This window comes from Anolis sagrei, chromosome 7, assembly GCF_037176765.1.
Source record: "Anolis sagrei isolate rAnoSag1 chromosome 7, rAnoSag1.mat, whole genome shotgun sequence".
Classification (NCBI taxonomy): domain Eukaryota; kingdom Metazoa; phylum Chordata; class Lepidosauria; order Squamata; family Dactyloidae; genus Anolis; species Anolis sagrei.
In genome coordinates this window covers 10721157-10793245 of record NC_090027.1, presented here as the reverse complement: position 1 = coordinate 10793245, position 72089 = coordinate 10721157, and the positions used below count along the sequence as shown (strand labels likewise).

General features: G+C 43.7%; 2 protein-coding genes across 2 annotated transcripts in view; one reads left to right on the top strand and one right to left on the bottom strand.

Moving 5' to 3' along the window:
• The first annotated feature begins 17063 nt into the window (after positions 1-17063).
• On the top strand, positions 17064-47054 carry EIF4EBP1 (eukaryotic translation initiation factor 4E binding protein 1). Its single transcript, XM_060787289.2, has 3 exons — positions 17064-17262; positions 39115-39285; positions 46194-47054. The coding sequence occupies exons 1-3, from the start codon at positions 17121-17123 to the stop codon at positions 46223-46225; spliced, it is 345 nt and encodes a 114-aa protein (XP_060643272.2). The 5' UTR covers positions 17064-17120; the 3' UTR covers positions 46226-47054.
• Positions 47055-68044: 20990 nt separating this feature from the next.
• The window catches only part of LOC132782790 (nodal homolog 2-A-like), a 13449-nt gene continuing 9404 nt past the window's right edge, over positions 68045-72089 (bottom strand). The window contains exon 3 of the mRNA XM_060787718.2: positions 68045-68307. Within this exon, the coding sequence (XP_060643701.2) occupies positions 68155-68307 (153 nt within the window). The 3' untranslated portion in view covers positions 68045-68154. The remainder of the gene's footprint in view (positions 68308-72089) is intronic.

The window sequence follows — 72089 nt, the reverse complement described above, 5'->3', positions numbered from 1 at the left end:
ATCTATTTGTTCACCTTCAAGGTGTTCTGTTTCTTACTTTGCTCAATAATAAGAAATGTTTGGCACCTTTTATTTCCTTGGTGCCTGTGTCTTTGCCTTGTTTCTTTAAAGAGGCACCACTGCTTTTCACCTTCTGAACAACAGTGGTATAGTCTCCCAGCCAATACCTTTCCAATGCCAGAAATACAGCTTAATGGTGTAACATCAGAAAATGTGGACCATGTCCACTCCCTTGGCAGCCACCTCTCCACCAAAGTCAACATCGACACCGAAATATGTTTCCTTATTTTCTGTGTTAGCAAGTCCATATTCATAATATCCATAGCCTTATTGATCCACAAATTAAAGGTTGCCACGGTGGTCCACGCTTTGGTTACATCCCGTTTAGATTACTGCAACGCTCTCTACGTGGGGTTGCCTCTGAAGACTGCCCGGAAGCTTCAATTAGTCCAACGTGCGGCAGCCAGGTTACTAATGGGAGCGGGGTACATAGTTTTCTTAGATCTACGGGGGACATAGTTTTCTTAGATCTACAGAGACACTCGCTGGAACACCCCAGCAAGCGAGAGTCCAAAAGTGGCAGGCCCAAACCCAGCACCTCAATCCGTGGGTGATACCAGATGAGAGACTCCCCCCTAGGCACACAGAAGACTGGGCGACTTGGAAGGCGCTGAACAGATTGCTCTCTGGCACCACGAGATGCAGAGCCAATCTTAAGAAATGGGGCTACAGGGTGGAATCCTCGGCATGCGAGTGCGGAGAAGAACAAACCACTGACCACCTGCTGCAATGCAACCTGAGCCCTGCCACATGCACAATGGAGGACCTTCTTGCGGCAACCCCAGAGGCACTCCAAGTGGCCAGATACTGGTCAAAGGACATTTAACCAAATACCAAATTTGCAAAATCTGTGTTGTGTTTTTTTTTTTAATCTCTGTGTATGTTTTGCTCTGTTAGAATTGTAATACAATGGTTGCTGATGACACGATAAATAAAACAGGGAGCATACTACTCCTCTGTTGCGCCAGCTCCACTGGCTGCCAGTCAGCTTCCGAGCACAATTCAAAGTGCTGGTCTTAACCTATAAAGCCCTAAATGACTCCGGCCCAATTTACCTGTCCGAACGTATCCTCCCCTATGAACCATCAAGATTACTAAGATCGTCTGGAGGGGCCCTGCTCTCGATCCCACCGGCCTCACAGGCGCGGCTGGTGGGGACGAGAGACAGGGCCTTCTCGGTGGTGGCCCCTTGACTCTGGAACTCCCTTCCACTGAAGATCAGAACTGCCCCTTCGATCTTAAAGTTCAGGAAACAGGTTAAAACCTGGCTTTGGGGATTGGCATTCAACAAATGAGCCATGATCCTATGATATGGATGGATGACGACGAATAATAACTTTGATGACAACTGACCACTGTAATCATATGATTGTATTTTTGCCATTTTAATTGTTTCAATGTTTTAATGTTTTTAGTGTGATTTCGAATATGATGTTTTAATGACGGTCTGTAATATTGATGTTGGAAACCAGCCCGAGTCCCTCGAATGGAGGTGAGAAGACCGGAATACAAAACTACCAAATAAATAAATAAAAATAAAATTGCTATATCCTTGGTTTTCCATACACGGGAAATACATATCCTCACTGCCGTAGTCAGGTAAAAAAAGATCTTGTCATCATTCTTATTCAGCTTAAGGTGGCGCAGTGGGTTAAAGCCCTGTGCCGGCAGGACTGAAAACCGACAGGTCGCAGGTTCGAATCCGGGGAGAGGCGGATGAGCTCCCTCTATCAGCTCCAGCTCCTCATGAGAGAAGCCTCCCACAAGGATGATAAAAAAAAACATCAAATCATCCGGGCATCCCCTGGGCAAAATCAATCCCTACGGGTGTTCCAGTCTTCAAAATGCTGCACTCGCAGAGCTCAGGCGGTGTTGTATTCCAGTGTTGATGTTGACTTTGGTGGAGAGGTGGCTGCCAAGGTAACGGAAATGATCCTTGCAGACGGCCAATTCTCTCACAACAGGAGCGACTCCTGACACACACACACAAAAAAGCTTAAGGTTAGTCATTCTTAGCAGGAAGTATTCTGGTTTAAATTCAAAATTGAGTTGGAAGATCTCTCTCATTTTTCTATACACCCCAAACCAGAACTTTTTAACGACTCCACAATCCCACCACATATGCTTAAATGTTCCCACTTTCTTCTTACATCTCCAGCACTTTTTGTCAGTCTTCCCCTTACTATATTTCGCTAGTTTTTCAGGGGTTTGGTACCATACATAGAACATCTTTACCCAGTTTTCTTTAATCTCCGTGGCATACGCATATTTCAGTTTTTTTGTCCATACCTCCTCCCATTCTGACATGGTGATTGTGTGTCCTACCATTTTAGCCCACTTAACCATGACTTCCTTTACCTGTTCTTCCTCCGTTGCCCACATTAAGAGTTGTTGATACAGTCTTTTGATCAGTTTCCTTTCCATTTTTATTATTTTATCCCACGAATTTTCTTTTAGTTCAAATCCTATTCTTCTATCTTCCTTAAAATTTTCAGCATTTTTCTGAATGAAGCAGAGAGTGCTTGAGGACCGAGACATCTGTAGGGATACCAAGGTGAACAGACTGTGCTCTGGCACCACGAGATGCAGAGCCAACCTCAAGAAATGGGGCCACAAAGTGGAATCCACGACATGCAAGTGTGGAGAAGAGCAAACCACTGACCACCTGCTGCAATGCAACCTGAGCCCTGCCACATGCACAATGGAGGACCTTCTTGTGGCAACACCAGAAGCACTCCAAGTGCCCAGATACTGGTCAAAGGACATTTAATCAACTACCAAGCTTGCAAACTTTGTGTTTTGTCTGTTTGTTTGTTTTTTCTGTTAGAAATGTAATACAAATGTCTGGTTGCTCCTGACACAATAAATCAATCAATCCCTACGGGTCTTCAAAATGCTGCACTCGCAGAGCTCAGGCGGTGTTGTATTTCAGTGTCGATGTTGACTTTGGTGGAGAGGTGGCTGCCAAGGTAACGGGAATGATCAACATTTTCTAATGTTACACTATTAAGTTGTATCTCTGGCATTGGAGAGGGATTGGCTGGTGACTAATGGAACAGTACTTTGGTTTTCTCGATGTTCAGTGAGAGGCTGAGCTTCGTGTATGCTTCTGCGAAGGTGTTTAGAGTGGCTTGTAGGTCTTCTTCTGAATGTGCACAGACGACATTGTCATCAGCATACTGGAGTTCTATAACAGATGTTGTTGTAACCTTTGTTTTGGCTTTCAGTCAACTATCCAAGAAACGTTAAAGTATAAGGTCAGTAGAGGGCACTCTTAGCCAATGCAAATAGGTTTGCTTAAGTGGCTGAGTGGGGAAAGGAAGGGGCCTGAGTCTGTTAGGAATTGTGGGAGTTGAAATCCAAAACAGCTGGTGGGCCCAGGTTTGCCTGTGCCTGAGCTGTACTACACATATGGAGGGCATTTCTAGATATTATATGTTTGCACTTAGAATCATAGAATCAAAGAGTTGGAAGAGATCTCATGGGCCATCCAGTCCAACCCCATCCTGTCAAGAAGCAGGAATATTGCATTCAAATCACCCCTGACAGATGGCTATCCAGCCTCTGCTTAAAACCTTCCAAAGAAGGAGCCTCCACCACACTCCGGGGCAGAGAGTTCCACTACTGAACGGCTCTCACAGACAGGAAGTTCTCCCTCATGTTCAGATGGAATCTCTTTTCTTGTAGTTTGAAGCCATTGTTCCGCGTCCTAGTCTCCAGGGAAGCAGAAAACAAGCTTGCTCCCTCCTCCCTGTGGCTTCCTCTCACATATTTATACATGGCTATCATATTTCCTCTCATCCTTCTCTTCTTCAGGCAAAAAATGCCCAGCTCCTTAAGCCGCTCCTCATAGGGCTTGTTCTCCAGACCCTTGATCATTTTAGTCGCCCTCCTCTGGACACATTCCAGCTTGTCAACATCTCTCTTTTGCACTTTGCACTTAGTTGGCAGTATATACTGAACATATGGAGAGCATTTCTAGATTTTATGCCTATAGAAGTCTTCATACTTTTACATTTTGCAGGTGAATAAGTGGGGTTGCACAGGATTAATCCTGACCATGCCAAACTGAGGCCCCATCTATACTGCCATATAGTGCAGCTTGAAACTGGACCCTGCTCTTTCTTCTATTAATGTAAGAACCTGGAGCTGGGAGAAAAACCTGTGTTGACATTCTCTTTATAGAAATGTTATAGAAATGCTGCCTTGGCAGCCACCTCTCCACAAAACTCAACATTGACACTGAAATGCAACACTGCCAGAGCTCTGCAAGTGCAGCAATTTTCCGAATGAAGCAGAGAGTGTTTGAGGATCGGGATATCCATAGGGATACCAAGGTGCTTCTTTAGAAAGATATTGTCCTCCCAACCTTTCTATACACCTGCGAGACGTGGACAGTCTACAGACGTCACATGCAATTCCTGAAACGACTCCATCAGCGCTGCCTCTGAAAAATCCTGAATGAATTTCAATCTTTGAGAAGACATGAAATATCAATAATAATAATAATAATAATAATGGGCTATTGTAGGTTTTTTCGGGCTATATGGCCATGTTCTAGAGGCATTCCCTCCTGACATTTCGCCTGCATCTATGGCAAGCATCCTCAGAGGTAGTAAAGTCTGTTGGAACTAGGAAAAAGGGTTTATATATCTGTGGAATGACCAGGGTGGGACAAAGGACTCTTGTCTGCTGGAGCATTCACACCTAGCTCCAGCAGACAAGAGTCCTTTGTCTCACCCTGGTCATTCCACAGATATATAAACCCTTTTTTTTATTTACTTACTTACTTTACTTATATACCGCTGTTCTCAGCCCGGGGGCGACTCACAGCGGTGTACAACAAACAAGAACAGCAAGATTCAAAACTACAGAATAAAAACAATTCACAACCTAACACTATACACAGTTAACACCATTACTACGATAACCATTCAGCGTCGTCTCATCATCCAAACATAATCCAAATTCGTCTTCTGTTGTTCCATTCCTATATTCATTACCAAGCACTACACTAATTATTCGAACACCTGCTTGAACAGCCAGGTCTTCAATTTCTTGCGGAATATCATTAGAGATGGTGCCAGTCTAATGTCCGTGGGAAGGATGTTCCACAGCCGAGGGACCACCACCGAGAAGGCCCTATCTCTCGTCCCTGCCAGCCGTGCCTGTGAGGCAGGCGGGATCGAGAGCAGGGTCTCCCCGGAAGATCTCAAAGTCCTGGTGGGCTCGTAGGCCGAGATGTGGTCGGATAGGTATCTTGGGCCGGAACCGTTTAAGGCTTTATAGGCCAATGCCAGCACCTTGAATTGAGCCCGGTAGCAAATTGGCAGCCAGTGAAGCTGGCACAACAGGGGGGTTGTATGCTCCCTGTGCACCGCTCCTGTTAGTATCATGGCTGCCGCACATTGGACTAATTGAAGCTTCCGGGCCGTCTTCAAAGGCAACCCCACGTAGAGAGCGTTGCAGTAGTCTAAACGTGATGTAACCAGAGCGTGGACTACCGTGGCCAAGTCAGACTTCCCAAGGTACGGGTGCAGCTGGCGCACAAGCTTTAGCTGTACAAATGCTCCCCTGGTCACCGCCGAAACCTGGGGTTCCAGGCTCAGCGATGAGTCCAGGGTCACACCCAAGGATCACATCCAACAGACCTCATTACCTCTGAGGATGCTTGCCATAGATGCAGGCGAAACATCAGGAGAAAATGCCTCTAGACCATGGCCACATAACCCAAAAAAACCTACAACAACCGCCGAGACCTGGGGTTCCAGGCTCAGTGATGAGTCCAGGATCATTCCCAAGCTGCGAGCCTATGCCTTCAGGGGGAGTGTAACCCCATCTAACACAGGCTGTAACCCTATGCCCTGTTCGGCCTTTCAACTGACCAGAAGGACCTCTGTCTTGTCTGGATTCATGAAAGCCTTCAACAACACAACAACAACAACAACAACAACAATAATAATAATACTTTATTTATACCCTACCACCATCTCCCCAAGGGACTCAGAGCGGCTTGCATGAGGCCAAGCCCAACAACACATGATAACACAACAAGCAATAGTAAAAACAACAAGCAATAAGCAAAATTAACAATCCAATTAGTATAACTCAGATCAAGTCATTTTCCGTTAGAGACAAATGGTGGGTGTCGTTATTTCAAGCTGGGATATTGTTTTTCCTCTTTGGCTTGAGTCTTTCTGTCTTGACATTGTGTCCAAAGGAAAAATGGAAGGAAGAGATATACTCTGATCCTCAGGGCAGCTGACTCACACGGATGTAACAATTGCTTTGCAGGCTTGAACGTGAACATGTGGTCCTGCTTTTATCTGCCACTGATGTGCCAATAGCACAGTGGGACACATGCAAATGGCGCAGCGTAGACCACACTCGATGCAAGGTGGTCCTTAACCCTTCCCATTGGCAATTAATGTCTTCTTACCCGAACTAATGGGGCCTAGCAGTTGAAGAAACATCCATGCAGCAAAGCTGTACACTTCTACTGTTATAGTAAGCATTTAGTTGCTGCATGAACAGATATGACAACTTACAGCTCCGATGTATTAAGACAGTGTTTCTCAACCTGGGGGTCAGGACCCCTGGGTGGGTCGCGAGGGGGTGTCAGAGGGGTCACCAAAGACCATCAGAAAACAAAGTATTTTCTGTTAGTCATGGGAAGTTTGACCCAATTCTATCATTGTTGGGGTTCAGAATGCTCTTTGATTGCAGGTGAACTATAAATCCCAGCAACTACAACTCCCAAATGCCAAGGTCAATTTTCCCCAAACTCCACCAGTGTTCACATTTGGGCATATTGAGTATTCGTACCAAGTTTTGTCCAGATCCATCATTGTTTGAGTCCACAATGCTCTCTGGATGTAGGTGAACTACAACTCCAAAACTCAAGGTCAATGCCCACCCAACCCTTCCAGGGTTTTCTGTTGGTCATGGGAGTTCTGTGTGCCAAGTTGGGTCAATTCTATCATTGGTGGAGTTCAGAATGCTCTTTGATTGTAGGCTAAGTATACATTCCAGCAACTACAATTCCCAAATGACCGATTCAATCCCCCCCACAACCCCACTAGTATTCAAATGTGGGCGTATTGGGTATTTGGGCCAAATTTGGTCCAGTGAATGAAAATCCATCCTGCATATCAGATATTTACATGACAATTCACAACAGTAGCAAAATTCCAGTTACGAAGTAGCAACGGAAACAATTTTATGGGTGGGGGGTCACCACAACATGGGGAACTGTATTAAGGGGTCGCAGCATTAGGAAGGTTGAGAACCACTGTATTAAGAGATACAACCACATACACAGCAATGATAAGTGTATCTTGTATTTTTACTATAATTGAATTTACTGAGTTATAGTGATCCTGAAGATTTGTCTACATTAAAATTAATGCAGTTTGGCATCACTTCAACTAGTTTATTAATTAATATGCACCCTCAGTCATGAATATATTTTAGACCCTCTGGCTTGTGGCTTATATTGTAAATGTTGGGCAAAGCTTAGCAGTATCCATGCTTTTAAGTAAATCTAAGAATGTGTGTCTCTTCTATATTACCAACATTTCAAACAACCTTGCTCCTCTACTAGTCCAACACATCTGTATAAGTAAAAATGTAATGTTCATTTGTGAGATTGACATAACTCAAAAACCACTGGGCAAATTGACACCAAATTTGGACACAAGACACCTCTCAGGTCAACGAGTGACCGTCACTCATAAAACACTGAAAAGCACAGAAGAAGAGACTTTAAAAGCCAAAAAACAAAAATTACATTACAACGCATTCGCAAAATCACATAAATACACACCCACATATATATACACATATACACAAATATATATACACATATATACACTCACAAAACACATATAAACAGACTAGGCCACAGCAACGTGCGGCAGGGGATGGCTAGTAGAAAATAAGATGGGAAACAAGTGAAGCTTAGAGTTGCTGGGTAGATGCTACAAGCTGGGTAGATGCGGGGAATACCGTGGATGTAGCGTACCTGGATTTCAGTAACGCTTTCAACAAGGTCCCTCATTACCTTCTGGCAAACAAACTAGTCCAATGTGGGCTAGGCAAAACTACGGTGAGGTGGATCTGAAATTTATTTATTTATTTATTTATTTGGTATGCTTGTATACCGCCAATATCTCAGCCTGTGCGGCGACTCATTGCGGTTTACAACATGTTAAAATATACAATGTTAAAAAATACGATTCACTTAAGCATATAAAAATTAAAATTAAGAATACATACAAAAAACATACGTAGTATTGGGCCACCAATACAGATCGGGACATCTCATAGTTAAAATCGTCATCCAATTCGTTGTCTTGATTGCTAATCCATGGTCAGATAAAACATCACGACGAAGGTCAATTGAAGACTTGCTCAAACATCCAGGTTTTTAGTTTAGAAATTTAGAAATTTAGTTTAGAAATTGGTTAAATGGACGAACCCAGAGAGTGCTCACTAATGCTTCCTCTTCATCTTGGAAAGAAGTGACGAAAGGAGTGCCATCGGCAGGGTTCCGTCCTGGGCCCGGTCCTGTTCAACATCTTTATTAATGACTTAGATGAAGGGCTAGAAGGCATGATCATCAAGTTTGCAGACGACACCAAATTGGGAAGGATAGCCAGAGGAGCAGGATTCAAAACAATCTTGACGGATTAGAGAGATGAATGGCGAAAACTAACAAAATGAAGTTCAACGGGGACAAATGCAAGATACTCCACTTAGGCGGAAAAAACGAAATGCAAAGATACAGAATGGGGGACAATGCCTGTCTCGAGAGCAGTACATGTGGAAAAAGACCTTGGAGTCCTCGTGGACAACAAGTTAAACATGAGCCAACAATGTGATGTGGCGGCAAAAAAAGCCAATGGGATTTTGGCCTGCATCAATAGGAGCATAGTGTCTAGATCTATGGAAGTCATGCTACCCCTCTATTCTGCTTTGGTTAGACCACACCTGGAATATTGTGTCCAATTCTGGGCACCACAATTCAAGAGAGATATTGACAAGCTGGAATGTGTCCAGAGGAGGGCGACTAAAATGATCAAGGGTCTGGAGAACAAGCCCTGTGAGGAGTGGCTTAAGGAGCTGGGCAAGTTTACCCTGAAGAAGAGAAGGCTGAGAGGAGATACGATAGCCATGTATAAATATGTGTGAGGAAGCCACAGGGAGGAGGGAGCAAGCTTGTTTTCTGCTTCCCTGGAGACTAGGACACGAAACAATGGCTTCAAACTATAAGAAAGGAGATTCCATCATGGGGAAGAACTTCCTGATTGCGAGAGCCATTCAGCAGTGGAACTCTCTGCCCCGGAGTGTGGTGGAGGCTCTTTCTTTGGAAGCTTTTAAACAGAGGCTGGATGGCCATCTGTCAGGGGTGATTTAAATGCAATATTCCTGCTTCTTGGCAGGGGGTTGGACTGGATGGCCCATGAGGTCTCGTCCAACTCTTTGATTCTATGGTTCTATGCTGTGAGCTTTCCAGACTGTATGGCTATGTTCCAGAAGCATTCTCTCACTTGCCTCAAGCCGACAAGAGTTCTTTCTCCCACCCTGGAGTGTGCAGAAGAGCAAACCACTGACCACCTGCTGCAACGCAGCCTGAGCCCTGCCACATGCACAATGGAGGACCTTCTTGCGGCAACACCAGAGGCACTCCAAGTGGCCAGATACTGATCAAAGGACATTTAATCAACTACCAAGCTTGCAAATTTTGTTTTGTGTCTGTTTGTTTGTTTTTGCTCTGTTAGAAATGTAATACAATCGTCTGGTTGCCCCTGACATGATAAATAAATAAATACCCTGGACACTGTTCCACAGATATATAAACCTCATTTGCCTAGTTTCCAACAGACTTCACAACCTTTGAGGATGCCTGCCATAGATGTGGGTGAAATATCAGGAAAGAATGCTTTTGGAACTTGGCCATACAGCCCGAAAAACTCACAGCAACTCAGTGATTCCGGCCATGAAAGCCTTCAACAACACAAAGTGAAGCTTTGTTGACTTAACTTGTTTTTTCTGCATCTTAGATCAAAGAACAGAGAAACACAACCAAGAAAGGAAAAGAAGGACAAATACCCTATCACTATAATTTTTGACTTGGAAAGGGGAGCAAGGGTAGAGTGCAAACATTTTTGGAAGTCACGCTGCCACCTAACCTGTTGGTCAACCTAAAGAATATTTTCTCTATTTTGATCTTTGGAAAGAGCCATAAGGCAGACTGTGATTTTTCCTTGCCTCCTCATCTAAGCCCAACAGGTGAATGGTTCACACAAATGCAAGGTCACACACAAAGAAGGCCCTCCTGCATTTCGTGAGGAGGAAAAGAGGAGGCAAGAGGAAAGAGAAGCTGCAAAATCTCACACCGCATGGGTTTCCCAAGTAGTTATGAAAGGCACCCAGAGAAGCCCACCATGAAGCCAACTTGTTTTCTTAGGGCACGATGGAGAACGCTGGACCACCAAGAGGATGGGAAAGTCATCAGCAATCAGCCAGAAAGAAACTACTTAATAACGATGATAATAATAATAATTTATTGTTGAAGGCTTTCATGGCTGGAATCACTGGGTGATGTGAGTTTTGTGGGCTGAATGGCCATATTCCAGAAGCATTCTCTCCTGACATTTTGCCTGTGTGACCTCACATCCTCTGAAGATGCCTGCCAGAGATGCAGGTGAAACATCAGGAGACAATGCTTCTGGAACATGGCCATATAACCCAGAAAACTCACAACAACCCAATAATAATAATACCCATCATCAACTACACTGCTTGAATTGTGAACCGGATGCAAGCAGAGCTGGATGATCTGGGCAGAAAAAAAGAAAACTGGGTTGTTGTAGGTTTTTTCGGGCTATATGGCCATGGTCTCTAGAGGCATTTTCTCCTGACGTTTCACCTGCATCTATGGCAAGCATCCTCAGAGGTAGTGAGGTCTGTTGGAAGTAGGAAAATGGGTTTAATGCTGGACTACTCTCACAACTACCATGTCAGACTACACAGAGAAGCCATTGAAATCCACAAGCATGTGGACAATTTCAACAGAAAGGAAGAAACCATGAAAATGAACAAAATCTAGCTACCAATATTAAAAAAACCCTCAAAAATTACAACAGCAAAACAACAGAGAGTAAACAATCAGGCACATCAAATCACCTCTCAACAAAAGATTCCCCCAGGCACTTCCAAGCCATTAAATGCTAATCAAGGTGGTCAGTTGAAATATTCACACCTAGCTCCAGCAGACAAAAGTCCTTTGTCCCACCCTGGTCATTCCACAGATATATAACCCCTTTTCCTAGTTCCAACAGACCTCACTACCTCTGAGGATGCTTGCCATAGATGCAGGCGAAACGTCAGGAGAAAATTCCTCTAGAACATGGCCATATAGCCTGAAAAAACCTACAACAACCCAGATATTCCGGCCATGAAAGCCTTCGACAATACAATAAGAAAACTGATGACAATCCACTCCTCATGACACCTGCTTAGTGATGTCAACAGACTTGACCTGCCAAGAAAATCAGGAGACAGAGGGCTTCTGCAAGTGAAACAAACGGTAGAAGAAGAGAAACATGCGCTGGCAGATTATGTGAAAGGTAGTCAAGAACCAACATTGAGCGAAGTCAAGAGTAGTAAACTGCTTCAAGTGCAAAAGACAAAGAGGGAATACTGTAAAAACACAATGCAGTGCAGGAGAGAAAACTGGCCAAAGAAGGCTCTCAATGGACAGTTTCTGGGAAAAATTGAGAGCCAAATTGACAAAGAAAAAACATGGCTGTGTCTCACAAATGGAACTCTGAAAAAGGAGACAAAGGGGGGCCTGATTCTGGCAGCCCAAGAACAAGCCATTCCAGCCAAGGCCATCAAAGCCAGAATTGAAAAGTCGACGACAGATCCCAAGTGTAGACTCTGCAAGGAAGCAGGTGAAACAAGGGATCCCATCCTCAGCTGCTGCAAGAAGATTGCGCAGACAGACTACAAGCAGAGTGTGCCGTCGCGCCTTGGGCTATAACTCTTAGTGAAAGAGGCATGGACGTGACATCTTTCCCCCAGGGGATTGCTTCTTGCCCTCCTTTAGGAAAACTGGAACTCCCAAGGACCAAAACACTGTACATAACTCAAAATGAGTTTAATTGTTCACAAAGAGTTATCCCTTTAAGGCAACAAGCTGGAAGTTTCAAAGGGGTAAAGGAAAATATACATTACAGTCTCTGGTTTTCTTGGGTCCAAGGACTTTTGCAGCTGAGAAGCTTTTCCGGGTCCCTCTTTCTCAATGGCTGTGAATATCGGAATAATCACAACTCCAATTCCAATGGCCTATATTTTGAAGGCACAAAGCCTTCCTCTGGTGCCAAAGAACTTGTTTGAAGGCACTCGAGACTTCTCAATGTCGTCCAGGTTGATCTGAACATAAAGCATAAGTCTGAAGGGTAAGAACCTCAGAATTGGTGCTGAGAGGTAACTTAATCAAGGGCTTCAGAGCCAAGTCTCTCTCTCACGTCCATCTGATAGAAAGTTTGGTGGTGGAATGGAAAAGGAAACACTGTCCCGCTCTCTAGGAAGAGGTGGGATCGAACAATTGAGCAGGAGGAGCAATTCAACTGGTGCAAACAACGTTGATTGACAGCTATAAATAACCAATCAATCCAACTATATATTGTAGAAGGCTTTCATGGCCAGAATAACTGGGTTGTTGTATGTTTTTTCGGGCTATATGACCATGGTCTAGAGGCATTCTCTCCTGACGTTTCGCCTGCATCTATGGTAAGCATCCTCAGAGGTAGTGAGGTCTGTTGGAACTATATATCTGTGGAATGACCAGGGTGAGACAAAGGACTCTTGTCTGCTGGAGCTAGGTGTGAATGTTTCAACTGACCACCTTGATTAGCATATAATGGCCTGACATTGCCTAGAGCAAACTTTTGTTGAGAGGTGATTAGATGTCCTTGTTAGTTTCCCTCTCTGTTGTTGTGCTGTTGTAATTTTTGAGTTTTTTTAATACTGGTAGCCAGATTTTGTTCATTTTCATGGTCTCCTCCTTTCTGTTGAAATTGTTCACATGCTTGTGTATTTCAATGGCTTCTCTGTGTGGTCTGATATGGTGGTTGTGAGAGTGGTCCAGCATTTCTGTGTTCTCAAATAATACGCTGTGTCCAGGTTGGTTCCTCAGGTGCTCTGCTATGGCTGATTTCTCTGGTTGAAGTAGTCTGCAGTGCCTTTCATGTTCCTTGATTCGTGTTTGGGCAACACTGCATTTGGTGGTCCCTATGTAGACTTGTCCACAGCTGCATGGTACACGGTAGACTCCTGCAGAGGTGAGGGGATCCCTCTTGTACTTTGCTGAACGAAGCAGTTGTTGGATTTTCTTGGTGGGTCTGTAGATAGTTTATAGGTTGTGTTTTCCCTTAATGTATGGCAAGAACACTTTTCCTCTGGGTAGCCATGAGAATAAAGATGAAGATCCGCCCAGTTTTCCTAGTTCCAACAGACCTCACTACCTCTGAGGATGCTTGCCATAGATGCAGGTGAAACATCAGGAGATAATGCCTCTAGACCAGTGTTTCTCAACCTAGGGGTCAGGACCCCCAGGGTGGTCGCAAGGGGGTGTCAGAGGGGTCACCAAAGACCATCAGAAAACAGTATTTTCTGTTGGTCATGGGAGTTCTGTGTGAGAAGTTTGGACTAATTCTATTGTTGGTGGGGTCCAGAATGCACTTTGATTGTAGATGAACAATAAATCCCATATGTCAAGGTCTATTTTCCCCCAAACTCCACTAGTGTTTACATTTGGGCATATTGAATATTCATGCAAAGTTAGGTCCAGATCCATCATTGTTTGAGTCCACAGTGCTCTCTGGATGCAAGTGAACTACAAATCCAAAACTCAAGGTCAATGCCCACCAAATCCTTCCAGTATTTTCCGTTGGTCATGGGAGTTCTGTGTGCCAAGTTTGGTTCAATTCCATCATTGGTGGAGTTCAGAATGCTATTTGATTGTAGGTTAACTATAAATCCCTGCAACTACAACTCCCAAATGACAAAATCAACCCCTCCAACCCCGCCAGTAGTCTAATTTGGGCGTATCGGGTATTTGTGCCAAGTTTAGTCCAGTGAATGAAAATACATCCTGGAGATCAGATATTTACATTACGATTCATAACAATAGCAAAATTACAATTATGAAGTAGCAACGAAAATAATTTGATGGTTGGGGGTCACCACAACATGAGGAACTGTAATAAGGGATCGCAACATTAGGAAGGTTGTGAACCACTGCTCTAGACCATAGCCATATAGCCCATAAAAACCTACAACAACACAATCCAACTATACATTTACAGGGTAAAAAGGCAAAATCGGGCTTGATACAACAGTTCAAATCCTGCAACTTACAGTTCTACATATAGGTGGTGCCACTCACACCGTCACACAGAGGTACAACACCTTTGTTCAGATGATTCATTGGAACTTGTGCCACAAACACCATCTGCCTGCCACAAAGGTCTGGTGGGATCACAGCCGCAAAAAGTTATGGAAAATGAACACGTCAAGTTACTCTGAGACTTCTGAATTCAGACAGACATAGTTTTGGAGCTCAACACTCCTGACCTCACGTTCATGGAAAAAAACAAAGTATAGATCATAGATGTTGCAATCTCAGGCGAAAGCAGGATTGCAGAGAAACAACTGGAAAAGCTGACACGATATGAGGATTTAAAGATAGAACTGCAAAGACTCTGGCACAAACCAGTCAAGGTGGTCCCAGTGGTGATCGGCACACTGGGTGCAGTGCCTAAAGACCTTGGCCTGCACTTAAACACAATCGGTTCTGACAAAATTACCATCTGCCAGCTGCAGAAGGCCACCTTTCTCTGATCTGTATGCATTATTGGCCGCTACATCACATAGTCCTAGACACTTGGAAAGTGTCCAAAATGTGATCCAATACAAAAGCCAACATAGTGATCTTGTTTGCCATGTGCCAATCTTGTTGTGTGTCAAATAGTAAAAATACCTTTTATTTATTACCCACCCCTTATTATAGTTCGAGGCAGGGTACAACAAAGTCAAAAACATGAACATAAAATAAGTATACAATGAATTACACAGATAAAAACACAAAAATATAAAACACTTGCACAAAACACAGATACAGAATTGACATATAATAGTAGTAGAGGGTAAATCAAAACTCATGATAAATTGACTCTTCTGCCAGAAGAGATGGGTCTTCCATTCTGACAGCTCTTTTAGGTCCTTTCTACACTGCCATATAATCCAGACTATCAAAGCAGACAATCCACATTATCTGCTTTGAACTGGATTATATGAGTCTACACTGTCATATAATCCAGTTCAAAGCAGATAATCTGGATTTTATATGGCGGTGTAGAAGGGGGCTCAGTGTATACTGTCATATAATCCAGTTCAAAGCAGATAATCTGGATTTTATATGGCGGTGTAGAAGGGGGCTCAGTGTATACTGTCATATAATCCAGTTCAAAGCAGATAATCTGGATTTTATATGACGGCGTAGAAGGAGGCCCACTCTACACTGTCATATAACCCAGTTCAAATCAGATAATCTGGATTTTGCATGCCAGTGTAGAAGGGAGCTCAGTCTACACAGTCATTTAATCCAGTTCAAATCCGATAATCTGGATTTTATATGTTGGTGTAAAAGGGGCCTCAGTCTACACTGCCATATAATGCAGTTCAAATCGGATAATACGGATTTTATGTGCTGGTGTAAAAAGGGCCTCAGTCTACACTGCCATATAGTCCAGTTCAAATCCGATAATCCGGATTTTATATGTTGGTGTAAAAAGGGCCTCAGTCTACATTGTCATATAATCCAGTTCAAAGTAGATAGTATGGATTTTATATGGTGGCGTAAAAGGGGCCTCAGTCTACACTGCCATATAATCCAGTTCAAATTAGATAATCCGGATTTTATATGTTGGTGTAAAGGGGGCCTCAGTCTACACTTCCATATAATCCAGCTCAAAGTAGATAATCTGGATTTTGTATGACGGTGTAGAAGGGGGCTCATTCTACAATGTCATATAATCCAGTTCAAAGCAGATAATCCGGATTTTATATGGCATTGCAGAAGAGGCCTCTGCCTGTACTGCTATATAATCCAGTTCAAATCAGATAATCCGGATTTTATATGTTGATGTAAAAGGGACCTCAGTCTACACTGCCATATAATCCAGTTCAAATCAGATAATCCGGATTTTATATGTTGATGTAAAAGGGGCCTCAGTCTACACTTCCATATAATCCAGCTCAAAGCAGATAATCTGAATTTTGTATGGCGGTGTAGAAAGAGGCTCTGTCTACACTGTCATATAATCCAGTTCAAAGCAGATAATCTGGATTGTATATGGTGGTGTAGAAGGAGGCTGAGTCTACATATAATCCGCTTCAAAGCAGATAATCTGGATTTTATATGGCGTTGCAGAAGAGGCCTCTGTCTATACAGAGGCTCCTTCTTTGGAAGCTTTTAAACAGGGGCTGGATGGCCATCTGTCAGGGGTGATTTGAATGCAATACTCCTGCTTCTTGGCAGAATGGGGTTGGACTGGATGGCCCATGAATGAGGTCTCTTTCAACTCTTTGATTCTATGATTCTATGATTCTATACTATCATATAATCCAGTTCTAAACAGAGAATCCGGATTTTATATGTTAGTGTAGAAGGAGCCTTAGTATCCCACAAAACTGTACATTTCCATAGAAGTTAATATGGTGGCAAAGGAATAGAGCAAAGCCACTTTTTGACTTTGGGACTTCAACTCCCAGAAGTCTCCGCTGACTGGGACAATGGAAGGGAATCCTGGGAATTGAAGTCCAGAAAAAAACATTCAGGGCTAAAACGGAGGCGGGGCTGTGAGAGCGGAGGGGCGTGTCCTGGCAGACGGGGGGCGGGGCTTCGACGGGGGGCGTCCCGGGAAGAGAGCGCGCCCGCCAGTGGAGTTTCCCCGCCGGAGAAGACACACGCAGGCAGTCAGTCCGCCATGAGCTCCGCAGCCACCTATTTCCGCTCTCCGCCGGCCTTGATCCCGGCCAAGAGGCTCCACTTGCCCGAAGGAGTGACCCTGCCCCCTGGAGACTACAGCACCACCCCCGGGGGGACCCTCTTCGGCACCACGCCCGGAGGTGAGCCGCGACACCTGGACGCTGCCTTTCTCGTGTTGACATCCCTGCAGTTGCTTCCTTAGCCCTTGGATGTGACTTTAAGACACGGGAATACTTAGCTCTGTTTTAGAATTGCAGTCTGAGTGTCTCTGAGCATGGGCAGAGTGCTGGCTGGTGCTTGTGGGCTGAGTGCCTCTCAGTGTGTGCAGAGTGGAGTCTTAATGTTGACGTTTGAGAGCTGAGTGTCAACATTATTAATGTTGACACTCAGCATCTTAAGGTTGATGCTTGAGTGCCGAGTGCCTCTGAGTGTGTGCAGAGTGCAGAGTGGCATCTTAATGTTGATACTCGTGTGCTGAGTGCCTCTGAGCATGTTCAGAGCTCTGGCAGACATCTTAATGTTGATGCTTGAGAGCTGAGTGCCTCTGAGCATGTGCAGAGTGCAAGGTGGCGTTTTAATGTTTATCCTTGTGGGCTGAGTGCCTCTGAGCATGTGCAGAGTGGCATCTTAATGTTGATACTCGTAGGCTGAGTATGTGTAGAGTGCTGGGTGGTGTCTTAACGTTGATACTTGTGCGCTGAGTGCCTCTGAGCATGTGCAGAGCGCAGTGTGGCGTCTTAATGTTAATACTTGTGGGCTCAGTGCCTCTGAGCATGTGCAGAGTGCTGGGTGGTGTCTTAATGTTGATGCTTGTGGGCTGAGTGCCTCTGAGCATGTGCAGAGTTTTGTCTTAATGTTGATACTCGTGGGCTGAGTGCCTCTGAGCATGTGCAGAGCGCAGCGTGGCGTCTTAATGTTGATACTTATGGGCCGAGTGCCTCTGAGCATGTGCAGAGTGGTGTCTTAATGTTGATGCTTGTGGGCTGAGCGCCTCTGAGCATGTGCAGAGTGATGGCTGATGTCTTAATGTTGATGCTTGGGTGCTGAGTGCCTCTGAGAGTGTGCAGAGTGCTGGGTGGCATCTTAATGTTGATGCTTGAGAGCTGAGTGCCTCTGAGTATGTGCAGAGTGCTTGTGGGCTGAGTGCCTCTGAGCATGTGCAGAGTGGTGTCATAATGTTAAAATTTGTGAGCTGAGTGCCTCTGAGCATGTGCAAAGTGCAGGGTGGTGTCTTAATGTTTCTACTTGTGGGCTGAGTGCTTCAGAGCATTCAGCCCACAAGCACTGTTGCTTGAAGCCAGCCTTGAACCGCATTCCATGGTGAGTGCAGACCTGGTTCTTCTGTGTTTCTCTCCTCTCCTGCCTGGGGAGTGTTTTGCAGAGAGGGCCCTTCCCAGCCTGGCAGGTTCAATGCTGGATCAGCGCTCATGGACCAGAGCCTGCATCAGATGCCCGCTGTGTTATTTTCCAGTTGGCAGGCACATGGGTGGGATGGACACAGGCGGAAAGAATGTCACCGCTTGCACCCCAATGGAGCGCAGCACGGAATGCAATGTTAATGCTTATTTATCCCACTGGAGAACAGGCCATGGGTGCAACTACGCTGCAGAATTAATTCAATTCCATCCCACTTTAATTACTCAAGGCGATGAAGTCCTGGGATTTGCAGTTTGTGAAGGACGCACCAGCATTCATTTATTGGCGCAATGAGTTAAATCCTTGTGCCAACAGGACTGAAGACTGACAGGTCAGAGGTTCGAATCTGCGGAGAGCGCAGACAAGCTCCGTCTGTCAGCTCCAGCTCCCCGTGTGGGGACATGAGAGAAGCCTCCCACAAAGATGGTAAAACATCAAAACATCCGGGCATCCCCTGGGCAACGTCCTTGCAGACGGGCAATTCTCTCACACCAGAAGCGACTTGCAGTTTCTCAACCCTAAGCATATTTAAGTGGAAGATCTGATGCAATTCCAGAGTAAAAGTTGTCGATTGCATAAGACTTAGCAAGGGATGGGAAACCGTCACAGTTTATTTCATTGGACTGATAGTTATCAGCCTTGCGTGCAAACTTGTCCTATGTCTTGTCAAATGCCGGAATCACTAGGTCACTGTGACTTTCTCAGGCTGTATGGCCATGTTCCAGCAGCATTCTCTCCTGACGTTTCGCCCACGTCTATGGCAGACATCCTCAAAGGTTGTGAGGTCTTGTCGAAGGCTTTAATGGCTTGATTCACTGGGTTGTTGTAGGTTTTTCGGGCTATATGGCCAAGTTCTAGAAGCATTCTCTCCTGATGTTTCACCTGCATCACTACCTCTGAGGATGCCTACTGTAGATGTGGGTGAAATGTCAGGAGAGAATGCTTCTAGAACATGGCCATATAGCCCGAAAAACCTACAAAAACCCAGTTGTGAGGTCCATTGGAAGCTAGACAAGTGGGGTTTCTGTGGAATGTCCAGGGTGGGAAAAAGAACTCTTGTCTGTTTGTTGCAGTTGACCGGTTTGGTTAGCATTGAATGGCCTTGCAGCTTCAAAGCCTGGATGCTTCCTGCCGGGGGAATCCTTTGTTGGGAGGTGATTAGTTGGACCTGATTGAGAGCCATTGCAACATACCTGAGTGCCTCTGACCACGTGCAGAGTGCTGAATGACGTCTTAATTACAGAATGATTCATAGGTTGCCTTGGGGTCCACATCTCCGCTGTAGAATTAATGCAGTTTTACATCACTTTAATAACCATAGCTAGATGTATTGTTGAAGGCTTTCATGTCTGGAATCACTGGGTTGTTGTGTTTACTGGGCTGTAAGGCCATATTCCAGAAGCATTCTCTCCTGACGTTTCGCCTGCATCTATGGCAGGCATCCTCAGAAGCATTCTCTCCTGACGTCTCGCCTGCATCTATGGCAGGCATCCTCAGAAGCATTCTCTGCTGACATTTCGCCTGCATCTATGGCAGGCATCCTCAGAAGCAGTCTCTCCTGATATTTCGCCTGCATCTATGGCAGGCATCCTCAGAAGCATTGTCTCCTGACATTTCGCCTGCATCTATGGCAGGCATCCTCAGAAGCATTGTCTCCTGACATTTCGCCTACATCTATGGCAGGCATCCTCAGAAGCATGTTTTCCTGACTTTTCGCCTACATCTATGGCAGGCATCCTCAGAAGCATTCTCTCCTGACGTTTTGCCTGCATCTATGGCAGACATCTTCAGAAGCATTCTCTCCTGACGTTTCGCATACATCTATGGCAGGCATCCTCAGAAGCATTCTCTCCTGACGTTTCGCCTGCATCTATGGCAGGCATCCTCAGAAGCATTGTCTCTTGACGTTTCGACTACATCTATGGCAGGCATCCTCAGAAGCAGTCTCTCCTGACGTTTCGCCTACATCTATGGCAGGCATCCTCTGAGGACAACCTATGAGGAGACCTCTCAGTCTCTTAGGATGCCTGCCATAGATGCAGGCGAAACGTCAGGGGGGAATGCTTCTGCTTCCTGCCTGGGGGAATCCTTTGTTGGGAAGTGTTAGCTGGCCTTCGTTGTTTCTTGTCTGGAATTCCCTTGTTTTCTGAGTGTTGTTCTTTATTTCCTTTCCTATTTCTCAAGCCGAAATATCTGTATATTCTTCCCACTAGTGCAGGCATGGGCGAACTTTGGCCCTCTGGGTGTTTTGGACTTCAACTCCCACAATTCCTAACAGCCGGTAGGCTGTTAGGAATTGTGGGAGTTGAAGTCCAAAACACCCAGAGGGCCAAAGTTTGCCTATGCCTGCACTAGGGCTTTTAAATGCCAATTTTTAATGTGCTACATACATGCAAAGGCCATATAAAACTCCCAAAGGCACCGGATCGTGTTTGATCTCTGAAGCTAAGCAGGGTCGGCCCCGGCTAGGACTCGGATGGGAGAACGTCAATGAATCCCAGTTGCTGTAGGCCACATTTCGGAGAAGAGAACTGGCAAAACCACTTCTGGGTATTGCAGGAAATCCCATAAGTCAGTAAATCAACAGGCAGCCTGGAAGGCATGGTATTGTAATTGGAGAGGGATGATCGAGTTCTTTGCATGTGTTTGCATGATGCAATAATGAACCGAGATCTTAAACGAGATACAGGACTCTGAATATTAACAAACATATTACAACATGACGGTAAACTATTTCATCAGCCACATGAAATATTATTAAGTGTATTCTGGGTATACTCGATGTGTATATAGTCGACTCTCAGTTAAAGAGAACTCAAACTACCAGAACTCTCAAGCAACAGACACAAAAATAAAGAAAGGAAAAATATCATAAATTAGAAAAACTGTTTTTATAATGCAGTAAAACTATAGATTTCTTCATATTGTGTTGTCCAAGGCTTTCATGGTCAGAATCACTGGCTTGCTTTGAGTTTTCTGGGCTGTATGGCAATGTTCCGGAAGCATTCTCTCCTGACGTTTCGCCTACATCTATGGCAAGCATCCTCAGAGGTTGAGAGGTCTGTTGGAAACTAGGAAACCATGAAAATGAACAAAATCTGGCTACCAGTATTTTAAAAAAAACCTCTAAAATCAGGACAGTAAATAACGGCGCTCCATGCAGTCATGCCGGCCACATGACCTTGGAGGTGTCTATGGACAACGCTGGCTCTTCGGCTTAGAAATGGAGATGAGCACCACACCCCAGAGTCAGACTTGACTGGACTTAATGTCAGGGGACTATCCTTACCTTACCTTTTTAAATAAAGAGGAGCATTCAAAAAACAGGGGAATTCCCAACAAGAAACAATCAGGGCCAGCGAACACCGGCTAAACAGTGTAATTTTTCCAGTGGTGTAGGGCGCAGACACCCCATGATAATGCGGCATATCTCATTGAGAGCCACATCTACTGTTTTAGTGTGGTGAGATGTGTTCCACACTGGGCATGCATACTCAGCAGCAGAGTAGCATAGCGCAAGGGCAGATGCCTTCACTATGTCTGGTTGTGATCCCCAGGTTGTGCCAGTCAGCTTTCGTATGATATTATTTCTAGCATCCACTTTTTGCTTGATGTTCAGGCAGTGCTTCTTGTAGGTCAGAGCATGGTCCAGAGTGACTCCCAGGTATTTGGGTGTGCTGCAATGCTCCAGTGGGATTCCTTCCCAGGTGATCCTCAGAGCTTGGGATGCTTGTCTGTTCTTGAGATGAAAAGCACATATCTGTGTTTTAGATGGATTAGGGATCAGCTGGTTTTTCTGTAGTAGGCAGTAAGAGCATCTAGAGCTTTGGAGGGCTTCTGTTCAACCATCTCAAAGCTCCCTGCTTGAGTGGTGATGGCACGATCATCAGCATAGATTAAACTCTCTGTCCCTTCTGGCAGTGGCTGGTCATTTGTGTAAATCAGGGGTCCTCAAACTTTTTAAACAGAGCCACATCACAGTCCCTCAAACTGTTGGAAGGCCGGTTTATAATTTGAAAAAAAAATGAATTCCTATGCACCCTGCACATATCTTATGTGTAGTGCAAAAAAACATTTTAGAACAATACAGTAATTAAATTAAAGAACAATTTTAACAAATGTTAAATTATTAGTATTTCAATGGGAAGTATTGGCCTAGTTATGGCTGATGAGATAGGATTGTTGTTGTGTGCTTTCAAGTCGTTTCAGACTTAGGTTGACCCTGAGCGAGGTCCGGTTAAATGACCTTGGTGTTAATGTTATTTATTTATTGTGTCATCAGCAACCATACCATTGTATTACATTTCTAACAGAACAAAACAAACAGACAAAACACAGATTTTGCAAACTTGGCAGTTGATTAAATGTCTTTTGACCAGTATCTGTCCACTTGGAGTGCCTCTGGTGTTGCTGCAAGAAGGTCCTCCATTGTGCATGTGGCAGGGCAGGTGGTCAGTGGTTTGTTCTTCTCCACACTCGCATGTCGTGGATTCCACTTTGTGGCCCCATTTCTTGAGGTTGGCTCTGCATCTCGTGGTGCCAGAGCGCAGTCAGTTCAGCGCCTTCCAAGTCACCCAGTCTTTTGTGTGCCCAGGGGGGAGTCTCTCATTTGGTATCACCCACAGATTGAGGTGCTGGGTTTGAGCCAGCCACTTTTGGACTCTCGCTTGCTGGGGTGTTCCAGCGAGTGTCTCTGTAGATCTAAGAAAACTATTTCTTGATTTAAGTCGTTGACGTACTGGCTGATACCCAAACAAGGGATGAGCTGGAGATGTCACTGCCTTGGTCCTTTCACTATTGGCTTTCACTATATACTTCCCGGCGGATGTCAGGTGGTGCAATACCGGCTAAGCAGTGTAATTTCTCCAGTGGTGTAGGGCGCAGACACCCCGTGATAATGCTGCATGTCTCATTGAGAGCCACATCTACTGTTTTAGCGTAGTGAGATGTGTTCCACACTGGGCAAGCGTACTCAGCAGCAGAGTAGCATAGCGCAAGGGCAGATATCTTCACTGTGTCTGGTTGTGATCCTCAGGTTGTGCCAGTCAGCTTTCATATGATACTGTTTCTAGCACCCACTTTTTGCTTGATGTTCAGGCAGTGCTTCTTGTAGTTCAGAGCACGGTCCAGAGTGACTCCCAGGTATTTGGGTGCGCTGCAATGCTCCAGTGGGATTCCTTCCCAGGTAATCCTCAGAGCTCGGGATGCTTATCTGTTATTGAGGTGAAAGGCACTTGTCTGTGTTTTAGATGGATTAGGGATCAGCTGTGTAATGAATTTGCTGACCTCTGCAAGATTTTTGGTGTATATCTCTATGTTCCCATGTGGCAGATAGGGAAGATTTAGTTAGTTAGGAATGGCTGCTTGTGAAGTGAGTTAGGAATGGTTGCTTGTGAAGTGAGTTAGAAATGGCTGCTTGTGAAGTGAGTTAGGAATGGCTGCTTGTGAAGTGAGTTAGGAATAGCTGTTTGTGAAGCAGTTAGAGCCGCCGCAAACTAGCGTCTTGGAAGAGCAAACTGTGCCAGCACGACCGATGACGTCGAAGACTGCACCTCTTTCTCTGCCTATTTCTCCGCGGCCGCGTGGTTTTCCCTTTGCTAGGGCAGCAATGCGAGCGTACTCTCGCTGTTGAATTCTGCTTCTCTGGCCCTGGAACTTAACAAAAAAGCTCCTGTTCGAACTGTAAAGAAGAGTCTACTGAACAAGCCAGTACCTGCCACATACCAGTACTGCCATCTGTTGAGGAGTCACAAAGGTGGAGGCATTACTTTTCATTCAACCCTCGTAGTCTTTAATATTTCAGAGGAGTACGCATTAGTTTTTCAGGGAAGGTACTCTTGTAAGCAAGTTAAGGAGGAGTTTTTCCAGATTTGTTTTGGAGAGAAGGGTTCTCATATCAAACCTAAGAAGCGGGAATGCAGCTTTGGAATTTTGACTTCTCATCCCTTCTCTTGCTATATGTTCTCCTTCTTCTCCATCACGTACACAGACGCATAGGTCAAGGATCAATGTGGGTTGTTCCGCATGCGCCGAAATCCATGCTCTTGCAATACAGGGACGTACCCTGTTTGTTTTGCAATAAGCATGATCCTTTGGCAGCCGTCCAGGCGGCTTCGCAATGTTTATCTCGTCCCTAATGGCCGATGAATGAAAATTAAGCCTGGGCCCATTCACATTGCGGAATTATAGTGCGGTGATCCCACTTCAACTGCCGCAGTTCTGTTCTATCCTGCCAGTAAAAAGCTGGGACTCAGGGTAGAATTAATGCAGTTTGACACCACTTTAATTACTATGAAGGAGACCCTGGTGATGCAATGGGTTAAACCCCCCTTTTTTTGACAGGGCTGCTTACCGAAAGGTCGGCGATTCAAATCCAAGGAGAGGGGTGAGCTCCCGTCTGTTACCTCCAGCTTCTCATTTATTTATTTATTCATTTATACCGGCCAACAGCAAAAATTCAATGCTATTTATTATTTACTAGCCGTCCCCTGCCACGCGTTGCTGTGGCCCACATGGGGGTTCGGTGTGGGAGGTTTGGCCCACTTCTATCGTTGGTGGGGTTCAGAATGCTCTGTGATTGTAGGTGAACTATAAATCCCAGCAACTACAACTCCAAAATGTCAAGATTCTATTTTCCCAAAACTCCACCAGTGTTCACTTTGGGCATATTGAGTATTCGTGTAGAGCTTGGTCCACATCCATCATTGTTTGTGTCCACAGTGATCTCTGCATGTAGGTGAACTACAACTCCCAAACCAAAGGACACTGCCCAACAAACGCTTCCAGTATTTTCTGTTGGTCATGTGAGAACTGTGTGCCAAGTTTGGTTCAATTCCATCATTGGTGGAGTTCAGAATGCTCTTTGATTGTGGGTAAACTATAAATCCCAGCAACTACAACTCCCAAATGTCAAGATTCTATTTTCCCCAAACTGCACCAGTGTTCAAATTTGGGCATATTGAGTATTTGTGCTAAGTTTGATCCCGATCCATCATTGTTCGAGTCCACAATGATCTCTGAATGTAGGTGAACTACAACTCCAAAACGAAAGGACACTGCCCACCAAACCCTTCCAGTATTTTCAGTTGGTCATGGGAGAAATGTGTGCCAAGTTTGGTTCCATTCCATCATTGGTGGAGTTCAGAATGATTGTAGGTGAACTATAAATCCCAGCAACTACATCTCCCAAATGACAAAATCGATATTTATTTTTTTAGTGAAGGACATAGATTGGGTTGCTAGGTGTCTTGTGTCCAAATTCGGACACAAGACCCCCTTTAACCCCCTGTGCCACCAGGGGCTCCCATTGGAGACCCATAGCAATCACCAACAAAAATGTTATCTGAAAGAATGAAGGGCTGGAAAAGCATGTCACAAATTCAAAACAAAGAAAGAAAACCTAGCTCCAGCAGAGAAGAGTTCTTTGTCCCACCCTGGCCACTCCACAGATATATAAACCCATTTTCCTAGTTCCAACAGACCTCACTACCTCTGAGGATGCTTACCATAGATGCAGGCGAAAGGTCAGGAGGGAATCCCTCTAGAACAGTGTTTCTCAACCTCCTAATGCCGCGACCCCTTGATACAGTTCCTCATGTTGTGGTGACCCCCAACCATAACATTATTTTCATTGTTACTTCATAAATGTAATTTTGCTACTGTGATGAATCGTAATGTAAATATCCAATATGCAGGATGTATTTTCATTCACTGGACCAAATTTGGCACAAATACCCAAATTTGAATACTAGTGGGGTTGGGAGGAGGGATTGGTTTTATCATTTGAGACTTGTACTTGCTGGGATTTATAGTTCATCTACAATCAAAGAACATTCTGATCTCCACCAATGATGGAACTGAACCAATCTTGGCACACAGGACTCCCATGACCATCAGAAAACACTAGCAGGGTTTGGTGGGCATGGATCTTGAGTTTGGGAGTTGTAGTTCATCTACATCTATGAACTCAACCAATAATGGATCAGGACCAAATTTGGCACAAATACGCAATATGCCCAAATGTGAACACTAGTGGAGTTTGGGGGAAATAGACCTTGGCATTTGGGAGTTGTAGTTGCTGGGATTTATCGTTCACCTACAATCAAAGAGCATTCTGAACCACACCAACATTAGAATTGGACCTAACTTTCCACACGTAACTCAGGTGACCAAGAGAAAAAACTGTGTTTTCTGATGGTCTTCGGCGACCCCTCGGACACCCTCTTGCAACCCCCAGGTTGAGAAACAGTGCTCTAGAATATGGCCATATAGCCCGAAAAAAAAACCCTACAACAACCCAGTGATTCCGACCAGGAAAGCCTTTCACAATACATCAAACAAAGAAAGTTTGGAAGAAAACAAAAGTATTTTCCAAGTTTTGAAAATTAATTTGATTTCTAAAGCTGAGACCTCAATGGTATCACATATCAGTCAGTTGGGCGTTTGGTTAGAGCAAATGAACATGTGCCAAAACAAGTCAAATAATTGATCTTGTGACCATTGTTTCTGTTTTATATCCTGTTCCTAATGTCTGAAATCTAAGAGCAAACACTGGTTAAATATTTGCTAGCCTTTCTAATGTTTACCGCCAGCGACCTAGAATTACCCGCATCGCCTCCCCTCTTGGCAGGAATCTTATTTTCCTGACACAAATTCAACTGGTGGAGCGTCCGCAGACCAAGGAGAGCTTCCTCTGCTGCATTCCTCCATATTAGGCAGTCCGCAAAGTCCAGGAGCGGAGTCAAGGAGGGCAAAATGATCAACATGTTCCTTTAAATAGGCTTCTGTTCTTGTGTTGCTCAAGGAACGGGTCGGTGTACACTTTCGAGGATGTTAACCTGGAGATCAGTCTAATTCCTCACATCTGTTTGTGTTAGTACAGATTGAAAACACGTGAAGTATTTTGTGTTTTTAGAAACACTGGGATTCTTGCATTTGCATATATGTACATAGCAAGATTTTGAGATGGACTCAAGTCTAAACATGGAATCCATTTAAGTTTCTTATACATCTTATGCATATAATCAGAATGTCATTCCATGCACCCGCATGGGTCGAGACCCCTGGGGGCATAGTGATGAGGTGTCAGAGGGGTCACTAAAGAAAACATAGTATTTTCTGCTGGTCATAGGGGGTTCTGTGTGGGAATTTGGCCCAATTCTATCATTGGTGGGGTTCAGAATGCTCTTTGATTGTGGGTGAACTATATATCCCAGAAACTACAACTCCCAAATGTCAAGGGGTATTTTCCCCAAACTCCACCAGTGTTCACATTTGGGAACATTGAGTATCTGTACCAAGTTTGGTCCAGGTCCATCGTTGTTTGAAGACACAGTGCTCCCTGGATGTAGGTGAACTACAACTGCAAAACTCAAGGTCAGTGCCCACCAAACCCTTCCAGATTTTCTGTTGGTCTTGAGAGTTCTGTGTGCCAAATTTTCCACAAACTCCACCAATGGTCGCATTTGGGAACGTTGAGTATCTGTACCAAGTTTGGTCCAGATCCATCATTCTATGAGTATTGTAATTTTGCTATGGTTGTGAATCAGAATGTAAATATTCAATATGCAGGGTGTATTTTCATTCACTGGACCAAATTTGGCACAAATACCTGATATGCCCAAATTTGAATTATGGTTGGGAGGATTTGATTTTGTCATTTGGAGTTGTAGTTTCTGGGATTTATAATTAACCTACACTCAAAGAGCATTCTGAACCCCACCAATGATGGAATTGCACCAAACGTGGCACACAGAACTTTCATGACCATGAAAATACTGGGAGGGTTTGGTGGGCATTGACCTTGAGTTTTGGAGTTGTAGTTCACTTACATCCAGAGAGCACTGGGGACTCAAACAATGATGGATCTGGACCAAACTTGGTACAGATACTCAATATGCCCAAATGTAAACACTTGTGGAGTTTGGGAAAATACACCTTGAGATGTGGGAGTTGTAGTTGCTGGGATTTATAGTTTACCTACAATCAAAGAGCATTCTGAACTCCACCAACAATGGAATTGAATCAATCTTGGCACACAGAACTCCCATGACCCATGAAAATACTGTGTTTTCTGATGATCTTTGGTGATTCCTTTCACACCCCCAGGTTGAGAAACGCAACGATCCCCCTCTCCTGTTTCCAGCAGCCTTTTGTAGTGCCGTGTTGCAGAAATGCTGCTGGACGTTTTACCCTTGACTTATCAAAATGCATAATTTTTGGCCCCACATCCACCCTCCACTTATACATGAGTATGTACGGTATGTTGATAGCCAAATTCAGAGTTGTAACCTTGAGCTTGCTTGCGACTCCAAATGCTAACTTGGACAAAAACATGGATTTAGTAACATTCCCTTCACTGGAGTCAACAGCTCTAACCTTTGATTGTTGAGGAGAGGCCAAAAGAGCGAGAGAGAATATAGAGGATGATCCCACTCTGGATACAAACCAAAGAGCTGACTTGACAGAAAGTTGTTTGCGGATTGCAACAGAGCTCGGCGTAGGGAAGTGAGGACAAGGCACCCGATGTGTCAGAGGAAACATGTTTTTCTTTGCAACCAACGGCACATACAAGGTGGGGCTGTAACTGAGCCATTGTCAACAGAGTTTCCCCACTCCAAGGCCTTGCAGATTGTAGACTTTGTGACTTCAGAAAAAAGTAGTCTCCCACCTCAATGGGCCTCAGCTTCTCAAACAGAGATGCTTTTACTGTTTCAGAGTGGCAACAGAGGTGACTCTATGTCAGCATTTCTCAACCTGGGAGTCGGGACCCCTAGAGGGGTCGCAAAGGGGGTGTCAGAGAGGTCGCCAAAGACCATCAGAAGAGAAAGTATTTTCTATTGGTCATGGGGGTTCTTTGTGGGAAGTTTGGCCCAATTCTATCATTGGTGGGGTTTGGAATGCTCTTTGATTGCAGGTGAACTATACATCCCAGCAAGTACAACATCCAAATGTCAAGGTCTATTTCCCCCAAATTCCACCAGTGTTCACATTCGTGCCTATTGATTATCCATGCCAAATTCGGTCTGGATCCATCATTGTTTGAGTCCACAGTGCTCTCTGGGTGTAGGTGAACTACAACTCCCAAACTCAAGGTTAATGCCCGCCAAACCCTTTGAGTATTTCCTGTTGGTCATGGGAGTTCTGTGTGCCAACTTTGATTTAATTCCATTGTTGGTGGAATTCAGAATGCTCTTTGATTGTAGGTGAACTATAAATCCCAGCAAATACAACTCCCAAATGTCAAGGTCTATATCCGCCAAATTCCACCAGTGTTCACATTTGTGCCTATTGATTATCCATGCCAAGTTTGGTCCAGATCCATCATTGTTTGAGTCCACAGTGCTCTCTGGGTGTAGGTGAACTACAACTCCCAAACTCAAGTTTAATGCCCACCAAACTCTTCGATTATTTTCTGTTGGTCAAGGGAGTTTGATTTAATTCCAACTTTGATTTAATTCCATTGTTGGTGGAATTCAGAATGCTATTTGATTGTAGGCGAACTATAAATCCCAGCAACTACAACTCCCAAATGGCAAGGTCTATCCCCCCCCCCCCCAAACCCCACCAGTATTCACATTTTGGGCATATCGGGTATGTGTGCCAAATTTGGTCTAGTGAATGAAATACATCCTGCATATACAATTACGATTCATAACAGTAGCAAAGTTACAGTTATGAAGTAGCAACGAAAATAATGTTATGGTTGGGGGTCACCACAACATGAGGAACTGTATTAATGGGTCACGGCATTAGGAAGGTTGAGAACCACTGCTCAATGTGATTTGTTTTTAACGGTCTCGGGTTGCTGTTGGGAATCTTGCCAGCATGATCGCTTCTGCTGAAGTTATGGTAAAGGCAGGGAAATGTGCATTGTGGCACTTGGTCACCCATGGAAAAATCTACAAGTTCCACTTCTGGCATTTGGTTGCAAATGTCTGAAAACCAGAAAGGCAATTTTTATGGGTGTGCTTCAGTCGCTACTTACTGGCAGAAGTAGCAATCCAGTAGACAAATGTTTTCCTACTGGAAGTGGGGATGGAAAAGCCCTGCCAGGTGTTTGCATCTCTAAAACTGTATAATCAATCATCTGTTCTATGAGAATCCAAAGCCATTGTTACTGAATAATAATAATAATAATAATAATAATAATAATCTTTATACCCCGCCACCATCTCTCCAATGGGGACTCAGGGCGGCTTACACGTAATTTTGATGCTGTTGCTGTTGTTTTACTGTAATATGTTGTCTGGACTTCACCCTATGTAAGCCGCTCTGAGTCCCCATTGGGGAGATGGTGGCGGGGTATAAATAAAGATTATTATTTGAAACACCACAAGATGAGTCGACAGCAGACACTCTGCTGGATGTTGAATTGGATCACACGTCGGACACTTCCTAAGTGTCTAGGACTGTGTGATGTATTGGCGAAGAATGCGTGCAGATCCCAGTAAGGTGGCCTTCTGCAACTGGCAGATGGTAATTTTTTCAGCGCCGATTGTGTTTAAGTGCAGGCCAAGGTCTTGAGGCACTGCACCCAGTGTGCCGATCACAACTGGGACCACCTTTACTGATTTGTGCCAGAGTCTTTGCAGTTCAATCTTTAAATCCTCATATTGTGTCAGCTTTTCCAGTTGTTTCTCTCCAATCCTGCTGTCACCTGGGATGGTGACATCAACAATCCATACTTTGTTTTTTAACAGGATTGTGGGGTCAGGAGTATTATGCTCCAAAACTCTGTCTGTCTGAATCCAGAAGTCCTAGAGGAGTTTGGCGTGTTCATTCTCTAACTTTTTCCGGGTTGTGATACCATCAGTTCTTTGTCGCAGACAGATGGTATTTGTGGCACAAGTTCCAATTAATCATCTCAGCATAGAATCATAGAATCAAAGAGTTGGAAGAGACCTCCTGGGCCATCCAGTCCAACCCCATTCTGCCAAGAAGCAGGAATTTTGCATTCAAATCACCCCTGACAGATGGCCATCCAGCCTCTGTTTAAAAGCTTCCAAAGAAGGAGCCTCCACCACACTTCGGGGCAGAGAGTTCCACTGCTGAACGGCTCTCACAGTCAGGAAGTTCTTCCTCATGTTCAGATGGAATCTCCTTTCTTGTAGTTTGAAGCCATTGTTCCGCGTCCTAGTCTCCAGGGAAGCAGAAAACAAGCTTGCTCCCTCCTCCCTGTGGCTTCCTCTCACATATTTATACATAGCGATCATATCTCCTCTCAGCCTTCTCTTCTTCAGGCTAAACATGCCCAGATCCTTAAGCCACTCCTCATAGGGCTTGTTCTCCAGACCCTTGATCATTTTAGTCGCCCTCCTCTAGACACATTCCAGCTTGTCGATATCTCCCGTCATTTATGGCGCCCAGAATAGGACACAATATTCCAGGTGTGGTCTAACCAAAGCGGAATGGAGCATGGGGAGCATGACTTCCCTAGATCTAGACACTAAGCTCCTATTGATGCAGCCCAAAATCCTATTGGCTTTTTTTGCTGCCACATCACATTGTTGGCTCATATTTAACTTGTTGTCCACGAGGACTCCAAGATCTTTTTCACACGTCCTGCTCTCGAGCCAGGCATTGTCCCCCATTCTGTATCTTTGCATTTCGTTTTTCCTGCCAAAGTGGAGTATCTTGCATTTGTCCCTGTTGAACTTCATTTTGTTAGTTTTGGCCCATCTCTGTGTTGTGCCTCTGCTTGTAGTCTGTCTGCGTGATCTTGCAGCAGCTCAGGATGTGATCTATTGTATCACCTGCTTCCTCGCAGAGTCTACATTTGGGATATTATTATTATTATTATTATTATTATTATTATTGCATGGCAGAGTTTTAAAATCTGGCCCAAATTCTACCATGTTTGCCCAAAGATCAGAAATCATCAGAAACTTATTGGACTGGGTGAATTGGTGCACATAACTGCTCGTCTGTTGTACTTTCCGAATTGTCCCAACCCGATAGATAAAAGGCCGAAGCCGCTGGCTCTGCATCTGAAGCTGTTCTGTTACGTTCAGTCCCTCGGCATGTGTTTCTGCAGACGTAAAGCCAAAGCTGTAGTCCTCTAGTGAACCTGTTATGAAATGTCCCTGTAATAACTGGTACATTGAGAACACTTCTAGGAAAACTGGTGATGTTTTGCAAGCGTTCCAATAGCTGGCAGCAGCAACAGCCGATGAGGCTTGTTGTCTCTGTAAACGCCGATTAACGGCGGTTTAATGCAGGGCGTTGGCCTGAACTGTTGACTTGGCCGCTTTGATTCTGGCCCCCCTCGTCTGTAGGGCTTGGACTGTTTTGAAATGTTGACAGTGAATTGGAAAATGATGTGGCACCCATTCCCCACATTATTATTAGACTACTAGCCGCCCCCTGCCATGCATTGCTGTGGCCCAGTCTGGCGATCTGGAAAATAAAGTAATGTGAAAGTATTGGTTTCTAATATATGTAATTTATGCTTGTGGGTAAAGAGTATTTCTTGCTGTTTCTTTGTCAGTGTTGATGTTGAGATTGTCTGGTTTGCCTACTCTGGAACATGCAACATATAATTGTCCTTCTTTAGGGGTCAATTTCAAACCTATGATATTGTGTGTATGTGCGAATCATATCTATATAAATAAAAATGTAATATTAGTTCGCGCTACCATCAGAACTCAAAAACCACTGGGGGAATTGACACCAAATTTGGACACAAGACACCTAACAGTCCAATTTATGTCCTCCACTCAAAAAAAATTGATTTTGTCATTTGGGAATTGTCGTTGCTGGGATTTATAGTTTACCTACAATCAAAGAGCATTCTGAACTCCACCAATGATGGAATTGGGCCAAACTTAGCACACAGGGCTCCCATGACCAACAGAAAAAACTGGAAAGGTTTGGTGGACATTGACCTTGAGTTTGGGAATTATAGTTCACCTACATCCAGAGAGCACTGTGGACTCAATTAATGATGGATCTGGACCAAACTTAGCACGGAAACTAAATATGCTCAAATGTCAACCATGGTTGAGTCTGGGGAAAGTAGACCTTGACATTTGAGAGTTGTAGTTGCTGGGATTTATAGTTCACCTACAATCAAAGAGCATTCCACCAACGATGGGATTGAATTAAGCTTGGTACACAGAACTCCCGTAATAAACAAAAAATAATTGAAGGGTTTGGTGGGCATTGACCTTGAGTTTTGGAGTTGTAGTTCACCTACATCCAGAGAGCACTGTGGACTCAAACAATGATGGATCTGGACCAAACTTGACACAAATATTCCATATGCCCAAATATGAACACAGATGGAGTTTGGAGGAAATAGACCTTAACATTTGGGATTTGTACTTACTGGGATTTATAGTTCATCTACAATCAAAGATTATTCTGAACTCCACCAATGATGTAATTGAACCAAACATGGCATACAGGACTTCCATGACCAAGAGAACACACTGGAAGGGTTTGGTGGGCATTGACCTTGAGTTTGGGAGTTGTAGTTCACCTACATCCATAGAACACTTTGGACTCAAAGAATGATGGGATCTGGACCAAACTTGGCATGAATATTCCATATGCCCAAATATGAACACAGCATTCTGAAGCCCACCAATGATAGAATTAGGCCAAACTTCCCACACAGAACTCCCATGACCAACAGAAAATACTGTCTGTGATGGTCTTTGGCGACCCCTCTGACATCCCCTCGCGACCCCTCTAGGGGTCCCAACCTCCAGGTTGAGAACCACTGATGTAGGTGAACTACAACTCCCATCAATACCCATGTTGATCATGAGAGTCCTGTGTGCCATGTTAGATTCAATTCCATCATTGGTGGAGTTCAGAATGCTCTTTGATTGTAGGTTAACTATAAATTCCAGCAACTATAATTCCCTAATGACAAAATCAATTTTTGAGTGATGGTCACTCCTTGGGTTAGTAGGTGTCTTGTGTCCAAATTTTGTGACAATACGTCCAGTGGTTTTTGAGTTATATTAATCCCACAAATCCCACATTTTTATTTATATAGATTCTAATATGGCTACTATTAGAAAGCCTTTCTTCAAGATCTTATTTTGTTTTAAGACAACATTGTATGGAAAAGTACTGGGTTCCTCCTTACAGCTCAGTTGAATTGCATCAGAAACTATTTGGAGTCTCCCCCTATATGGTACGCTCTATTTTTGCAAAGAGAAGGGAAACTATTGGTGTCTAGATGTTGTTGGACTGCAACGTTGATCATCCAAAGCACTGCTTCTTAAAATGTGGGTCCCGGTCCCAAATGGGATCAGTGTTGGGTTCCCCAAAAGTTTGGCAACAGTAAAAGGGTTGGAACACCACCTATTTACATGAATCTGTTAGCAACAGTATGCAATGTTTACAGTGGGGTCTGCACTGTAAACATTGCATACTGTTGCTAACAGATTCAAGTTTACAGTGGATTCTGTAGCGCCCCCAGTGGTGCAATGGGTTAAACCAGTGTTTCTCAACCTTCCTAATGCCGCGACCCCTTAGTACAGTTCCTCATGACCCCCAACCATAACATCGTTTTCGTTGCTACTTCATAACTGTAATTCTGTTAATGTAAATATCTGCTATGCAGGATATATTTTAATACACTGGACCAGATTTGGTACACAAATGGTGAGGTTGGGATTGTATTTGTCATTTGAGAGTTGTAGTTGCTGGGATTTTTAGTTTGCCTGCAACCAAAGAGCATTCTGAACTCCACCAACAATGGAATTGAATCAAACTTAGCACACAGAACTCCCATGACCACAGAAAATACTGGAATGGTTTAGTGGGCATTGACCTTGAGTTTGGGAGTTGTAGTTCACCTATATCCAGAGAGCACTGTGGACTCAAACAATGATGGATCTGGGCCAAAGTTGGCACCAATATTCAATATGCCCAAATGTGAACACAGATGGAGTTTGGGGGAAATAGACCTTGACATTTGGGAGTTGTAGTTGTTGGGATTTATAGTTCATCTACAATCAAAGATCCCCTTGAACCCCACAAATGATAGAACTGGTCCAAACTTCCCGGACAGAACCACCATGACCAACAGGTTCAAACCTACAATCAAAGAGCATTCTGAACTCCACCAATGATGGAGCTGAACCAAACTTCCCACACAGAACTCCCATAACCAACAGAAAATACTGGAAGGGTTTGGTGGGCATTGATCTTGAGTTTGGGAGTTGTAGTTCACCTACATCCAGAGAGCACTGTGGACTCAAACAATGATGGATCTGGACCAAAATTGGCACCAATACTCAATATGCCCAAATATGAACACAGATGGAGTTTGGGGAAAATAGACCTTGACATTTGGGAGTTGTAGTTGCTGGGATTTATAGTTCACCTGCAATCAAATAGCATTCTGAAGCCGAAAAACAAAATATTTGGGCCAGATTTCCCACTCAGAACCCCCATGACCAACAGAAAATATTGTGTTTTCTGATGGTTTTTGGTGACTCCTCTGACACCCCCTCACGACCCCCCGCAGGGGTCCCAACCTCCAGGTTGAGAAACACTGGGTTAAACCCTTGTGCCGGCAGGACCGTAAACCGACAGCTCAGAGGTTCAAATCCAGGGAGAGTGTGGATGAGCTCCCTCTGTCAGCTTCAGCTCCCCAGGTGGGCACATGAGAGAAGCCTCCCACAAGGATGATAAAACATCAAAAGATCCAGGCGTCCCCTGGGCAACATTCTTGCAGACAGCCAATTCTCTCCATTTCTCCAGTCGCTCCTGACACACTCCGAACTTCGGCATCCTGGAGGTGGTGCTCAATTCAGGCCACAGGTGGATGTGTCTCTCCATTCTCTATTTTCTGGTGTTTTCTGTTTATGGTGTTGTAAAATACCTCCCCACTTAAGCGGTGCCTAATTTATCTACTCAAAGCTCACAGCTGTTTTTGAACTGCTTAGGTGGACAGTGAGCTGGGCTGAAGGTCGGGCACTCACCCCAACCAGAGCTTCGAACTGCCAACTTTTCGATTGGTGTGATCTGTTCCTGCTGGTGATTAACCAGCTGTGTAAAAGCCCATTTAACAAGCCCTGCTGAAAACTGAATTATTATATAGACCAGCATATCTCAACCTGGGGGTCAGGACCCCTGGGGGGGGGGTCACAAGGGGGTGTCAGAGGGGTCGCCAGAGACCATCAGAAAACACAGTATTTTCTGTTGGTCATGGGGGTCCTGTGTGGGAAGTTTGGCCCAATTCTATCGTTGGTGGGGTTCAGAATGCTCTTTGGTTGTAGGTGAACTATAAATCCCAGCAACTACAACTCCCAAATGTCAAGGTCTATTTTCTCCACACTCCACCAGTGTTCACATTTTGGCATATTGAGTATTTGTGCCAAGTTTGGTCCAGATCCACAGTACTCTCTGGATGTAGGTGAACTACAGCTCCAAAACTCAAGGTCAGTGCCCACCAAACCCTTATTATTTATTTATTTATTTATTTATTTATTTATTATTTGCACTTGTTAACCGCCACTCTCAGCCCGAAGGCGACTCGTGGCGGTGTACAGAACATAGAACATAAAGACAACAATTACAATAAATTCAGGGCCATAACACACATCTTACTAACACACAGCTAATTAAACTAAAAATCCGCTTCGTCTTGTTTGGGTCATAGTCAATCTCGTAGTCATAGTCCATTCCGGTGGTCATTCCAAAAACATAGCACTTAATTAAAGGCCTTTTCGAAGAGCCAGGTTTTCAGGCCCTTGCGGAAGGCCAAGAGGGAAGGCGCCTGTCTAATTTCAGCAGGGAGGGAGTTCCAGAGTCGGGGGGCCACCACCGAGAAGGCCCGCTCTCTAGTCCCCGCCAAGCGTGCCTGTGAGGCAGGCGGGACCGAGAGCAGGGCCTCCCCGGATGATCTCAAGGTCCTCGTGGGCTCGTAGGCCGAGATGCGGTACTCAAGGTATTTTGGGCCGGAACCGTTTAGGGCTTTGTAGGTTAGCACCAGCACCTTGAATTGGGCCCGGTAGCTGATCGGCAGCCAGTGGAGCTGGGACAGCAAGGGCGTTGTGCGCTCCCTGCGTCCCGCTCCGGTTAACACCATGGCTGCCGCGCGCTGGACTAGCTGGAGCTTCCGGGCCGTCTTCAAGGGCAGCCCCACGTAGAGAGCGTTGCAGTAGTCGAGACGGGATGTGACCAAAGCGTGTACCACCGTGGCCAAGTCAGACTTCCCAAGATACGGGCGCAGCTGGCGCACGAGCCGAAGCTGTGCAAATGCTCCCCTGGTCACCGCTGAAACCTGGGGTTCCAGGCTCAGCGATGAGTCCAGGGTCACACCCAAGCTGCGAACCCGCGCCTTCAAGGGGAGTGCGACCCCATGCAGCACAGGCTGTAACCCTATACCCTGTTCGGCCTTGCGACTGACCAGGAGTACCTCTGTCTTGTCTGGATTTAATTTCAGTTTGTTCGCCCTCATCCAGACCGTCACAGCGGCCAGGCACCGGTTCAGGACCTCGACAGCCTCCTTAGTAGCAGGTGGGAAGGAGTGACAGAGTTGGACGTCATCTGCGTACAGGTGACACCGCACCCCGAAACTCCGGATGATCTCACCCAGCGGCTTCATGTAGATGTTAAACAGCATGGGGGACAGTATGGAGCCCTGAGGAACACCACAGGTCAAAGGCTGTGGTGTTGAGCAGGAGTCCCCCAATAACACCTTCTGGGTACGTCCCTCCAGAAATGACTGGAGCCACCGCAAAGCGGTGCCCCCAAGGCCCATCTCTGCAAGGCGTCCCAGAAGAATACCGTGGTCGACGGTATCGAAGGCCGCTGAGAGGTCCAGAAGCACCAACAGGGACACACTCCCCCTGTCTAGCTCCCGACGCAGATCATCCACTAAGGCGACCAAGACCGTCTCGGTACCATGTCCCGGTCTGAAGCCAGACTGTGCCAGATCCAGATAATCCGTGTCTCTCAAGAATACCTGGAGTTGTGAGGCCACCACGCTTTCCATGACTTTGCCCAAGAAGGGAAGATTGGAAACAGGCCCTTCCAGTATTTTCTGTTGGTCACAGGAGTTCTGTATGCCAAGTTTGGTTCAAGTCCATCATTGGTGGAGTTCAGAATGCTCTTTGATTGTAGGTGAACTATAAATCCCCGCAACCACAACTTCCAAATGACAAATCAATCCCCTTCCCCAATCCTATCAGTATTCATATTTGGGCATATCAGGTAGTTATGCCAGATTTGGTCCAGTGAATGGAAATACATCCTACATATAATATATTTACATGACGATTCATAACAGAAGCAAAATTACAGTTACGAAGTAGCAACAAAATAATGTTATGGTTGGGGGTCACCACAACATGAGGAATTGTATTAAGGGGTCGCGGCATTGGGAAGGTTGAGAAACACTGATATAGACTAACATGGTTACCTCTATGGCTTCGAACTGCTAACCTTTCAATTGGTGGTGATTAACAAGCTGTGCTAAAGTCTATGTAGCAAACCCTATTGAAAACTGAATTATTATATAGACTAACATGGTTACCTCTATGGAACTGGCTTTCAAAACACAAGCCTTCAGGTGAGAGCCCTGACTTACCATTCTCTTTCCTTTTTAGGTACACGCATTATTTATGACCGTAAATTTCTAATGGAGTGCCGTAATTCTCCTGTGGCCAAAACACCACCGTGTGATCTTCCAGACATTCCAGGCGTTACATGTCCAAATGTGGAAGAGGTCAGGAATGAGAGCAGCCTGGTCCATTCCGAGGTGGAGAAACTAGGCTTAGGTGAGTGTTTACCTGCAACCGTCCTATGAAGGTACTTCCCCTTGCAAATGCAGATGGTGGAACTGTGATCTAGAAGCCATATATGGCTGTTTGCTTGGAACTTTGGGAAAATCATGGGTTCACCATCCACTTGGAAGTCATCAAACTCTATGTAGGCCCAGTTGTGGTGCTAAATTGTGACTTCTTCGTGCGACTGCTGATAGAGCCAAAGGTCACTGCCAACATCTCAGGAGTGTTCAGCAGTCCCAACGCCTGGATCTCCATATTGGGTTGCTGGGTTTGCTAGAGACCCTTTTCATATTTATTTATTTAATATTTATATTATATTATATTATATTATATTATATTATATTATATTATATTATATTATATATAAATAAAAATGTAATGTTTGTTTGTGGGGTTAACAGAACTCAAAAAACAGTGGGCCAATTGACACCAAATTTGGACAGCATACACCTAACAACCCAACGTATGTCCTTCACTCAAAAATTTTTGATTTTGTCATTTGGGAGTCATAGTTGCTGGGATTTATAGTTCTCCTACAATAAAGAGCATTCTGAATTCCACCAATTATGGCATTGAACCAAACGTGGCATACAGGACTCCCATGACCAACAGAAAACACTAGAAGGGTTTGACCTTGAGTTTGCGAGTTTGGACACAAGACATCTACTAACCCAAGGAGTGACCATCACTCAAAAATTGATTTTGTCATTTGGGGAGTTATAGTTGCTGGGATTTATAGTTAACCTACAATCAAAGAGCATTCTGAACGCCACCAATGATGGAATGGAACCAAACATGGCATACAGGACTCTCATGATCAACATAGGCATTGATCTTGTGTTTGGGAGTTGTAGTTCACCTACATCCAGAGAGTACTGTGGACTCAAACAATGATGGATCTGGACCAACCTTGGCACAAATATTCCATATGCTCAAATATGAACACAGATGGAGTTTGGGGGAAATAGACCTTGACATTTGGGATTTGTAGTTACTGGGATTTATAGTTCACCTACAATCAAAGAGCATTCTGAACGCCACCAATGATGGAATTGAACCAAACATGGCATACAGGACTTCCAAGACCAACAGAAAACACTGGAAGGGTTTGACCTTGAGTTTGGGAGTTGTAGTTCACCTACATCCAGAGAGCACTGTGGACTCAAACAATGATGGATCTGGACCAAATTTGGCACGAATATTCCATATGCCCAAATATGAACACAGATGGACTTTTAGGGAAATAGACCTTGACATTTGGGATTTGTAGTTACTGGGATTTATAGCTCACCTACAATCAAAGAGCAATCTGAATGCCATAAATGACAGAATTGGGGCAAACTTCCAACACAGAACCCCCATACTTAAGGCCATCCAGTCCAACTCCCTTCACCAGGGCAAGAAAACCTAATCAAAACCCTCCTGACAAAGAGCCATCCAGCCATAGATACAGATAGATAGATATGATTCACACGCACACAGATATAATATAGATTTGAAAGGGACCCCTAAAGAAGGACAATGATATGTTGCATGTTCCAGAGTAGGCAAACCAGACATTCTCCACATCAACACTGACAAAGAAACAAGAAACACTGTTTACCCACAAGCAGAAAGAAATTACATAGATTAGAATCCATTACTTTATTTTCCAGATCACCAGACTGGGCCACAGCAACGCGTGGCAGGGAACCGCTAGTATATATATATATATAAATGTAATGTTCGTTTGTGGGATTAACAAAACTCAAAAACACCTGGACAAATTGGCACCAAATTTGGCAGCAAAACATATACTAATCTAATCTATGTCTTTCAAACAAAAAATAAATCTTTAAAAATGAAGGGGAAATAATTTTAACACCCCCCCTCCCAAATACCTAAAAGAGCATGCGCAAAAGGCCCCCTCCCCAGCGCGCGAGAAGACTGACACAGCAACCGTTGTGAGAGAAGAGAAGCCTAGCCATGGACTCCCTTTCCAAGTACAAAGGCAGAGTTCCCTTTCTTTTGAGGAGAGGAGGGATTGAGGAGAGGACAGGAAGGAGAGACGAAGGCCATGGAGGCTTGGCGAGGCAAGCCCCGGCAGCAGCTGGAGCCACCGTAGAGGCTCCTTGAGGCCCAAGTGGCCCTCAGGCAACCCTCCCCCCAAAACTGGAGGATTGCAACGCAAGCGTGGCTGGGATTTTGGGGAACTGAAGTCCAAAATTGGCAAAAGTGCACAGTTTGAGAAATACCGTTTTAGACAATTAAAGATCACTCCTAAAGTATTTTGGGGGATCTGAACAAAATGAGGCCCTACATGCTTTGTAATGTGGCATGTGGTTAAAAACAAACAAGATAGGACTGGTAGAACCGCCTTGCGGGCATCTGGCTTTGTTACTCCTTAATCGTCTTTAGAATAACAAAACATTGCTGTCGCCTTTGAAAGAACATTTTGTCCTTGGTTGGCACATGAGGAACAAGGAAATGGCTGCAGAAAGATTACAGATTGGTTCTGCCTCTTTAGCTGCCGCTATCAAAGCACTTGTGTCACTTGTTCGTTGAAAGATTGTGGCCGCCAGCCTTCGGGCATGTGCTTCTCTCCAAAGTTACATAAAGCCACATGGAGCAAGGAAGCTATTATAAAACCAGTGTTGACCTCTAAGGGACATCAGAAATGCTGTATACCCACTATTTGTTTTTTTAAATATATATTTTTAACATTTCATCCTTGGACTGCACAAGTTTCTTGTGCCATCAAGTTTCCAGACCTCAATTATTTATTTACATTATTTATGTTCTGCCCTTCTCACTCCACAGGGGACTTGGGGCGGATTACAACTCACATATACATGGCAAACATTCAGTGCCATAGACACAAAACATATATAGACAAACACAGAGGCAGTTTAATATTCCAGCTTCATGAGGGTGTGCTTGAATTCCGGCCACCGGGGGCAGCGGTTGCTTCACAGTCTACTTGTGACACCGAGTCCTTGATGGAGTACTTTATCATTATTTTTATAGGATCATAAATTAGTTAAATTAGACTCCCGCATAAGTAGTACCTAAATTTCCTACTTGACAGATCCAACTTTCTTTCGGGCTGCAAAGGTGGACAGCAAGCTAGACAAATGGTTGTGAGCTTACTCCGACCCAGGCTAGCTTTGAACTCATGATTTTTTGATCAGTGGTGATGAGTAGCTAGGCTAAAGACAGAGCCAGGTGGATGGATTCCTCCCTTCAAACACACACACACATTCCTATGCATGTTTTCCCAAAAAGGGCTTTGTCTTTGCTATTCCTACCAGTCGCTGTCCCCTCCTCCTTTGATGGTGTAGTAATAGAATTCTGTGAGGGAAATTCCTCTTTAAGTTTTTATTGCCCTGGGTTGACCATCCGGTCTCTCCACCATTTTCCAGTCTCTTCTGCTTTTCCTTCCTTCCAGTAAAGACATATTTTGCCTCTCCCTGAGCCAGCATTTCTCAGCCTGGAGGGCTGTACCCCTGAGGGGCGGTCAGAAGGGTCGCCAAAGTCCATCAGAAAATACAGTATTTTCTGTTGGTCATGGGGTTTCTGTGTGGGACGTTTGGCCCAATTCTATCATTGGTGGTCTTCAGAATGCTCTTTGGTTGTAGGTGAACTATAAATCCCAGCAACTATAACTCCCAAATGGCAAGGTCAGTGCCCACCAAACCCTTCCAGTATTTTCTGTTGGTCATGGGAGTTCTGTGTGCCAAGATTGGTTCAATTCCATCATTGGTGGAGTTCAGAATGCTATTTGTTTGTAGGTGAACTATAAATCCCAGCAATACAACTCCCAAATGTCAAGGTCTATTTTCCCCAAACTCCACCGGTGTTCACATTTGGGCATATTGAGTATCTGTACCCAGTTTGGTCCAGATCCATCATTGTTTGAGTCCACAGTTCTCTCTGGATGTAGGTGAACTACAACCCCAAAACTCAAGGTCAATGCCCACCAAACCCTTCCAGTATTTTCTTTTGGTCATGGGAAAACTGTGTGCCAAGTTTGGTTCAATTCCATCGTTGGTGGGGTTCCGAATGCTATTTGATTGTAGGTGAGCTATAAATCCTAGCTACTACAATTCCCAAATGACAAAATCAGTTTTTTTGAGTGAAGTACATACATTGGGTTGTTAGGTGTCCTGTGTCCAAATTTGGTGTCAATTGGTCTAGTGGTTTTTGAGTTCTGTTAATCCCACAAACGAACGTTATACTTTTATTTATATAGACTAGCTGTACCCGCCACGAGTTGCTGTGGCCAACCGTCCCCTCCCTCTTTCTCTTCTTCTTTCTTTCTCTCCTTCCTTCCCCCCCTCTTTCCTTCCTTCCCTCTTTTTCTTTCCTTTCTTCTTTCTTCTGTCCTACCTGTTTCTTTTCTCGCTTCCTTTGCTCTTTGGTTCCATCCTTCCTTGTCTCTTTCCTTCCTTCCTTCCTGCCTTCCTTCCTCCCTCCCTCCCTTCCCTCCCTCCCTTCTTCTTTCTCTCTTTCATACCTTCTCTCCTTCCTTCCCTCTTTCACTTATTCCATTCTCTCCCTCCTTCTCTCCTTCCTTCCTTCTCTACCCTTCTTTCTCTCCTTCTTTCTCTCCTTCTCTCCTTCTTTCCCTCTTTCTCTCCCTCCTTCTCTCCTTCCTTCATTCTCTACCTTTCCTTCTTTCCTTCTCTCCTTTTTTCTCTCCCCTCTCTCTCTTTCCTTCCTTCCTTCCTTCCTTCCTTCCTTCCTTCCTTCCTTCCTTCCTTCTCTACCCTTCTTTCTTTCCTTCTTTCCCTCCTTCCTTCTCTACCATTTTTCCTTTCCTTCCTTCTCTCCTTCCCTCTTTATCTCCCCCTTCTTTCCTTCCTTCCTTCTCTACCTCCTTTTTCCTTCCTTCTCTCCTTCCCTCCTTCTTTACCTTCGTATCTCCCTCCATCTCTACCTTTCTTTCCCTCTTTCTCTCCTTCCCTCCTTCTTTCCCTTCTTCTCTCCCTCCTTCTCTCCTTCCTTCCTTTTCTACCCTTCTTTCTTTCCTTCCTTCTCTCTCTCCTTCTCACTTCCTCCTTTCTGTGTATGTGTTTTGTGTGTGTATATGCATATATGTATGTTTTTTGTGTATATATATGTGGTTTTGCGCTTGCGTTGTAATGTATTTGGGGGGTGGGGTGGCTTTAAGTCCCTTTTGCTGTGTTTTTCAGTGTTTTTATGAGTGTTGGTCACTCATTGGTCTGATAAGTGTATTGTGTCCAAATTTGGTGTCAATTCGTCCAGTGGTTTTTGAGTTCTGTTTATCCCACAAACGAACATTACATTTTTATTTAGATAGATTGAGTGTTTTGCAATAAAAATCAGAAGGTGTCGATCCAGATGTTAAAGATTGTCATGTTTTCCTTGGCGGTACTCTGCTTCAAAAGACTTGAACAATGAGCACCATCGAGGTCTCAATCTCATTAATAACTTTGTCTACATCTATAAGAATCAAGGAAAATTACTATAAAACGATATGGAGGTGGTATCTAACTCCCATTAGATTAAATCAGATTGACGCCTGGCTCGAGAGCAGTACGTGTGAAAAAGATCTTGGAGTCCTCGTGGATAACAAGTTAAACATGAGCCAACAATGTGATGTGGCGGTAAAAAAAGCCAATGGGATTTTGACCTGCATCAATAGGAGCATAGTATCTAGATCTAGGGAAGTAATGCTACCCCTCTATTCTGCTTTGGTTAGACCACATCTGGAATACTGTGTCCAATTCTGGGCACCACAATTCAAGAGAGATATTGACAAGCTGGAATGTGTCCAGAGGAGGGCGACTAAAATGATCAAGGGTCTGGAGAACAAGCCCTATGAGGAGCGGCTTAGGGAACTGGGCATGTTTAGCCTGAAGAAGAGAAGGCTGAGAGGAGATATGATAGCCATCTATAAATACGTGAGAGGAAGCCACAGGGAAGAGGGAGCAAGCTTGTTTTCTGCTTCCTTGGAGACTAGGACGCGGGACAATGGCTTCAAACTACAAGAGAGGAGATTCCATCGGAACATTAGGAAGAACTTCCTGACTGTGAGAGCCGTTCAGCAGTGGAACTCTCTGCCCCGGAGTGTGGTGGAGGCTCCTTCTTTGGAAGCTTTTAAGCAGAGGCTGGATGGCCATTTGTCAGGGGTGATTTGAATGCAATATTCCTGCTTCTTGGCAGAATGGGGTTGGACTGGATGGCCCGTGAGGTCTCTTCCAACTCTTTGATTCTGTGATTCTATGATTATGGGTTTTTTTGCGTTTTGATATTTAAAAGAATTCCGAAATTTTTCTTTAAAAAAGTTCGATATTTACAAAATTTCGTAAAATTACGAAACAATACGAAACGAATACGAATCGATTCGTTGATGGCAGACGTGACTGCGCAATACGCTAAAAAACCTCCAAATGGGACAGGGGGAACTTCTGAAGCTTCCCTCTCCCTCTGTTGTTGACTGTTGGTGTGATATTTATATATTTTTTTCACTGATTAAACAAACAACAGCTATAAAACTTGCCCCAGACATGCGGAAATAATAACGAAACTATTTCGAAACGAATACGAAACGAATACGAAGCAATTACGAAACGAATTGAAAAATTCATTTCGTTTTTTAGATGCTCCTGAATGGTTCGTTATCGCTTCGTAACCAAAAAAAAATAACGAATTTTTAACAAATTACGAAATTACGAAATGAAACCGCCCAGCCCTAATACATAGTATAAGTTGTAACGGAATGATAAGAAATATGCTTAAAGATGTATTTGATTATTTTTACTGTTAGATTGTATATAATATGACAAATTCTTCTATCTAAGATGTTGTAAAAAGAGGGAAGAATGTATGCTTATACATGTTGTTTGATAAATGTATAAATTTTAAAAAAATTAATAACTTTGTGATTTCCACAGGTGACGAAGCCCAGTTCGACATGGACATCTGAAGCCCGTCTCGGAGACGACTTGCGGATTTTCCCCAGCGAAGACACGAAATCAACCGCGCTTCCAGAACGAGGGAGGCTTGTAGAATAGCCTACACTTCACAAATCTTTTCAGGACGGAAGGTCCATTATTTTTTGTTATTGTTGTCGTTGTTCTTATTGAGAGGACAAGAAGAGACTTTCTGTTACCAAAGGTTGGAAAACTTTTTTGTGTCGGAGAGGCGGAGGAGCCTGGGAGAGGAGGGAAGTCTGTGCCTTGGTTCGTGTGCCTTGTTCACCGACATCCGTGTTCCCAAACAGGGGACTGCATTAAGGGACGGACATAAAATCATGTTGGATTTAGGGGATTAATGTCGATTAATGCATGGTGCACACAAGTGGCAATATGGTGATTCGCAGAGCCGTATCGTTAAACCAAAATAATAATTTTCTGGCTTAATACTTTTCCGTTGCCATCAGCACCAAATCTGGGAGGGGAGGAAGCCTGATTATAAAAGGAAAATGCTTTTGGCTCATTTCTCCTGTTTTCTTTCTGCGTCTACTTCGTCTGGTGCTGCAGTAAACAATCTGGTTGGTGCAAACTGAGTGGATCCGGGTCAGTTTCAGCCTTCCTTTCCTTACGGGGAAACAAAACAGCCTCCCTGTATAAAAGGGTTCAAACAAAAGTGGCTTTTCGAAAACTTTTTGCACAAAGTTCTTGAAATGCTTTGGAGAAATGGGTAGCTTGCACTATTTTTCTTTCTCTTGAAGGGCTACATAAATGCTCATGTTGGATCTATGCACATCCTTCTCTGTACATTATATGTAAAATAAAGAAAAGAAGAAAACATTATACTTGTCTCGTATGTTATACTGTTTACTAATTGTTCAATAGCTGTTGGTGACATTCATACACTACCAATAGTGTAAAAGTTACTTACTTACTTAGGCAATCCCTCGTAGTCTGAGGATGATGGTTCTCCAAGTGTAGTATGTTGGCGGTAGGTCCGTAGGTGACTGTGGAGCCCTATTCTTTTTTTTTCTTTTTTATATACAGTTATATAGACATATACTATACATTTCCTTCTCTTTTATTTACATTCACCCCTGTGCTCCCCTTCTCCAGAGCCATCTCTTTTCTTAAAGTCCCACCAAAAAATCAGTTGTTCATTTGGAGGTAAATTCCCATCTTCTTTTTCCAATAATTTTTCTAGAAATTTTCTCTAGATACTTTCAAAGTCATTTTTTACATAATCCCTTCTTTACTTTTAAGTTTGATGTTAGCTTATCATTCAGTGCCATTTTCCAGACTTCTTTATACCATTCATTAATCTGTATTTTCATTGCCCCTTTCCAATATTTTGCAATTAATAGTCTAGCTGCTGTTAATAGCATGTCTATTAAAAAAAATTCCTTCTTATCTTTCCCATCCTCTTTTTTAATTAAAAGTAATATTTCTGCTTGATTCCTCCTAATTTTTATATTAATGATATTTTCTATTTCTGTTATAACCAATTCCCAAAAATCTTTTACGTATTTGCAGTCCCACCACATATGCATGTAGGTTCCAATTTCTTGGCATCCTCACCAACATTTTTCATTATTGTTCTTATTTATAATGTTTAACCTTCTTGGTGTTAAATACCATTTACAAATTAATTTATAATATTTTTCTTTTATTCTAATTGCCATGTTTTTAAGTGTCTTGCTTTCCATATCGCTTCCCATTCTTTTTCAGTTATTATTGTTCCTACTTCCTCCTCCCATAATTCTCTTAATGTTAATCTTTTCTTTTTTCCTGTGTCTTTAATTAGTATTTTATATATTTTACTTGTTCCTTTTAATTGCTTGCCATTTTCTCTTTTTAATTCTTTTATTATCAATTCTTTAAATTGTGTTATTTGTTTCCCAGTTTTATTGCGGACCCACCAATTGTTATTCAATTTTCTAATTGAATCCAATGGAGCCAATAAATGTTTATTCCTCTCAATTCTTTTCTCATATTTAACTTTTCCATTTTACGTTCTATCCAATTTCCTACCTTTTTTAGTTCCCTTTTTTTCTAATTCTTTATCTAATGTTCCTTTCAGTACCTTTGGGATTTTTCCCCCCATTATTATTGGTGTTAATACCGAATTCTTATTGATTAGTTGTCCTTTATACTTGCTCCATATTTCCATTATATTTCTTAATGATATATTTCCAATCTGAGTGGAGCCCTATTCTTGACCTGCATCTTCTCCCACAGTGAGGGCATTGGTTTCCAGGTGGGAGGCGGTCTCGGTTGGGGTTGGCTTGACGCGCCTTCCTGTTGGCACGTTTCTCTCTTTCGCCCTCCATTTGTGCCTCTTCAAATTCTGCAGCACTGCTGGTCACAACTGACCTCCATCTGGAGCGCTCAAGGGCCAGAGCTTCCCAGTTCTCAGTGTCTATGCCAGAGTTTCTACTAAAGTCTCTAAGCCAGTGGTTCTTGACCTGTGGGTCCCCAGGTATTTTGACCTACAGCTCCCAGAAATCCCAGCGTTTACCAGCTGTTAGGATTTCTGGGAGTTGAAAACCAGAACATCTGTGGACCCATGGGTTGAGAACCACTGCTCTAAGCATATTGTTCTAAAATGGAGTCTGAGTCCTGAACAAGGCCAGATCTGATCACATGGTCTGCAGCCCCGCCCACAACAAAGAGTTAAGGAAAACGACACATCGATATATATACAATACCGAAAGCAATATCAATTATATACATAATAAATAACTAGTGGAGGCTTGAGAAGGTTGCTATTTCCAATAAGCCAGCCTTTGTTGGGAAATCAGTACAGATAGCCACCTCTACTAACCAGACAGAGGTTCTTACACTTTTATATATATATAAATGCTCTGTGCTTAATGAGTACCTTAAAAACAAAAGAACCAATGAACGAAATCACACCAAATTTGGCAACAAAATGTCTCACAACACAAGGAGTGGCCAGCACTCAAAAAACCATGATTTTGTCATTTGGGAATTGTAGTTGCCGGGATTTATAGTTCACCTACAATCAAAGAGCATTCTGAACTCCACCAATGATGGAATTGAACCAAACTTGGCACACAGAAGTCCCATGACCAATGGAAAATACTGGAAGGTTTTAGTGGGCATTTACCTTGAGTTTGGGTGTTGTAGTTCACCTACATCCAGAGAGCAGTGTGGACTCAAACAATGATGGATCTGGACCAAACTTGGCTCAAGCACTCAATACGAACACAGATGGAGTTTGGGAGAGATAGACCTTGACATTTGGGAGATGTAGTCACTGGGATTCACAGTTCACCTACAATCAAAGAGCATTCTGAACCCCATGAACGACAGAATCGGGCCAAACGTCCCACACACAACCCCCATGACCAACAGAAAATGCTTAAGGCCATCCAATCCAACTCCCTTCATCAGGGCAAGAAAACGTAATCAAAGTCCTCCTGATAGGAATAGAGATAGATAGATAGATGATAGATAGATAGATAGATAGATAGATAGATAGATAGATAGATAGATAGATAAGATTCACACACACACAGAGATATAGTATCATAGATTTGAAAGGGACCCTTAGAGAAGGACAATGATATGTTGCATGTTCACGGGTGGGCAAACCAGGCACTCTCCACATCAACACTGACAAAGAAACAGCCAGAAATACTGTTTACCCACAAATATTAAGACATTACATATATTAGAAACCAACACTTTCTCATTACTTTATTTTCCAGATCAACAGACGGCCACAGCAACGCGTGGCAGGGGACAGCTAGTATTTTATAAGAATTTCATAAGATTTCTTTTGCCATGAGATTCCAGGGTAATGTGCAACTTGCAGGTCTAGATGACAAATGCAAGGGAAAGAGGCTACAGAATAAACCATATTCTCCAAGATGCCTGGCTGTGAAAGAATTAAATTTATATAGTCATCGGTCACAATCTGCTATAGTGATCTATGGAACCTTTGACACTGCAGTTTGACACCACTTTAACTGCTATGGCTCAATGCTATGGAATCCCGGTTGTTATGGTTTAACAAGGACTTTAGCCTTCTCAGCCATTAATAGTCCCCTCTATTTTTCCAGAACTTCCACCCTGGTGCAAACCAAAGATTGATAAATACTATGTTATGTAATTTTGTTATGCCACTTTGAATCCCACCCATGGGAAAAAGCGGGATAAAAATAAATAAATAAGCAGCCAGGCTTTGAAGCTGCAAGGCTACTCAATGCTAGCCAAAGTGGCCAATTGCAACAGTCACACTTGCCTCCAACTGACAAAAGAATTTTTTCTCCCACCCTGGACATTCCACTTGCCAAGTTTCCAACAGACCAGACAACCTCTGAGCATGCCTGCCATAGATGGTCGATCCCAGATGGTGAACCTGGAAGACGCCTGCTCGAACCCCTGGCCTTTGACCTGTGGGGTCCCGCAAGGCTCTATTCTGTCTCCCATGCTTTTTAACATCTACATGAAACCACTGGGAGAGGTCATCCGGAGTTTTGGAGTTGGGTGCCATCTCTATGCAGATGACACACAACTCTACTACTCCTTTCCACCTAACTCCAAGGAAGCCCCTTAGGTGCTGGACGAGTGCCTGGCCGCTGTGGCTGTCTGGATGAGGACGAACAAGCTGAAGATTAATCCCGACAAGACAGAAGTCCTTCTGGTCGATCGTAAACCGGATCGGGGTATAGGGTGGCAACCTGTGCTGGACGGGGTTACACTCCCCCTGAAATCACAGGTCCGCAGTTTGGGAGTCCTCTTGGACTCATCACTTACACTTGAGGCTCAGGCGTTGGCGGTGGCCGGGAGGACTTTCGCACAATTCAGACTCGTGCGCCAACTGCGACCGCACCTTGTGAAGGCTGATCTGGCCGGGGTGGTCCATGCCTTGGTCACCTCCAGATTGGACTACTGCAATGCGCTCTACGTGGGGCTGCCCTTGAAAACGGCCCAGAAATTCCAACTGGTCCAACGGGCGGCAGCCAGATTGTTAACTGGTGCTCCTTACAGAGAGAGGTCAACCCTCCTGTTTAAGGAGCTCCATTGGCTGCCATTCATTTTCCGGTCCCAATTCAAAGTGCAGGTGCTTACCTACAAAGCCCTAAACAGTTTAGGACCCGCCTACCTGCATGACCGTATCTCTGTATATGAATCCACACGATCTCTCCGATCATCTGGAGAGGACCTGCTCACGATCCCACCTGCGTCACAAATGAGTTTGGTGGGGACGAGGGACAGGGCTTTCTCTGTGGTAGCCCCCAGACTCTGGAACTCTCTCCCCAAGGACATCAGAGAAGCCCCAACGTTGGCAGTCTTTAGGAAGAGCTTGAAGACGTGGCTGTTCCAGTGTGCCTTTCCAGAATAGGAAACTCCTAGCATCATGTCCCAAATGCACTTTATTAGATTTAAGATTGTCTGCACATCGCACCTACCTCTAAAAATTTATACATTTCACCTGTCATGTCCAGCACTTTTTAAATTTTATTCATTACATTTGGCCCAACCTTAGTTTTAAATGCGTCATGGTGTTATTATTCTAATGTTTATTGTTATTGCTTTAAAGTTTATTGTTTTGCTTTATGAGTTTTATTGTTGTATTTGTTATGCTGTTGTTTTATTGAGGGCCTTGACCTTTTGTAAGCCACACCGAGTCCTTCGGGAGATGTTAGCGGGGTATAAATAAAGTTAATAATTAATAATAATAACATCAGGAGATAATGATTCTGGGACATATTGGCCATACAGCCTGGAAAACTCACAGCAACCCAATAATAATACTGTTTTTTAATGGATTCACAAGCTTTTTTATTTTATTTTTATTTATTTTGGTTGCTTCTACCCTGCCCTTCTCACCCCAGAGGGGGACTCAGGGCGGCTTACAATAGTGAGGCACAATTCGATGCCCGCATCACATAATAACAATAGGACAATAACATCAGTTAACAGAACCAACAATTCTAGCAGTAACATCCATTAACAAAACAACAATTATTATAGGCAAAACAACCATAAAACCAATAAAAGCAATAAAACTAATACAAACCATTTCTCCTCATTGACGGTCAGCGTTTCACAATCTCATAGTTCACATTCCAATGCCACAATTGTCAGTCCTTTCAGTCCTATCCATCTGATTGTCCATATCTAATTGTCAGATTGCCCAAAGGCCTGGTCCCATAGCCACATCTTTACCTTTCTCCTGAAGGCAAGGAGGGATGTTGAAGCCCTAATTTCCCCTGGAAGTGAGTTCCACAGGTGAGGGGCCACCACTGAGAAGGCCCTGCTCCTCGTCCCCACCAGCGTCACTTGTGATAACGGTGGGGTCGAGATCAGGGTCTCCCCAGATGATCTTAGATTCCGAGGTGGGACGTAGAGGGAGATACGTTCGGACAGATACGCCGGACCGGAACTGTAAAGGGTTTTGTAGGTAAAAACCAGCACCTTGAATTGTGCTCGGAATTGAACCAGCAGCCAGTGGAGCTGACACAGCGGGGGGGGGGGGGGGGTTCCTGTATGTCGCTCCGGTAAGCAATCTGGCTGCCACTCGCTGGACCAGTTGAAGTTTCCAAACAGTCTTCAAGGGCAACCCCACATAGAGTGCGTTGCAGTAGTCTATACGGGATGTGACAAGAGCGTGGACCACTGTGTTTGTGACGTCTTCGTTCTACTGTAATAAAAACACAGTTTCCCCACTTTATTGTTGCTGTATTGCATTAGGATGGCCATTGATCTTGAAGGACATTAAGTATGGATTGGCCAATAAATAGAGTCTTTATGCCCAACCCAATCCACAAACTAGCCAACTTGGATGATTGATATGCAATGGGACTCAGTAGCTTTGATCCAGATGTTTCAACTCAGTTGGGATGTGAGTAAAGCCATCGGGTGATGAATTGAAATAGCCGATGCAAACGACATCTCTTTGAGACAATCTCTTCACTCCTTACAGGGGAAGAAGAGAAGGTTGGAAGATCATGAATTAATGCAGTAGGAGGGAAACTAACTGATGGCAGTCCTTAGTAGATCATGAACCCATTTATGAGGCAATTAGACTAAGCAAACAAAGAAACATTGTGGAAAAAATGGGTTTAACGGAGGCATGGGCTAACTTTGGCCCTCCAGGTGTTGTGGACTCCAAGCGAGGGTCAACCTAAGTCTGAAACAACTTGAAAGTACACAACAAAAACAACAACAACAATTCTATCTCATGAGCCAAAAGCAGGTCCACACTTCCTATTGAAATACTAATAAGTTTATATTTGTTAAAATTGCTCTTCATTTTAATTATTGTATTGTTTTAAAGTGTTTTTTGGACTACAAATAAGATATATGCAGTGCTTTTTTCAAATTATAATCCGGCCCTCCAACAGCACACCAGGATTGTGGCGCAGCAGGCTGAGTGTCAGCTGCATTATTTATATCCTGCCAACATCTACCCAAAGGAATTCGGGATGGCTCACAAACGCAACCAATAGTGCAAACATATACATTACAACGAAGTATATAAGCAACGAAGTATATATGCCCCTGTTGGCACAGTGGGTTAAACCGCTGAGCTGCTGAACTTGTTGACCAAAAGGTTGCAGGTTCAAATCCGGGGAATGGCATGAGCTCCCACTGCCAGCCCCAGCTTCTGCCAACCTAACAGTTTGAAAACATGCAAATGTGATTAGATCAATAGAACTAATGGCTGATACCAAATGAGGGACTCCCCCCGGGCACACAGAAAACTGGGCGACTTGGAAGGCGCGGAACAGACTGCTCTCTGGCACCACGAGATGCAGAGCCAACCTTCAGAAATGGGGCCACAAAGTGGAATCCACGACATGCAAGTGTGGAGAAGAGCAAACTACAGACCACCTGCTGCAATGCAACCTGAGCCCTGCCACATGCACAAGGGAGGACCTTCTTGCGGCAACACCAGAGGCACTCCAAGTGGCCAGATACTGGTCAAAGGACATTTAATCAACTACCAAGCCTGCAAACTTTGTGTTTTGTTTGTCTATATGTTTGTTTGTTAAAAAATGCAATACAACTGTTTGGTCTGCTCCTGACACGATAAATAAATATTAAAACTAATCAGAAATAAAACTAATCTAATTTATTTATGTGGCTTATTGTTATTGTGTTATTTTGCTTATAAATAGTAGGTATAGGTAAATGTCTACTAACATTAAGTCCAGTCGTGTCCGACTCTGGGGGTTGGTGCTCATCTCCATTTCTAAGCCGAAGAGCCGGCATTGTCCGTAGACACCTCCAAGGTCATGTGGCTGGCATTTCTTTCCAATGTTTTTCAAAGGCAGGTCTTCTCTAGTGGTGCATGTACCACTCCGGTGGGAAGGTAACGGCACTCCATACAGTCATGCTGGCCACATGACTTTGGAGATGTCTAAATTTTAACTTAAATGTTATTGTCTGTTCTCTAAAGGCATCCATCAAATAGTTTGCATATGTAAAGCCACCTTGAGTCCCCTTCAAGGTAGAGAAAGGGGGGGATATAAATAGGATAGACTACTGCAACGTACTTTACATGGGGTTGCCTTTGAAGACTGCTCGGAAGCTTCAAATATTCCAACGAGGGGCAGCCAGGTTAATAACTGGGGTGGCATACAAAAAGCACACAACTCCCATTTTACGCCAGCTCCACTGGCTGCCAGTTTGCTACTGGGCACAATTCAAAGTGCTGTCTTTGGCCTATAAAGTCCTACATGGCCCCGGCCCAAATTCCCTGTCCGAACACATCTCCCCCTATGAACCATCACGGAGATTAAGATCCTCCGGGGAGGCCCTGCTTTCCGTCCCGCCATTGTCACAGGCACGATTGCTGGGAACGAGAGACAGGGCCTTCTCGGTGATTGCTCCATGGCTATGGAACTCCCTTCCTGGTGAGATCAGGTCGGCTTCCTCTCTCCTGTCCTCTAGAAGGATGGTCAGAACTTGGCTGTGGGACCAAGCTTTCGGGATAGGGCAATAAAGCGGCAATAGGAAAGATGACCAGGCCAATTAGATTTTACACTGATGACTAGGATGCTTTTAAATGGTGTATTTTCATATTTTGATAAATGGGTTGTTGTAGGATTTTTCGGGCTATATGGCCATGGTCTAGAGGCATTCTCCCCTGACATTTCGCCTGCATCTATGGCAAGCATCCTCAGAGGTAGTGAGGTGAGGATGCTTGCCATAGATGCAGGCGAAACGTCAGGAGAGAATGCCTCTAGACCAGTGGTTCTCAACCTTCCGAATGCCGCGACCCCTTAATACCGTTCCTCATGTTGTGGTGACCCCCAATCATAACATTATTTTTGTTGCTATTTCATTACTGCAATTTCACTACTGTTACAAGTCGTAATGTAGATATCTGATATGCAGGATGTATTTTCATTCACTGGACCAAATTTGGCATTTGGGAGTTGTAGTTGATTTTTGTCATTTGGGAGTTGTAGTTGCTGGGATTTATAGTCCACCTACAATTAAAGAGCATTCTGAACTCCACCAATGATGTAATGGAAACAATTTTAGCACACAGAACTCCCACGACCAACAGAAAATACTAGAAGAGTTTGGTGGGCAGTGACCATGAATTTTAGAGTTGTAGTTCACCTACATCCAGAGAGCACTGTAGACTCAAACAATGATGGATCTGGACCAAACTTGGAAGGAACAGGGGCAGCTCAACCCATTATGCAAAGTAAGCATTTGCAGTATAGTTGATTTTGCCCAGGGGCGCTCTTGAGGCGCTCTTGGGGGAAAATAGACCTTGACATATGCGAGTTGCAGTTACTGGGATGTATAGTTCACCTACAATCAAAGAGCATTCTGAACTCCACTAATGATGGAATTGAACCAAATATGGCACACAGAACTCCCACGACGAACAGAATATATATATCAGTGATTGGTTGGGGGGGGGGGGCGCAAAAATACTGTTTGCTTACTGTTGAAAATTACCTAGGGCCGCCTCTGGGAAGGAATACTCAATGTGCCCAATTGTGAACACTGGTGGAGTTTGGGGAAAATAGACTGTGACATTTGGGAGTTGTAGTTACTGGGATTTATAGTTCACCTACAATCAAAGAGCATTCTGAACCCCAAGAAGGATAGAATTGGGCCAAACTTCCCACACTGAACCCCCATGACCAAGAGAACATACTGTGTTTTCTGATGGTCTTTGGCGACCCCTCTGACACCTCCTGGCGACCCCTCCAGGGGTCCCGACCCCCAGGTTGAGAAATGCTGCTCTAGACCATGGCCATATAGCATGTAAAAACCTACAACAACCCAGTGAATCCGGCCATGAAAGCCTTTGACAATACATTTTGATAAATGTTTTTTAATGTTTATGTATTGTATGTGAATTTGTGTCCCGGCATTTAATGTTTGCTGTGTATATGCTGTGCTCTGCCCTGAGTCAGGCCCGTAGCCAGGATTTCGTTTCGGGGGGGGGGGGGGGGGGGGGCTAAAAAAATTTTCGGGGGGGGTTTCGGGGGGGCTGAGTTTCGGGGGGGGGGGCTGAGTCTGAGTGAAAGAGGGTCTAGCCTAGCAAACCTTTTGTATTATTACCCCAATACCCCCATGCATATGGGATATATTGATTATGCTGATCAGATCATGATATGAATAAACATAACAGTTTAAATAATGCACCGGTAAGGCCTTTTCGCGAACCACCATCAGAATTTCGGGGGGGGCTGAAGCCCCCCAAGCCCCCTCCCCCCCCTGGCTACATGCCTGCCCTGAGTCCCCTTCGGGGTGAGAAGGGCGGAATATAAATGTTTTAAATAAATAAATATAAATAGAGTAAATAAATGAATGAATATTTTCCTTTCCTGCCCGTCTAGTCTAAATTACAAGCCCCTGCCTGTGGTTGTGTGTCTCTGATCTTAAGTCTGGGTTGTATGTGTACTGGGTGTTTGTGTAACCCAGGAGGAAACCCTGGGAGTTTCCCCCGGGGAGTTTTGCTGTCATTGTGGGAAGTGGGAATGCAGACACCCGCAGTTCAGCTTTGGGGAGGGAGCGAGTGCCGCATGGTGATCATTCATGCTCATAAACAGCTAATTGTCCCGGCGAGAGGCAAGAAAGTTGAGTCAAGGGTCACTTTCTACAAGCCTCTCAGAAGTAGGCTTTCCTACTTCATCAGCATCAGGTCCCATGAGCATCTTGCTCTCCACTGGATCAGCATCTTATCCACTTTGCAGTCCTTTGCTTTCTTGTCTAGTGCATATTATTATTATTATTATTATTATTATTATTATCTTTATTTGTACCCCGCTACCATCTCCGCAAGGGACTCGGTGCGGCTTACATGAGGCCGAGCCCACAATACAACAACAAAACAATAGCAAAACAATACAACAATAAATAAATAAAGCTCATTAATAGAAAATAGCAATAAATATTAACAATTAACAATAACACAGCGACGTTTAAAATGTACTAATTAATTTTTTTTTTAAATAATCCTGGGCGTGACCAGGTGACGTATAACCAGGATAGAAATTTTGGAGAGGGATAGAGAGTGCAGACAATCCTAGATCACTACTAAAGTGCCTTTAGGGACATATTGCTGGGAGTTTCCTTATTCTGGGAAGGCACACTGGAACAACCACGTTTTCAGGCTCCTCCTAAAGACTGCCAACGTTGGAGCATGTCTGATGTCCCTGGGGAGTGAGTTCCAGAGTCGAGGGGCCACCACTGAGAAGGCCCTGTCCCTCGTCCCCCGCCAATCGTGCTTGCGATGAAGGTGGGATTGTGAGTAGGGCCTCTCTAGATGATCGAAGAGATCACATGGGTTTGTACACAGTGATGCAGTCACGCAGGTAGGCGGGTCCCAAACGGTTTAGGGCTTTGTAGGTAAGCACCTGCACCTTGAATTGGGACCGGAAAATGAATGGTAGCCAATGGAGCTCCTTAAACATACAATATGGAACAGCGCATCCCTTAAATACAGAAGCCTAGGATATACAAATGCAAATCAACTTTTTGTTCTTCTAGAACAGGAACCAGAGATAGAATTTCATTTTTTTTTAAAAAAAGTTATAAATTTTATTATTAAAAAAAGGAAAAATAGTGATATACATGTACAAATGGAGCACACTACACACAAAGACAATAACAAGCACAGTAGACAATACAGTCCCTCCATCCCTGCACTTGTGAACCTAATCTAAGATCACCCCACGGACATAAGACATGCTCCAATGTTGTCTTATTGCTAATGTTATATGTTTACGTTTTATTTCAATTGCTTGTATTGTTGTGATTATTGCTTGTATTGTGTGTTCGGGCCCAGCCTCATGTAAGCTGCACTGAGTCCCTTGGGGAGATGGTAGAGGGATACAAATAAAGTGTTATGATTATGATTATTATTATCATCATCATCATCATCATCATCATCCGGGGAGGCCCTGCTCTCGCTCCCGTCAACAGCACAGATACCACCCCCTTGTTATGCCAGCTCCACTGGCTGCCGGTCCATCTCCGAGCGCAATTCAAAGTGCTGGTTTTGACCTATAAAGCTCTATACGGTTCTGGCCCATCTGCCAGAACCGTATAGAACGCATCTGCCCCTACGTCCCACCTCATAATCTAAGATCATCCGGGGAGGCCCTGCTCTCGCTCCCATCAACAGTGCAAATGCTCCTAGCGGGGACGAGAGACAGGGCCTTCTCGGCTGTGGCCCCCCACCTATGGAACACACACCCTCCCTCCTGGCTTTTGGAAAAAAAATTAAAATCATGGTTTTGGGACAGTAGAAGTAAATGTATGCAGCATTTCGGAAAGACAATGACTGGAATGGCAATTCGACAGACAAGACTTATTGTTTTAATGATTGTTTTATTGGTTGTATTGTTTTAATTTGATTTATGTCTAATTGTAGTGTATAATTGTAATTATTTGTACTGGCATTGAATTTTGCCATTGCTTATGTGTGAACCGCTTTGAGTCCCCCTCAAAGAGGGTGAGAAAAGTATATACAAATACTATAAATAAATAAAATACCATCTCTATGATACCTATACCCTATAATGCCTACCCAATTAAGTTATTTAAATGCGTCCTGTTTCACCATCCTTAACATCACCTTTGCCATCTTTCTAAGATATGCAAAGGCCAGCCTCTATTTATTTACAAATTCTTTGTTATTTTTATATTGAAGTCCGTTAGACAGCTTGGCCATTTGTATGTAATCTACTAATTTTTTTCTCCAGTCTCTCTTGAGTAGTTCTCTTTCTCCCTTCCATGATTTTGCTTTAACCATTCTTACAGTAACAAAGCTGTATTGGCATATTTCTTTATATTCCTTGGCCACGGTTGTCCACGCTCTGGTTACATCCCGCATAGACTACTGCAATGCACTCTATGTGGGGTTGCCTTTGAAGACTGTTTGGAACCTTCAATTGGTCCAATGGGCAATTTACCAGCTGTTAGGATTTCTGGGAGTTGAAGGCCAAAAACATCTGGGGACCCTAGGTTGAGAACCACTGCAACAGTTCCAGCCCAGCTTACCTGTCCAAATGTATCTCCCTCTATGAACAATCACAGAGGTTAAGATCATCTGGGAAGGCCCTGCTCTTGGTCCCGCCTCCGTTGCAAGTGCAGTTGACGGGGGCGAGAGACAGGGCCTTCTCAGTGGTGGCTCCTCAGCTCTGGAACTCCCTCCCCAGAGAGATTAGATCAGTGCCCCCCCCCCCTTCCTGGCCTTTAGAACATGTGCAATGACAATTTGGAATGGCTAAGGTATACACTTTCTAGATACTAGGATGATGTTATGCTTGTCATGTTTAAATTCTATGCATGTCTTATGTTTAATGGTTTAATTGATTTTAAGTTCATAGTTATATGTAGTAATTGGTTATTATGATTTCTTTGTGTGCTGGCTTTAGCCTATAAATCCCTAAATGGTTTTGGTCCAACTTACCTATCTGAACGTATCTCTCCTTATGAACCATCAAGAACGCTAAGATCTTCTGGGGTGGCCCTGCTCTCGCTCCCGCCTTCCTCACAGATGCATCTGATGGATACAAGGGACAGGGCCTTCTCAGCGGTGGCCCCTCAACTGTGGAACGCCCTGCCTAGAGAAATAAGATCAACCCCCTCCCTCCTGTCCTTCCGAAAAATTGTGAAAACCTGGCTTTTCGAACAGGCCTTCCCAAATATGGCATAGATAGATGATACTATGGACAACTGACGATGCAACTGGACAACGATTTGAGATGGAGACGCTTTGATAATGTTTTTAAATGCTGTGTATGATTTTTATGTTTTTATATTGCTGTTAGTTTTTAAACAATTAATGGTTGTTTCATTTTGTTGAAACTGCTCTGGCATCGAATTGTTGCCTATTGCTAACCGCTCTGAGTCGCCCTTGGGCTGAGAGGGGTGATATATAAATGTAGTAAATAATAAATAAATAAATACTGTATGTTGGCATTGAATTTTTGCCATTAGTATATTGTAAATCCCTCCTTTATATCTCTTCCAGGAAATTTTGACCAAATTTTGCAAAAAGGGGAAAAAAAACATGGAGTGGGATGTTGTAGGGTTTTTTTGGGCTATATGGCCATGTTCTAGAGGCATTCTCTCCTGACATTTTGACTGCATTTATGGCAAGCATCCTCAGAGGTAGTGAGGTCTGTTGGAACTAGGAAAGTGGGTTTATATATCTGTGGAATGACCATGGTGGGACAAAGAACTCTTGTCTGTTGGAGCTTCGACAATTCATGGAGTGGGAAATTAATCACTTTATCGGTTGGAAAAGGAATTCCAGTTCAATAACACTGGGCATTTATTATTTGGGTCCATTTTGCTCCAAGGCTGGCCTCTTCATCTTTATGGCTGTGGTAGCAAAAAAATAAAAAGAATAGATGCATTGTGAATCGGTGGGAACACATACTTCAAAAAGGGAATGTTCTATCATTCACCTTTGAGCCAAGCTCTGGATGTACTGGGAATTGGGGTTCTGCTAAGCAGAAGAGGCCGATGTTATTTTGGGAGGCCGGGCACTGCCTTCCCACAGATCCACCAGTTTCACAGCATCAATGGCTTTCAATCCACATCCGCTGCTGCAGATAAACAAAGCATGTCTGGTTCTGACCTCTTTGGCCTGCCTCAGAGCACCGGCGGCAGATTCAGACAGCGTTTCACACCGTTCATCTCCAACAATTAAGGGGTGACAAGAGGTTCATTTGCAAGGAATGATTCCCAGAAAGGAATAACCCCACCGTGAAGTATCTATCTACGAAGGGAAATGAGCAATGGGACTGTTAAAGTAGTGTCAAAATGCCTTAATTCTACAATGTACCCAAAGACCAATCCTTAATCTATAACCTAGGCAACTACCTGGGCTAGTTCTGGTGCAAATCTTCCAATCCTGCACTTTTGCCTTTAGGGACAAGTATGATGTGCTGACTCTTCCAGCAGTCACCAGCCAATCCCTCTCCAATGCCAGAGATACAGCCTAATGGTGTAACATTAGAAAATGTTGACCATTTTGGATACCTTGGCAGCCACCTCTCCACCAAAGCCAACATTGACATTGAAATACAACACCGACTGAGCTCTGCAAGCGCAGCATTTTTCCGAATGAAGCAGAGAGTGTTTGAGGACCGGGACATCCGTAGGGTGTCACCTCTAGATTGGACTACTGTAATGCATTCTACGTGGGGCTGCCCTTGAAAACGGCCCGGAAATTCCAACTGGTCCAACGGGTGGCGGCCAGGTTGTTAACTGGTGCTCCTTACAGAGAGAGGTCAACCCTCCTTTTTAAGGAGCTCCATTGACTGCCGTACATTTTCCGGTCCCAATTCAAGGTGCAGGTGCTCACCTACAAAGCCCTAAACGATTTGGGACCCACCTACCCGCGTGACCGCATCTCCGTATATGAACCCACATGATCCCTCTGTTCACCTGGAGACAGGCCCGTAGCCAGGATTTCGTTTCGGGGTGTGTGAATTTTTTCAGGGGGGTTTTGGGGGGGGGGCTGAGTTTTGGGGGTCTGAGTCTGAGTGAAAGAGGGTCTAGCCTAGCAAACCTTTTGTATCATTACTCCAATACCCCCATGCATATGGGATGTATATGGGATCAGATCACCATACTCAATACATATGAATATGAATAAACATAACAGTTTAAATAATGCACCAGTAAGGCCTTTTCGCGAAGCACCATGAGAATTTCGGGGGGGGGGGGGCTGAAGCCCCTCAAACCCCCCCCCCCCCCCCCCCCCCCCCCCGGCTACATGCTCGTCTGGAGAGGCCCTGCTCACGATCCCACCTGTGTCACAAGCACGTTTGGTGGGGACGAGGGACAGGGCCTTCTCTGGAACTCTCTCCCTAAGGACATCAGACAAGCCCCAACGTTGGCAGTCTTTAGGGAGAGCTTAAAGACCTGGCTGTTCCAGTGTGCCTTTCCAGAATAGGAAACTCCCAGCATCATGTCCCAAACGCACTTTACCAGAGATTTAAGATTGCCTGCACATTGCACCTACCCTAAAATCCTTGCATTTCACCTGTCATGTCCAGGACTTTTAATTTATTTGGCCCGGCCCTAGTTTTAAATGTGCTATGATGTATTGTTTTGATGTTTTATTGTTATTGCCTTAATGCTTATTGGTTTTCTTTATGAGTTTTATTGTTGTATTTGTTATGCTGTTGTTTTATTGAGGGCCTTGGCCTTTGTAAGCCGCACCGAGTCCTTCGGGAGATGTTAGCGGGGTACAAATAAAAGATAATAATAATAATAATAATAATAATAATAATAATAATAATAGGGAGACCAAGGTGCTTGTTTATAAAGCTATTGTCCTTCCAATTATATAATAATAATAAACCTTTATTTGTACCCCACTACCATCTCCCGAAGGACTTGGTGCGGCTTACATGAGGCCGACCCCAAATACAAAAGTAAAAACAATAACAACAATAACAAGAAAATAACTCAAAAAACAAAGCAATAACATTAACAATACACAATGATGCAATTAAAATCCCAACCCTGCTATATGCCTGAGAAATGTGGACTATCTACAGATATCTCTTGCAACTCCTGGAACGATTCCATCAACATTGCCTCACCCCAAAAGATAGCCAAAATGTATAAGAACACTGATAATAGATGCTGGAAATGCAAAACGAGGGAAGGCTCCTTTTACCATCTATGGTGGCTATGCCCAAAAGCAAAGGAATATTGGAGGTCCATACATGAAGAGTGCAGAAAGATCTTATCACTAAATATCCCCATGCTTCCTGAAATATATCTACTAGGAATGTTTGACAAAAAACTGTTCCCAAATAACAATATGGAAAAATTATTTATTTTTTTCTCAACAGCCGCCAGAATGACATACGCCAAACTGTGGAAACAAGACCTGATACCAACAAAAGTGCAATGGCTAGGGAAGTTAGCAGATATCCAGGAGATGGATGAGTTGACTTTCTGGCTGCGGCACAACTCCGGAAAAGGAACTGTGAGGACAGACTGGAGCCTGCTCAAAAATTATATTGATAATGAAATGTGGGTACACACGGACCCAAATTAAGACCATAAAGGTGGAAAAACCCAAAGTTAATGCAAAGTTGCTAAGGGGAAATTGTAATATAATGAATGTAATACGTGCTGAATAGTAGGAAAAAAAAAAAAAAAAGATTAACTTAATAAGTAATAAGTAATAAATGTATAGTATGTATAGTACGACAGTATAGTAGCCATTGGTCTATTGGTTAGAAAAGAATGTAAAAAACCTTTAGGAAAGGAGGAGAGAAGAACCGATATTATATCTCTAACAGGAAAAATCGAATATTGCGAATGATTGGGGAGGGGAAGTCGGTTTTAGCAGGGGGGGGGGATCCCAGGGTAACGATTGTCTCATTGTTATGTTTGTCATATATGTTGTGTCTGCAGCCACATTTGTATCATTGTCTACTTTATATGTATGTAAAATTTAAAACCAATAAATATCATTTATAAAAAAAAAAAAAAAAAATCCCAACCCTGCTATATGCCTGAGAAATGTGGACTATCTACAGATATCTCTTGCAACTCCTGGAACGATTCCATCAACATTGCCTCAAAAAAATCCTGCAAATCTCTTGGGAAGACAAGCAGACAAATGTCAGCGTGCTGGAAGAAGCAAAGACCACCAGCATTGAGGTGATGGTCCTGGACCAGCCACGTTGTCCGGATGCCCGACCACCGTCTCCCAAATCAGTTGATCTACTCCGAACTCAAGAATGGAAAATGGAATATTGGTGGGAAGGAAAAGAGATTTAAAGATAGGCTCAAAGCTAGCCTTAAAAACTCTGGCATAGACACCGAGAACTGGGAAGCCCTGGCCCTTGAGCGCTCCAGTTGGAGGTCAGCTGTGACCAGCAGTGCTGTAGAATTTGAAGAGGCACGAAAGACTGAAACGTGCCAAGAGAAAGACATGTCAAGCCAACCCTGACCGGGACCGCCTTCCACCTGGAAACCAACGCCCTCACTGCGGGAGAACATGCAGGTTGAGAATAGGGCTCCACAGTCACCTACGGACCCACCACTAAGACACCAATCTTAGAAGACAATCCTACTCAGACAACGAGGGATCATCTAAGTAAGTAAGTAACCAGGTTGTTGAAGGTTTTTTCAGGCTATATGGCCATGTTCTAAAGGCATTTTCTTCTGACGTTTCACCTGCATCTATGGCAAGCATCCTCAGAGGACCTCACTACCTCTGAGTATGATTGCCATAGATGCAGGCAAAACGTCAGGAGAGAATGTCTTTAGAACATGGCCATATAGCCCGAAAAAAACTACAACAACCCAGTGATTCCTACCATGAAAGCCTTCAACAAGTAAGTAACTTTCGCCTTTAGGGACAAGGATGATGTGCTGATGCTTTGGACCAGAGAGACATTTTGCATTTCAATGTGTTCAAGTGACATCACTCTCACTCGAAAGGAAGATGTGCTAAGCTACGGAGGCTACTAACTCACGCAAAGCCAAAATACACACCTGCTTTCAAATGCAGTTGGGGGGGGGGATTTTGGACCTCCTGCTAAAGAAAGGAATGTTCACCCAATCTGGCGCATCATTGACAGGCGCTTAGCGTCTTTTCTTCCTTGAGGGCAGTTTCGGCATTGCCAAAAGGCATGAATAAACATGAAGGGATTTTATTCAGAACTTGGAAAAGTGACTTATTGAAGTGACCACTGGAATGTTTTGGGGATTGTAATCCAAAAGAGAGTATTTTTCAAAATAGCAAAATAGTGGTGGAGATTCCTACTCTCAAAACCTTATAAGCAGTTTAAAAGGAAGCAAAATGATGCCAAAAATGTTTCGGAGCACCTTTACCCATAGATTCCTAATAAAGGATTAAGCCTCCAGGAAGAACTATCACCAGCTTTTCAAATTTTTCAACAGCAATGTTGATGATAGATAATTCAAGTTCATTTGTATTACACACTGGCTTGGGGACACGGCACTGCCTGGGTTATTTGAGAAAGGCAGTGTTTGTCTGTGCTCCAAGTTTAGTCTAGATCAGTGCTTCTCAACCTGTGGGTCCCCAGATGTTTTGGCCTTCAACTCCCAGACATCCTAACAGCTGATAAACTGACTGGGATTGCTGGAGGTTGTAGGCCAAAACATCTAGGAACCCACAGGTTGAGAACCACTGGTCTAGATCCAATGTTGGCTGGGTTAAGTGGGTGCAGGTGAAGTATAGCTTCATGGTCCATCCTCTTCCAAACTGCACCAAAATGTAGAATGGTTCATGGGGACTCAGGGTGCCAAGTTAGGTCTTGATCAGTATTAGGTGTGGGTCCCAATGGTCTTCAGAAGTGAGTGAAGTTACTGCAAGTCCCATCATCCATGATTCATTGGCCCACAAACCCCACCCAGACGTCGAGTGGGTCATGGGGGCTCTGTGTGCCAACTTTGCTCTTGATCCGTCATTGATGTGGATTGCAGTGGTCTCAGAAAGTGACTGAAAGTACAGCAAGTCCCATCATCCATGGTCCACCCTCCTCCAAACTGCAGCAGAATGCGGAGTAGGTCACGAGGGCTCTGTGTGCCAAGTTTGGTCTTTATCGGTCATTGGATTAGGGTCGCAGTGGTCTCAGGAAGTGAGTGAAGGTACTGAAAGTCCCATCATCCATGGTCCTCCCTCCTCCAAACTGCAGCAGAATATAGAGTCGGTCACGGGGGCTCTGTGTGCCAAGTTTGGTCTTTATCGGTCATTGGATTAGGGTCGCAGTGGTCTCAGGAAGTGAGTGAAAGTACTGAAAGTCCCATCATCCATGGTCCTCCCTCCTCCAAACTGCAGCAGAATGTAGAGTGGGCCATGGGGGCTCTATGTGCCAGGTTTGGTCTTTATCGGTCATTGGATGGGATTCGCAGTGCTCTCAGGATGTGAGTGAAGGTACTGCAAGTCCCATAATCCATGGTCTGTCCTCCTTCAAACTGCACCTGGATGTAGTGTGGGTCATGGGGGCTGTGTGCCAAGTTTGGTCTTTATCAGTCGTTGGATGAGGGTCGCAGTTCTCTCAAGGAGTGGGGGAAGTACTACAAATCCGATAATCTATGGTCTGTCCTCCTTCAAACTGCACCAGGATGTAGAGTAGGTCATGGGAGTTGTGTGTCAAGTTTGGTCTTTATCAGTCATTGGATGAGGGTCGCCGTTCCCTCAAGAAGTGGGGGAAGTACTACAAATCCCATAATCTGTGGTCCACCTCCCCCAAACCGCACCAGGATGTAAAGTGGATCTTGGGGGTTATGTGTGTCAAGTTTGGTCCAGGTCCTTCGCTCGTGCAGGTCACACTGGCCTGTGAAAGCGGCAGCCAATCAGAAAGCTGCCACATACATACATAAATACACACATACATACAAAAAATTACTTTTATTATATATATATAGATTTGTCAGAAATGCCACTCTGGCTGCTTGGAATGACATGAACACATTTCCCTAAATCCAGATGTTACATTTACAAGTAGATCCAACAAATCAGTGACATTTACAGAAATGCTGACTTCCTATCTTCTCATTAAGTCAATAGGCCTACTGGAGCTGAGCTGTAATTGCATTTAGATCATTATATCATTCAATATATACGTACATTAAAACAAGAAATTGGTGTGTGCTTCAAAAACTCACTAACAAGATGTAGGACACAATCCCTTGCAGCCTGGAAAGTTCAATGTTTTGGACTGGAGTCACCAGAATTCCCAGTCCAGATGGACCACTGGCAGTATTTATTTTATTTATTTACTGTATTTGTATGCTGACTTTCTCAGCCTTTCGGCGACCAGTAACTATTGGCTGGGAGATTCTTAAGGAGTCCCAAATTATCGCTCCTTGAATCCTAAAAGATACACCAGATGGAGGATTCTAGGAACTGTAGTCTAAAAGTTACTTTCCCAAAGTTTCCCTTCTCCACCTTGAATCTATGTTTATTGGGAACTAAATCAGGACTTACAACAGATTCCCACGCTGGAAAGGCTCTTCTCCAAAGATTGCATTGTAAAGAAGCTAATATGGCAGTGATACAACATGTTTGTGGTCCTTCCAATGACACAGAAGTCCCTCAAACCCAAGGCCAGCTCTAGAGACCACATTTTTGAGAAGCTCCTCTTGATAGAAGCTCAAAATCTCATAAGTTTCCCAATGTCCCTCAACACAACTTTAGTTAGCTCAAAGTCCGAGAAGTTGTGTCCCACTCTTTTACTCCAACTTCTGTTATGTGACCAAGGTCCTCATCACACTAGATTAAAAATCCACTTAAAATATTGCCTCCTGCAGAGTTCTGGGGTTTGTTGTTTGGGGAGGGACACACAAAAACAGCTTACTCTCCACCTCTTGGAAAGAAGTCTGCCTGCGGATGTTGAAGGACGATGCGGTTGGCCTCCATCACAAACAGAATATTGAGTTGTTTGCCCTCGTCAGCCAAACAAGTCCATAAATGTCAATGGCAGCCACATTCGTCGATGATCATGTCCTCGTGGTGACGGACCTTCACCCCACCTTTCTCATAGTAAAGCATGGATAGTGGGCTTAGTTTGACTGGAACACAGGCTGGGCAAGGCACGCGGTTGGGATGGTACAACTTCAGCAAGCTCTGTGAAGAGAAAAAGAAGAAAGTGTAAAGACCTCACAACCTCTGAGGATGCTTGCCATAGATGCAGGTGAAACATCAGGAGAGAATGCGTCTAGAACATGGCCATATAGCCTGAAAAAACCTACAACAACCCAGTGATTCCAGCCATGAAAGCCTTCGACAATACATTGAAGTGTAAAGCTTTATGTTACTGCGTTGCTGTGTGTTTTCTGGGTTGTTTGTCCATGTTCCAGAAGCACTCTGATGTTTCGCCTGCATCTATGGTACGCATCCTCAGAGGTTGTGTGACCTCACAACCTCTGAGGATGGCTGCCATAGATGTGGGTGAAACTTCAGGAGAGAATGCTTCTGGAACATGGCCATACAGCCCGGAAAGCAAACAAACAAAAAACAAACCAGTGATTCTGCCCATGAAAGCCTTCAACAATATTAGGTAAGGTTAAATGAATAATAATGACAATATTATTATTATTATTATTATTATTATTATTATTATTATTCTGATTCTGACAAGCCATTGGAACCAATGCCATCAAAGCCAGAATTGAAAAGTCGACAACGGATCCCAAATGTAGACTCTGCAAAGAAGCAGATGAAACCATAGATCACATCCTCAGCTGCTGCAAGAAGATCGCGCAGACAGACTACAAGCAGAGGCATAACACTGTTGCTCAGAGGATTCATTTGAACTTGTGTCACAAGTACCATCTGCCTGCGATGAAGAAGTGGTGGAATCACAAGCTGGAAAAAGTTACAGAGAATGAACATGTCAAACTCCTCTGGGACTTCCAGATTCAGACTGACAGTGTTTTGGAGCACAATTCTCCTGACCTCACGATTGTGTGGATTGTCAATGTTGCAATCCCAGGTGACCGCAGGATTGAAGAGAAACAACTGGAAAAAACTGACATAATATGAGGATTTAAAGATCGAACTGCAAAGACTCCGGCACAGGCCAGTCAAGCTGGTCCCAGTGGGTGAAGTGCCTAAAGACCTTGGCCTGCACTTAAACACAATTGATGGAGACAAAATGACCATCTTACTGGGATCTGCACGCATTATTCTCCGATACATCACACAGTTCTAGACACTTGGGAAGTGTCCGACGTGTGATCCAATACAACAGCCAGCAGAGTGATCTTGTCTGCTGTAGACTCATCTTGTTGTGTTTCTAATAATGATAATGGTAATAGTAATGGTAATGGTAATGGTAATGGTGATGAGAAGAAGAAGAAGAAGAAGAAGAAGAAGAAGAAGAAGAAGAAGAAGAAGAAGAGGAAGAAGAGGAAGAAGAGAAGGCTGAGAGGAGACATGATAGCCATGGATACATATGTGAGCAAGCATATGTGAGCAAGCACGGAACAATGGCTTCAAACTACAAGAAAGGAGATTCCATCTGAACATGAGGAAGAACTTCCTGACTGTGAGAGCTGTTCAGCAGTGGAACCCTCTGCCTCAGAGTGTGGTGGAGGCTCCTTCTTTGAAAGCTTTTAAACAGAGGCTGGATGGCCATCTGTCGGGGGTGATTTGAATGCAATTTTCCTGCTTCTTGGCAGAAAGGAGTTGGACTGGATATCCCATGATGTCTCTTCCAACTCTATGATTCCAATAATAACAACAACAACAACAACAACAATAATAATAAAGTATTATATTATTATTGTCTGCTACAACTCCAAGGTACACTATATCAGGTGTGGCAGACAATAATAATATAATACTTTGTTGTTGTTGTTGTTGTTGTTATTATTATTAAGTATTGTATTATTGTTGTTTGCCACACCTCCAAGGTACACTATGTCAGGTGTGGCAGACAATAATAATATAATACTTTGTTGTTGTTGTTGTTGTTATTATTATTATTAAGTATTGTATTATTGTTGTTTGCCACACCTCCAAGGTACACTATGTCAGGTGTGGCAGACAATAATAATATAATACTTTGTTGTTGTTGTTATTATTATTATTATTATTATTATTATTATTAAGTATTGTATTATTGTTGTTTGCCACACCTCCAAGGTACACTATGTCAGGTGTGGCAGACAATAATAATATAATACTTTGTTGTTGTTGTTATTATTATTATTATTATTAAGTATTGTATTATTGTTGTTTGCCACACCTCCAAGGTACACTATGTCAGGTGTGGCAGACAATAATAATATAATACTTTGTTGTTGTTGTTATTATTATTATTATTATTATTATTATTATTATTAAGTATTGTATTATTGTTGTTTGCCACACCTCCAAGGTACACTATGTCAGGTGTGGCAGACAATAATAATATAATACTTTGTTGTTGTTGTTATTATTATTATTATTATTAAGTATTGTATTATTGTTGTTTGCCACACCTCCAAGGTACACTATGTCAGGTGTGGCAGACAATAATAATATAATACTTTGTTGTTGTTGTTATTATTATTATTATTATTATTAAGTATTGTATTATTGTTGTTTGCCACACCTCCAAGGTACACTATGTCAGGTGTGGCAGACAATAATAATATAATACTTTGTTGTTGTTGTTGTTGTTGTTGTTATTATTATTATTATTATTAAATATTGTATTATTATTGTCTGCCACACCTCCAAGGTACACTATGTCAGGTGTGGCAGATAATAATAAAATAATGCTTTGTTGTTGTTGTTGTTGTTGTTAAGTATTGTATTATTATTGTCTGCCACACCTCCAAGGTACATTATGTCAGGTTTGGCAGACAATAATAATATAATACTTTGTTGTTGTTGTTGTTGTTATTAAGTATCGTATTATTATTGTCTGCCACACTTCCAAGGTACACTATGTCAGTATTTGCATCCTGACATAGTGTACCTTGGAGGTGTGGCAGGCAATTTCCAGAATCCCATAGTCACATCATTCCCTATTTACTCCCATCCCACCATCAGCCATGGAGACTAAAGAAGAGGGAGTGCTGCTCCAAAGTGTTTCTGCCAACTGAAGCAAGTCAAGGCACATAATGTTAAACTCAACCAGGTTGTTTTGGTATATGAGCAAGAAAGTCCTTCAACGCCTTTGCTTATCTTTGGCAGTAAAGAAACCAAGATAGTAGAGTCAACAATCCATGATTTATTGCCCTTTCATAACACTTACAATCTGGTGCTGGAAGTGGCCACCTCACTTTGACCATGAAGAATATTGACAAATGATAATTATATGCACCAAAGCCCAGTTTTGAAAGTTCCTCCCTTTCCTGTATTTAGGGTGACGATGTTAGAGCAGATCTGATAGAGACAACGGCATTCCAATTATCATGGTTCCATCCAGAGGCGGCCCTAGGTAATTTTCAACGGTAAGCAAACAGTATTTTGCCCCCCCCCCCCCCCAACCAATCACTGATATATATTTTCTGTTCGTCGTGGGAGTTCTGTGTGCCATATTTGGTTCAATTCCATCATTGGTGGAGTTCAGAATGCTCTCTGATTGTAGGTGAACTATATATCCCAGTAACTACAACTCGCATATGTCAAGGTATATTTTCCCCCAAGAGCGCCTCAAGAGCGCCCCTGGGCAAAATCAACTATACTGCGAATGCTTACTTTGCATAATGATTGAGCCGTCCCTGGTTCCATCCTTTGCAAACTTAAGGTTAAGAGTTTGCAAAGGTCCTTAGTATTCCCTGTTACACAGTTCAAGTGCTATCGTTCAAGAAAGTGAACTAGAGCTCTCTAACAAAGAATTTTAATTTTCTCATCAAAGTAAATATCCTAGGATTCCATAGGATATTGTCAAGTGGCATCAAACTGGGGTAACC

Coding starts and splice junctions, on each gene's coding strand:
- EIF4EBP1 (XM_060787289.2), top strand. CDS start 17,121: ATGAGCTCCGCAGCCACCTATTTCCGCTCTCCGCCGGCCTTGATCCCG. Junction 17,263..39,114: donor CTTCGGCACCACGCCCGGAG/GTGAGCCGCGAC, acceptor TTTCCTTTTTAG/GTACACGCATTATTTATGAC. Junction 39,286..46,193: donor GGTGGAGAAACTAGGCTTAG/GTGAGTGTTTAC, acceptor TGATTTCCACAG/GTGACGAAGCCCAGTTCGAC.